The 72089-nt window shown below is 40.6% G+C and overlaps 2 protein-coding genes across 2 annotated transcripts in view; both read right to left on the minus strand.

The window, feature by feature from the left end:
* Positions 1 to 8443: 8443 nt before the first annotated feature.
* On the minus strand, positions 8444 to 33861 carry LOC148364875 (short-chain dehydrogenase/reductase 3-like). The gene is made up of 6 exons (XM_088337291.1): positions 33484 to 33861; positions 14062 to 14205; positions 13706 to 13825; positions 11960 to 12198; positions 10513 to 10638; positions 8444 to 8837 (listed from the first exon to the last, which is right to left on the minus strand). The coding sequence occupies exons 1-6, from the start codon at positions 33676 to 33678 to the stop codon at positions 8753 to 8755; spliced, it is 909 nt and encodes a 302-aa protein (XP_088193417.1). The 5' UTR covers positions 33679 to 33861; the 3' UTR covers positions 8444 to 8752.
* Positions 33862 to 72053: 38192 nt separating this feature from the next.
* klhdc7a (kelch domain containing 7A) overlaps positions 72054 to 72089 on the minus strand; it is a 2001-nt gene continuing 1965 nt past the window's right edge. Inside the window, exon 1 of the mRNA XM_088337292.1 lies at positions 72054 to 72089. This exon is cut by the window's right edge and continues 1965 nt beyond it. Coding sequence (XP_088193418.1) covers positions 72054 to 72089 — 36 coding nt within the window.

A 72089-nucleotide genomic window follows, 5' to 3' on the forward strand; every position in this document is an offset into this window, starting at 1 on the left:
TTTTCTTTATCCTTTTTTTATTTTTACACGTTCATGTTAGCGTAATCTTTCGTACGGAAGATTACGGTAACGCGAACGTACGATTAGCCTGGGTTAGCTTCATGCTACGGTAAACATTCAAGGGAAAGATTCAGGATGTTGGAACGGATTAAAACGATTTACATTATTTTTAATGGGAAAAACGATTTCGGTGATCGAACACATCGGTTTTCGAACAGGGTTCTGGAACGGATTATGGTCGAGAACCGAGGTTCCACTGTATATCAGATTCGAGACCATATTGGTAAATACGAAATATAAAATCAATAATTCTGCCTAGTTTGGAAGACATTGCCAGCTCGCGATTCCTTAGCATAGTCATCAACATTACAAAAGACTCTGCCTGGCCACCACCTTTTATTCCTTTATAACAAGGAAAAACAGGCTCAAAAACAGAGGGCCATCACCACCCTAGACAAGCGCATTACACTGTAAAAACATATATATTATCCAAGATTTTTTCGTTCCTACTAATTTTATTCCACTAATTTTCATTGCACTAATGTTACGCTACAATTTTTCCCACTTTTTTAATATTATAACTTTTTGCCCATTTATTCCTACACTCTAATGTCTATATAAACAATGAATAAATAAACACTGGACGGTGTGTACAGCAATATCAAACATCTAGTTGGATCGGGCCATCTCTGTCTGTCCCTCACCCCCTCATACACCCCCCTCCGGAGGAAAACAAAAGCCTCCAACAAGGACAGTACAAACATCACCTTTGTTCCTTTATCTTCTCTGTTTTCTTTATCCTCACTGTAAAATGTGGTACTGGAGTGCCACGTCCAATTTCGTTGTCACAATATATTCAACCCATGTTGTAACTCTATGTTCCGGTCCGAAACCTTTGTTCTGAAAGCGCCGATCTACTGGTGATCCCAGAGCCAAGAAGTGTTCCGCAGGTTCGAGAGTGTCCTCCATCCGGGCTGAAAGGGGGATACCACATGTGCGGTCCCCTCTCAAGGTTTCTTCATTTTCCTCATGTTGAGGTTTTGAGTTTTTCCTTGCCCTCATGTTGGTTCCAGATCAGGGTATGGTGTCATAATAGTCTGAAATAATAGTCTGTGTAATAACCTGTGCAGCCCTTGGAGACTATTTGTGATTAAGGGCTATATAAATAAAAATGACTTGACTTGACGAACAATAGAAGAATAGAATAGAATAGAATATACCTTTATTGTCATTGTTACAACATGGGATATATTGTGACAACGAAATTGGAGGTGGCACTCCAGGTCCATATTTTACAGTGAGGATATAAGGAAAACAAAGAGATAAAGAAACAAAGAAGATGTTTGTACTGTCCTTGTTGTATAGGCTTTGTCTTCCTCCGGAGGGGGGGGGTGTATGAGGGGGTGAGGGACAGACAGAGATGGGCGGATCCAACTAGATGTTTGATCTTACTGTACACACGGTCCAGTGTTTTTTCCGCAATTGCTTAGTCCACGTATTGAATGGATTTGGGAAGTACAGTCCTTTAAACATGCCTGATTAAAGTCGTCAGCGACGATAAAAGCTGACAATAAAGGTATATTCTATTCTATTCTAATCTTCTCATCTCATTACCTGCACCGCTTATCCTCAGTAGGGTCGCGGGGGTGCTGGAGCCCATCCCAGCAATCATCGGGCAGAGGGCAGGGGACACCCTGAATTGGTTGCCAGCTAGTTGCAGGGCACACAGGGACAGACAATTCGCACCTACGGACAATTTGGACCGCCGAATCAACCTGACATGCATGTTTTTGAGGAGGAAACTGGAGTGCCCGGAGGAAACCCACGCAAGCATGGGGAGAACATACAAACTCCGCAGAAGAAGTCCGGTAGCTGGATTTGAACCCACACAGGAGGTTCCCAAGACCTTAGAACTGTGCCGCACACGCGCTAACCACTGCGTCGCCGTGCTGCCCTATTCTAATCTTATTGGTATACAATGTTTTACCACGTTGATGTAAATGACAATAAAGGCAGTTCTCCTATTATAAAATATTCATATGCGGTTCCTCATGTCCTGGTCCGTTCAATATGAGTGACAAAAAAGAGGAAAAAATGTGCCGTGACTTAATGTGACATGGAGGCAGTCTGAATAAAAGTGAAATGCCAAACCTTGTGGCATGTTCTCACAGCTGAGACAGCAATGGATTGACCCACTCCTCCCAATCCCCCCCCCACAACACAAAATCCCCTGCTTCCACCTGCACCGGGTCAGTCACCCTGGCGCTGAAGGCCTTGAGCGGGGAAAAGGGCCTTCCGAGCCTTCTTTGATTTATTCAGTATTTGGCTAACCTTCCACTGAACCTGCCCCGGGGAGATTTCAAAACCATTTTAGTTCTCCTCTCCCAGTAAACGCCAGCGACGTGCCTCCGTGACCTATTTCCATCCTAAGAAGCGGCTCCGTCCAACTCCAACAGCTTGTCTCCACAATGAGAAACAGGCCCCGGACAGGACTCCGCCTTCTTCAACTACCGATCGCAATGTGGAACTCTAGGGCAGGGGTGTCAAACTCATTTTAACTCGGGGGCCACACGATAGAACAAAAATTCTGTCAGGGGCCGGACTAGTAGATTAAAGAGAAAGAAAAAGAGATAAAGAAATAAGAGAAAGAGGGAGGGAAAAGGAGAGAGGGCGGGACAAAGAAAGAAAAAGAGAGATAGGGAGAGAAAAACAAAAAAATGTCTTGAGAGAGGGGAAAGAAAAGGGAGAGGAAGAAAGAAATCCAAAGAGAAATAGAAAGACAGAAGGAGAGAGAAGAAAAAGGAAAGCACACAGGGTATGAACAGAGAAAGAGAAAAGGAAAAAAGGAAGTTAGAGCAAAAGAGGTTAAGACAAAGAGAGAGAAAGAGACAAAGCAACAAAGGAAGAGAAAAAGAGAGACACAGAGAGTGAAAGAGACAGAGACAGAGTGGGAGAAAAGGGGTGGAAAAGAAAGAGAAAGAGAGAGAGAGAGAGAGAGAGAGAGAGGGAGAGAGAGAGAGAGAGAGAGAGAGAGAGAGAGAGAGAGAGAGAGAGAGAGAAATAAAAAGTACAGTGTCTTTGAGAGATGAAGAAATAAGAGAAAGAGGGAAGGAAAAGGAGAGAGGGCGTGACAAAGAAAGAAAAAGAGAGAGGGAGAGAGCGTAAGAAACAAAAGATAAAAAGTCGTGAGAGAGGGGGGTAAACAAAGGGAGAGGAAGACAGAAATCCAAAGAGAAAGAGAAAGATGGAAGGAGAGAAAAGAGAAAAGAAAGCGCGAAGGGTAGGAAGAGAGAAAGAAACAAGGAAAAAAGGAAGTTAGAGCAAAAGAGGTTAAAATACATGGAGAGAGAAAGAGACAAAGAGCAACAACAGAAGAGAAAAAGAGAGACACAGAGAGTGAAAGAGAAAGAGTGGAAGAAAATGGGTGGAAAAGAGAGAGAGAGAGAGAGAGAGAGAGAGAGAAAGAGAGAGAGAGAAAGAGAGAGAGAGATAATTACAAGTACAGTGTCTTTGTTCGAGGCACCTGGCTTTGGCAACATTAAGTTGACATATTTTAACCTGCAGCTTGTTTTTCTCTTGCGCTTCTCTGACAGTTGTCTCGCGGGCCGGATTCAATCCCTTAGCGGGCCTGATCTGGCCCGCGGGCCGCCTGTTTGACGCCTGTGCTCTAGGGAAAGGACTATGCCGGGATTGTCGATTGCTCTCGTTTAAGAAGAGTATAACAAAATTGCACACGCAGATAACAAACTATGGCCTGAAGGCAAAATGCGGGCTGCTTTGTTTTATGAAATGGCCCGAGGAATTTCTCGTAATTTAGATAATCTCCCTACCTTATATGCCCACATCTATGCCGATGCCGGCTTTACATTTATAAAAATGCTAAAATCAGACAGTCAGCTAATATATATATAAATATATATATACCTCATCTCATCTCATTAGCTGCACAGCTTATACCCAGTAGGGTCGCGGGGGTTGCTGGAGCCCATCCCAGCAATCATCAGGCAGTAGGCAGGTGACACCCTGAACCGGTTGCCCGCCAATCGCAGGGCACACAGGGACAGACAACTTGCTCGCTCATTCACACCTAGGGACAATTTGGACCGGCCAATCCACCTGAACTGCATGTTTTTGGAACGTGGGAGGAAACCGGAGTGCCCGGAGGAAACCCACGCAAGCACGGGGAGAACATACAAACTCCGCACAGGAAGTCTGGAGCTGGATTTGAACCCACGCAGGAGGTTCCCAAGACATGAACTGCCGCACATGCGCTAACCACTGCGCCGCGGTGCTGCCCATATATATATATAATAATAATAATAATAATAATTTCCTTGTATTGTCATTCTGTGTAACAATGTACACAGAACGAAATGTCGATTGCACCTGACCCGTTGTAGCGAGCCGATGCAGCCGCAGCCAACAGAGGGCGCCGCCGACCATATATATATATATATATATATATATATATATATATATATATATATATATATATATATATATATATATATATAGATATATATATATATATATATATATATATATATATATATATATATATATATATATATATATAGATATATATATATATATATATATATATATATATATAAATATATATATCAGACGGTAAAAGTGTGCTGAAATGTAGGCTTTTTTATTTGTAAAATCAATTTTGCAATACACACAGCCTTGAGAAAGAAGTATAACTCATTAGACAATACCCAGAATTGGAAAAGAATATCTTCGAGTGGTTTGAAGGCCAAAAACAAAATTGATATTGAGTGTCTCAGCTAAGTAATCGTGTGCGAGTTTTTAAAATTGTACAAACAAAGAAATATGAAGAAATCACTGCTTCAACATGTTGTGGTTCACTATTTTTATTCGATTACTTTTATCTTTGGGGCGGCAGTAGCTCAGGAGGTAGAGCGCTCGTCTTGGGATCAAGGGATCCCAGTTCGAATCCCGGCTCGTCCGTGTTACATGTCGAAGTGTCCTTAGGTAAGACACTGAACCCCTAATACCCCCAATAAGCAGGTTAGCGCCTTGAATGGCTGCAAGGCCGCTATTGGGAAATGTGAAGCACATTGTAAAGCGCTTTGGGAAGTCAGTGACTTGAAAAGCGCTATAGAAATGCAGATCAGTTCATTTCATTTCATACATTTTATTATGTGGCTATTTTAAAACATGGGGTCGGCCTCTGTGTGACAGTATAAAGTAATTTATCACTAATCTGGGGGTGTTAACGGAGTTACTTTTTAAATGAAGACACTAAGAACTCTAACAAACTATTCCGGTAACCCCGCCCAACACTGGTCACCACCAATGTTCCCTATAATTTTCCTTACGGGTCTGAGCGTTCACACAAAGTCGGTGAGCAACGCTTGAAACAACAGGAGGCAACAGAAATCCCAAGTGTGGCAAGATAATTAATCATCAAACATGTCCAAAACTTGACATCAAGTTACATTTTGCTGAGTTTCCGGCAATGCAAAATGATTTTTCAATTTTGAATGAATTGACTAATGTATTATTGCAAAGGTTGCGCGGCCTACAAACGTCATTTGTTTTTACAACAATTCTTTCACAAGATTTCCATTTCTTTTTTTTCCTGGTATAATACTAACATTTTGGGGGGGCTTATTTAGCCAGTCGCACGATACACAACTGTATGTAATCAAATTTTGGAGTGGAAGTACTATGTTGGCAACAAGATTGATAATTGGAAATTATTTGAATGCAACACAAACTTTTTCTTCTTTTTCCCTTTTTTTTCTATTTTTTTTATTCCTTTCAAGTCAAGTCAAGTCAATTTTATTTATATAGCCCTTAATCACAAAAATGTCTCAAAGGACTGCACAGGATTACAATGACACAATGACCTGATCTTAAACCAACATGCGGGTAAGGAACAACTCAAAACCTCAAATTCTAATTCTTTCATTGTGTTTATTTTTTCCTGGCTGTTCCTTTTTTCTTTTTGTTCTATATTTTTATTCTTTTTTTCCTTTGCTTCTTTCTTTTCTTTTTTTTCTGAATTGTTCCTTCTTTTTTCTCTTCCTTTAGTTTATTTTTTTCTCTTTTTTTCACAACTTTTTCATTTTGGTATTTTTTTCTTTCTTTTTTGTTCTATTCCCCCTTCCTTTAAGTCATTTTGTGCATAATTTTACACAATATTTGGTCATATAGTGATAAAAGAAGCAAACACAACCTGAAGAGCCGTTTGGGACCCGAAAAAGCCGGTTCCTTTAAGTGAGCCAAGCCAAAGAAGCCGGTTCTCGAAAAACTCTACTGACTTTACTCAACTTCGTTCTACTTCGACCTTGACTTCAAAATACCGCATTTCGAACACAGCGTCAAGGGAACCCGTGTATTTTTACCTTCATGCACTGTAACTTTGACTTCATTCGCTTCTTGATTAGCAATTCCGAGCCCTGATTTTTGTGAGCTGGCTAGATTTTGTTGTGCGCTGAGAATGTACGGGCAGTGCGCGATTGCGCACACGCGCAGCTTAGAGGGAACAATGGTCACCACCCATCAATGCATTCCTTAGGACGGAATCCCTGACAAATTGGACATGTTACGGTAATAACCCCTTGCTAATATGCAGTAACTAGACTGTACACGGACATTATATGAATGCCAGAGTAAGACCATTAAACAAGGGAACACCTCTCGCTTATGCAGGTATGGAGCTGTCGATTTAATGTTTGACATTGACTTTTTGTCCCCCTGTAAAAGAGCATTAATGGGCGTTTTATGTGGTGGACGAGAGGGAGTTTATACCTTGTGACCAGAAACCACATTGTGTCCAACAGCGTGAGTCATGGATCATCCGACCCAAGGAATGACAAGGTCCTGATCGTCATGTTCATCGTATTCCAGCAGAATTCCATCCCAGTTCAACAGTATATAACCAGGGTTGGGTAGGGTTACTTTAACTGGATTACTTTCAATGACTTTTGGATTACTCCAATACCAAATATGCTAATCAAAGACGAAAGAAACTAAATATCAATAAAATGACTCAATTTTGTGCAGGCTTGGGGACTAACGGCAAAAATGATGTTGGCAAGCTGTTTGGATTTATTTTCATTTTGCTTCTGTCGCATTTTATGTTAGTTTTGCCGGAGATCAAAGCCAGGAGAGAAAGCTTACCACGTGTTGTGAGTCATCATTTTATTCATATTTAGTTTCTTTTGTCTTTTATTAGCATATTTGGTATTGGAGTAATCCCAAAGTAATTGAAAGTACCGTAAATTCCGGACTATAGAGCGCACCTGATTATAAACCGCACCCACCACATTTCGGGAGGAAAACCGATTTTGTACAAACACAAGCCGCACCTGTATATTAGCACACCACATTGAAAAAAAACACAGTCCAAAAATCACAGCCGGCAAATGAACAGAAAATGATGCCGGTTTGATGCAGACCTGCAGAGTCCAGGTGCCCGTTGAAAATAATCCAGGGAAAAAAGTGTATATTTCCAAAGGTAAGGGTGGGAGAAAATATATATCCACTATTGTCGGCCGCGTCCACAAACACGTCTCACCTTTACTCCACTTTCCGTCAGCCCGCGTTTGCCCCGCCCCTTCTTTCACATTTGCTTGTCCAAAACATATCAGAATAAGTTTCTAAAATGAATACATTACAAAAATATACAGTTGCAAATACATATTATACATGGTTACACATATTTACAAAGAAAGAGGGTACACCGAGAGTTTTCAAAGCTTTAATAATAATATTATAACTTTCATCCCAAACCGTGCCTGTGAAGGGTAGCAAAACGCTACTAGCAACACGCTCTCAACACAGTAAACAGCTCTGTTAAAAAAACATACCGTACTTGTATTAAGCACGTTAAACCTTCCTTCTCTTCCTCCTTATAACTGAAGTCGTCTTCCTTCAATTTGGGAAAGAGACTTTGTCAAATAGACGTCGTCCCACGCTCCCTTATTCAAAAACACGCTAGCAACACGCTCGCAAAGTAAAGTTTACGTGCAGTAGCTCTGTTTCCTTCTCTATCGGACTGCTCGATTGCGTTTACCTTGAAAGTTGCGTCATGTGCCTTTCTTTTTGCAACTTGCATGATGAGGATATGTCTACGTTAATTTAATTCGTGCACAAGCTAAGAAGTTGCAGTCTTCCTCGGCGCATATATTCCACCGGTCTAAATCTTACCTTTTGTCCTTGAGCGGCGCTGGCGGCCGTTAGAAAAATGATATTAATTGGCCGCATCACTGAATAAGCCGCAGGGTTGAAAGTTTGGGGAATAAGTAGCGGCTTATAGTTTGGAATTTACGGTAATCAAGTTAAAGTAACCCTACCCAACCCTGTATGTAACACCCACCAACCTGTCACAGTCCCTGACATGCTAACACACAGCAACAAGTATCAAAATCCCCAGCGGAAATTCTTGAACTCCATACAAAAAAAGTCCTCACTGAAATTCTATTTTATTATCTGGATTTTATGCAAACAAAAAAAAGGTACAGAATAAAACAAGGATCACAGAAATAGACAACTACATGGCTTCAAAAACAATATCTCTGTACATTATTTATAAACACGCGTGCAGAAATCTTCTTTCCCTGCCGTTTCAAATGGGCAAACCCGCAGTCCTTTGTTACGTATTTCAATCTGCAGATGCTAGTTTCCCTAAGGTTATTGCGTCTTATCCACCTCCAACTGAGATAAGGTCCATGATTTCCCATTCAGACTCAGAGTTAGCGAGGTGGCCTGGAACTCATGTCCGTCCTTTGAATGTGTTCATGCAGGTATAACTCCCCGTAAACTTGTGGATTTCCTCAAGTGCAACTTGTGGCATGAAGCTGAAAAGGAACAGAAATGGGGAGAAGATTAACTGGGAAAAAAAAACTGGAGAAAGTACCGTATTTTCCGCACTATAGGGCGCACCGGGTTATAGGGCGCACCCCCAAAAAATGGTTTTTGGTCCTATATCTTCCATATATAAGGCGCACCGGATTATAAGGCGCTACAATGGGAACGTCGACAAAACAGTCAGATGATTCCGTCCAACTGATTACCCCCTTAACATTCCCAAAGCTTGCAAAGAAGCAAATACGTGTCGTAGACACGTGCGGATGCGGTGTCCGTACGATGTCACTCAAATGCATCATTTCAAATATCATTCGGAAGGTTAAAATCTTGGAATTAAAGAAATGCCAACCATTCCTTAGTTTCTATTTTCTTTTTCCCTCGCAACTTTACTGTGCATATGACAATAAACACTTGGAATTGAGTTTAATTCACTCAACTCATCACAGCAACATCAAGATCGTTCTAAAACAAGATACCGGGAAAATATAAAGCTCACCTAAGTGCTCACGTTCAATAATGATACGCAATCATGGTCTTCTTACAACCGTGAGTGTAGTAAATCCAGGAGAGTCAAATATTTACAAATACAGACTAATGAAACATGTTTCTTTATGGCGTACTTTAGCAAGCTTGCTATTCAGTCATCTTTTTCGGCCAATTGCAGGGTTTGTTTTGGCCCTCTAGTCTATCCGAGGCTCCGAATAACTTCAGCCAATAGCGATCGATGTAACGGATGATTGACACATCTTTTTCGGCCAATTGCAGGGTTTGTTTTGGCCCTCTAGCGCACAGGTGTTAAACAGGCGGCCCGCGGGCCAGATATTTATTTCTCTCTCTTTCTCTCTCTCTCTTTTCCACCCCTTTTCTCCCACTCTCTGTCTCTTTCACTCTCTGTGTCTCTTTTTTTCTCTTCCTTTGTTGCTCTTTGTCTCTTTCTCTCTCTTCTTTTGCTCTAACTTCCTTTTTTTCCTTTCTCTTTCTCTCTTCCTACCCTTCGCACTTTCTTTTCTCTTTTCTCTCCTTCTGTCTTTCTATTTCTCTTTGGATTTCTTTCTTCCTCTCCCTTTTTTTTCTCCCCTCTTTCACAACTTTTTATCTCTTTTGTTTCTCACACTCTCTCCCTTTCTTTCTTTGTCCCGCCCCTCCCCCACCCTCTTTCTCTTATTTCTTTATCTCTCTTTTTCTTTCTCTTTTAATCTACTCGTCCGGCCCCCGACAGAATGTTTGTTCTATCGTGTGGCCCCTGAGTTCAAATGAGTTTGACACCCCTGCTCTAGCATATCCGAGGCTGCGAATAACTTCAGCCAATAGCGATCGATGTAACGGATGATTGACACATCTTTTTCGCCCAATTGCAGGGTTTGTTTCGGCCCTCTAGCCTATCCGAAGCTCTGAATAACTTTAGCCAATAGCGATCGATTCAAATGATGATTGACACATTGGTTAGCCAATGAAACGCCGGTATATAAATCCCAGCATACACCGCGGACTACTCCACGTTCGGGGGAAAATCGAGTGGGCGGCTGTTGCGTAAGTTGCGAGACCTTGCAAATTTAATATTGAGCCATATATAAGGCGCACTGTATTATAAGGCGCGTGGTTTTGAAAAAAAATAAGACTTTTAGGTGCGCCTTATAGTGCGGAAAATACGGTACTCTGGCTAACCTTTTAAGAACAACGAGAGCATGCATGGTCCAAGGCAAGTAGAGAAAAGGCACATCTGCTCGAACCGCATCCACTGTCTTCTGGGCGACCACTTCTGGTCTAAGAGGTGGAAACAACTGAGGGAATCTGGGAAAGAAATGCCAACATGGTGAGGATAAATTCTGGACTACAGACAGGAAACATTACCTTGTGTCCAATTGTTATACCGTAAATTCCGGACTATAAGCTGCTATTTTTTTCCCGAACTTTCAACCCTGCGGCTTATTCAGTGATGCGGCCAATTTATGTCATTTTTCTAACGGTCGCCAGCGGCGCTCGAGTACAAAAGGTAGGATTTAAACCACTGGAATATATGTGCAGAGGAAGACTGCAACTTCTTGGCCTGACTAGCGGCGAGAAATCTTTCACTAAAACTGGCCGCACGCAAAAGGCAACTTTTTTGCAAGTCTGCCAGTGGATCCTGACAGCGTGGGGCAGCATCAAAAACTCCACCATCACCAACGGGTTCCGAAAAGCCGGTCTGTTGCGTGACGGAGAGGAGGGCACAGAATCAGGAGTGGATGGGAGCGTGGGACGACGTCTATATGACACTGTTTCTTTCCGACACTGAGGAAGACGACTTTGATGGCTTCAGTTGTAAGGAGGAAGATGAGGGCGGTTTACCATGATTTTTACAAGTACGGTATATTTTTTTAAAAGACCCGTTTACTGTGTTGCGAGCGTGTTGCTACCATTAACTGCCCGGATGAAAGTTATACTATTATTATTAAAGCTTTGAAAACTCTCTCGGTGTACCGTCTTTCTTTGTAAATATGTGTAACCATGTATAATATGTATTTGCAACTGTATATTTTTGTAATGTATTTATTTGTATTTATTTTGGACACTTATTCTGATATGTTTTGGACGGGCGAATTAAAAAGAAGGGGCTTAACAAACGCGGGCTGACGGGAAGTGGGGACCGGTAAAGGTGAGTGTTTGTGGACACGGCGGACAATAGTAGATATATATTTTTCCCACCCTTAGCTTTGGAAATATACACTTTTTTCCTTGGATTACTTTCAACGGGACCCGGACTCTGCAGGTCTGCATCAAACCTTAAGTACCGGTATCATTTTCTGTTTATATTGCCGACTGTGATTTTTGGACTGTGTACTTTAATGAAGTACATTCAGTTACAATCGCGGTACTTAAATTCGGGTCTGGGTTAATTTTGTGTTTGTGTTCATTTTTTTAATGTGGGCGCATGCGGCTTATATACAGGTGCGGCTTGTGTAAGTACAAAATCGGTTATCCTCTTGAAATGTGGTGGGTGCGGCTTATAATCAGGTGCGCTCTATAGTCCGGAATTTACGGTAATTGTAAATTAGACAGAAGAGCCTTAGCAAATCCCCAGGACTAAAAAAAGTCAAACTAAACAAGCTGATTAGAAAGGAGTGTTTCCCACCTGACTCTCATGCCCTGGAACATTTCAGTGTTGGTGTGGAAGGGAAGAACTGTAGTACAGCCCACGCCGGGACAATCCAGCAGGCCCAGCGTCAAGCTTTCCATGAAGGCCAGAGACGAGGCCTTGGAGGTGCAGTAGTCGATGGCACCCGGGATCGGCGACTGAGACAGGATAGAGTTGATGCATACGACGTGACCGTGCCGAAGCTCCAGCATCCGAGGCAGGAAGGCCTTTGCGGTCTGACAGAAGAAGAAAGGAAACCCAAGAGTTGTTTTGAAACAGAGGAGCCAATGAAATATAGTACTGCCCAAGAGTCATTCATTCTTCTGTTTCCATTTAAGGGATCATGGAATTTCCGTCCGCATATTTCTGTTTTCTGATCTACATTTAGAATAATAATGGCCTGACTTCGACAGGCCGCCCCCGAATAGCTCAGGAAATGATGCTTTCGTTGAACGTGCACTTCTGAACTTGTCAAGCTTGACCAGTTTGAAGGCTTTTTAAGGGGATTTGTGAGCGCACCATGGCGAGCTTTGTATTTCCTTCCAGTTTAGATATGTTTTTGAGAGGTTATATTTGCAGGGAAAATAACTTGAACGTAAACATTTTACCTTCACCTATTTTACCTTTAAGCACATAAATCCTGCAGTAATTATTGCAGCAGATTTGGGGAAGTTCTGTTTCTGTGAAAACTAGTTCCAAACAATGTTCCCTGTTATTTTCCAGGGGTCTGAGCGTTCACACAAAGTCGGTGAGCAATGCTTGAAACAACAGTGAGCAACCATAATCCCAAGTGTGGCAAGATAATTCATGATCAAACATGTCCAAAACTTGACATCAAGTTACATTTTGCTGAGTTTCCGGCAATGCAAAATGATGTTTCTCTTTTGAATGAATTGACTCATGTACTATTGCAAAGGTTGTGTGGCCTACGAACGTCGTTTGTTCTTACAATTCTTTCACAAGATATCCATTTCTTTTTATTTCCTGATATATTTTGTCACATAATATTAACATTTTTGGGGGCTTATTCAGTCGGTTGTAAGATACAGAACTGTACTTAATACATTTTTTTAGTGGAAGTACAATGTCGACAACAAGATTCACTTGATATCATTGGAAATTATTCGAATACAACACAAACTTTTTCTTATTTTTTTCTGGTTTTTTTCTACCTTTTTTTTTTAATTCCTTTAAAAAAATCTTACTGTGTTTATTTTTTCCGAGCTGTTACTTTTTTCTTTTTGTTTTCTATTTACTTTTTTCCTACATTTATTTCTTTTCTATTTTTCTGGATTTTTTCGAATTTACATAATATTTGGTCATATAGGGATGAAAGAAGCAAAAACAACCCGAAGAGCCGTTTAGGACCCGAAAGAGCCGGTTCCTTTTAGTGAGCCGAGCCGAAGAAGCCTGGATAGATTTTCTTGTGCGCTGAAAAATGTGCGGGCAGTGCGCGATTGCTCAGAGGCAACATTGCTCGCGAGCCATACGTTTCCAACCCCTGCAATAATGTATTAAGATAATCTCAGGGTCCGTAGGAAATCTTCTCACGAGCCACATCCGGCCCGCGGGCTTTGAGTTGTAAGGAGGAAGATGAAGGCGGTTTACCATGATTTTTACAAGTACGGTATGGGTTAGAAGGATAAGGCTAGGTTTCTTTTACTTTTCTTTGGCACACATGCTGGGAATCACTAGTCAAGAAGACAAAAGACAGAAAAAGGCCTTCCTGATAAATCCGCTTACCCAAAACTGTCCCATGGTGTTGATGTGCTGCGATTTCAGCAAGGCGTCATCGTCGCTGTCCATCAGACTTTTACCGTGGACGACAGCTGCATTGTTCACTAATATCGTAACATCTCCCACCTGAGAAGAAATCGCAGAGAGAAACATTGGCAAAGGCAATGCGAGTCTGCTTTCATGAGATAATGCATTTCGCTGCAGCAGAGCTGTCATCAACATTCTCCGCTCTCTTCTCGAGATTTCAGTCGAAGTATAAATCGAGATGCCAGATGGGAGAAAGCCGAGCGGCCGGGCGCCAACGCGACAGCTCTGAGCTTGGGAGGAAGGAGGAATCGGAGGGGAACGCTTTGCCCAATTACCTTTTCTCGAACAACCTTGGCTTGCTTGTAAACTTCCTCTCGATTGGCCACGTCACAAACAAAGTAGTGGCACTCTGTTCCCGCCAGAAATATTTCTGCCGCCGTCTCTTTGAGGCACTTCTCTGTGCGGCCCCACAGGATGACCTGTGCAAAAATGGGGGATGGCATTCAATTTTCCCATCAACTCTTGAAAAAAATCTGTCAATGATGGAAAAGTGTTGGTTAATGTAACCCCGGCAGACACAAAAATGTAATATACCGTAAATTTCGGACTATAAGCCGCTACTTTTTTCCCAAACTTTCAACTGTGTGGCTTATTCAGTGATGCGGCCAATTTATGTCATTTTTCTAACAGCAGCCAGCGGCGCTCGAGTACAAAAGGTAAGATTTAGACCGGTGGAATATATGTGCCGAAGAAGACTGCAACTTCTTGGCTTGTGCACATATTAAATTAGGGTTAACATACCCTCATCATGCAAAATGCAAAAAGAAAGGCACGTCAAAAAATCCACAATCACCAACGGGTCCCGAAAAGCCGTTCTGCTGCGTGACGGAGAGGAGGGCACAAAATCAGGAGTGGATGAGAGTTCAAGCGACAGTGACAGCTCGAGTGAGGCTGCGGGAGCGTGGGACGACGTCTATATGACAAAGTTTCTTTCCGACACTAAGGAAGACGACTTTAATGGCTTCAGTTCTAAGGAGGAAGATGAGGACGGTTTACCGTGATTTTTACAAGTACGGTATGTTTTTTTAGCAGACCCGTTTACTGTGTAGCGAGCATGTTGTTAGTGTGTTGCTACCATTAACTGCCTAGTCACAGGCACCGTTTGGGATGAAAGTTGTATTATTATTATTAAAGCTTTGAAAACTCTCTCGGTGTACCGTCTTTCTTTGTAAATATGTGTAACCATGTATAATATGTATTTGCAACTGTATAATTTTTTAATGTATTTATTTGAGACACTTATTCTGATATGTTTTGCACGGGCGAATGAGAAAGAAGGGGCGGAACAAACGCGCGGTGATGGGAAGTGGGGTAAAGGTGAGACCTGTTTGTTGACGCGGCGGACAGTAGTGGATATATATTTTTCCCACCCTTACCTTTGGAAATACACACTTTTTTCCTTGGATAACTTTCAACGGGACCCGGACTCTGCAGGTCTGCATCAAACCTTAAGTACCGGTATCATTTTCCGTTCATTTTGCCGGCTGTGATTTTTGGACTGTGTACTTTAATGAAAGACATTTAATTTCAATCGCGGGACTTAAAGTCGGGTTTGGGTTAATTTTCTGTTTGTGTTACACTTTTTTAATGTGGGCGCATGCGGCTTATATACAGGTGCGGCTTGAGTAAGTACAAAATCGGTTTTCCTCTTAAAATGTGGTGGGTGCGGCTTATAATCAGGTGCGCTCTATAGTCCGGAATTTACGGTATGTCATTTTTTCATAGTTTTGATTGAATAATATTTTATCACAAAAGACTGGCTTTAATTTGTCGGGTTGGGTCGGGGTCTGATACTTGCGGACCTAGGTCGAGTCGGGCTGGATTTTTTAGGCCTGATTTTTACTTCTAATTCACAGCCTCCCCCAAAACATGCGATCTTTTCTGTAATCCGAGTGAAATAGATCTACCTTGGTCATATCCCTCAAGAGGCGTGACCGACAGCAAGACAAACACATACAGTAACAAAGAAAATAAAAGGGAAACAAAAAATAGCAAAAAACACACACAACAATTTTTGGACCATGACCAACCAAATTGCCCAAACACCCAAACAAGTTAGGCAACTCGGCACCTAGATTGTTTATGCTTTCAACAGCAGGGCCCGACAGCTTTCACTGGTTTACCCCTGCAGCATCATACAGGTGCCCAGCCCATCCTTAAGAACGCGTCCAGAATCCCACTATCCTTTCACAACACCTCTCCACTCCTTCCCATTGTTGTTATACATTGTTGTATAACAACAATGGTATAGTAAGAGTTAAATGGGTATGAAAACCAATACCCATATAATAGTATTGATGGCCGTAAGACAGGACAAAATGTGGCAGCAAATACCAAACTGGAAATGGTCTCGTTGGTTGCATATGCTGTAACATTAACAATGAATCGGATTTTAAACTCCAACCGGGCGGTCCAACAGGCCAGCATGGCTTGAGTCACTGTTACTCACCTCTCATACACCCACTCTCATATATTAGCCTGAGTTGGGGGGAAGCAGCCAAATGACACACTTCATGCTCATTTTCAGACTTCCTGAGCAGAAATGACAGGTCTCATCTGCTCAAAAGGCCATGTCATCTCTGAGAATTTGTGTAAAGAGAGATGAGGAAAGCTCACCCCCTGATTTCATTACCTTTCCCTGACCCCGGAGACTGACAGATCTAATTGCCCAATCACTTGTACACCTCCCACCCCAACTTAACACCCTGGTGGCCTCACCCGCCCCAGATCTACCAAACCCTTTGCTCTCTGCTCTGCTGACTGTCCTTTCATTCGGTCTCGGGGCAGATGAAGAGATATTTATTTCACAGTGCAACGTACCCTTTTACCCCCACCGCACGCGTACACGCACTAGCTTAAAATTATTTGTGGGAATGAAAATGGCTCCTCTCTTCTCTCAATGAAAATAACTTTGCCAATCTGCACAGCTTGTTGCGCTCTTGCCAACCAAAGACAATCACAAGGCGCACACAGTATTTCTCCAGCCAGGGCAATGCTCAATTATGAGTTTGTTGTTTTTTGGGAGTATGTTAGGCGTGACAAGATTAAATAGATTGAGAAATGAAATTGTGAGAGACAGAACTGGAGTAGTCGTGGAACTGAGCAAGCGTGTTGATAAGAGAGTACTCGTTTGGTTTGGACACATGGAGGGAATGGATGAGAAGCGAATGTTGAAGAGGATCTACAGAGCAGAAGTCAATGGAAGGAGACGTGTGCGATTGACGTGGATGGATGGTGTTATGAGTGCACTGCAGGAAAGAGGTCGAAATATAATAGAAGCTATAGCTCTTGCTGGTGATATAAAGGAGTGGAGAGGTGTTGTGAAAGGATAGCGGGATTGTGGACGCGTTCTTAAGGATGGGCTGGGCACCCATATGATGCGGCAGGGGTAAACCAGTGAAAGCTGTCGGGCCCTTCTGTTGAAAAAAAGAGTGTATCGTGTCACCCTGACCCGAGAGGTGTCCCATTTCATCTGGAGGGACGAAAGCATGACCAACTTAGATGCCGAGGTGCCTAACTTGTTTGGGGTTCGGGCAATTGGGTTGGCCATGGTCCAAAAAATGTTGTGTGTGTTTTTTGCTATTTTTCCCTTTTATTTTCTTTGTTATTGTATGTGTTTGTCTTGCTGTTGGTCATCCCTCTTGAGGGATATGACCAAGGTAGATAGATGGATAGATAGATATCATTGTTGTTAGTGGGCCGTAGTTAAACATACATTAAACTTTCAAATTTGATTCTATTGCGCATCACGATGCTAATGTTCTAATTTATATACAAATTCTTAATAATTGTGATTCTACATGTATTACGATTCGATTTAATGTTCTTCCCTAAGATACAAGACACTTAAACCATACACTTTTGATGTGGGGTCATGTTCGTCGTGTTACCAGTGTGGGATACGGGTCTACAACAAAGTTTCAGACAGTTTTGGTCATGTTCTAGCTCCGCCTTCCAGGGAATTGCATAGAAAACAAAACGTGTCCATACTTTGGATTTAAAATTTATGGGCGACGTCCTTAGTTCTCGTTGCTCTCCATCTCCCTCCAATTTTTACTTTCATTTACTTTCCTGCATTTTTAGGTTCCCGATATGACGTCACAAAAAAATCGATTCCGTGAAGAAACGTTGATTTTAAAAATTAAATCACGATATACACATGCTTTGTGGCTTTTTAAAAAAATAAAACATTTTTAGTGCCTAAAATCTGTGTGCTGTGTTTATTGTAGACATAAACCAACTCAAGGGGTTCCATAGTTGAATGATCATGACATTTCCAAGCAAAAAATATCAGTATTGGATCGACCTGAATCGATACTGCTGGGTATTAACTTGGATTGGATGGATACCAAAATACCTTGTATCGCCGACCCATAAGATTTCTCACAAAAGTTACTTTTTTCAGTAAAGTGCCTAACACTGGTAATGATTGCTATTTGAAATTGATTTTTTTTAAATGTTGAAGCCCAGAAAGAAACAACGTTATTGTAAATGGGATATTCATAATTATTTCAAGCCTTATATAACTGTCGTTCATTAATTCGCATTTTTTTCCCCAGAGCCATTACCACCCTAAACAGACACCGCACAAAAAACTGAAAACTGTTAAAAATGTAAAATGGTCTATGTTTCTTGCACAATGTTGACTGCACTATATTTGCTGCTCACCTTGCACAATGTTGACTATTTTTTTGCACTATGTTGACTATTTCTGCACCAAATGCATATTGCACAAACCCTTACGATACCAACTGAATGTAACATCCTACATGCCGTCATTTCTTTGTGTAAATATTGTGTAAATTATAACTATAACCTTATCCTCCTTGTTTTATAACCTTATCTTCTCTGTTCCTTATCTTCTTGGTTTCTTTACCTCACTGTGAATGTGTGAAACTGGAGTGTCATGCCCAATTTCGTTGTCACAATGTGTTAACCTATTTTGTAACAATGATAATAAAGGTATATTCTATTCTATTTTTGCAGTATCTTAGCATTTCCTGCAATTATTTTAAGAATACTTTGATAAATAATGGTCTGCAGGGGCATTTTTATTGGCATTTATCGTCAGGGTTGGGTAGGGTTACTTTAACCGGATTAGTTTCAATGACTTTTGGATGACTCCAATACCAAATATGCTCATTAAAGACAAAAGAAACTAAATATGAATAAAATGATGACTCACAACACGTGGTACGCTTTCTCTCCTGGCTTTGATCTCTTTGATCTCCGGCAAAACGAACATCAAATGCGACAGAAACAAAATGAAAATAAATCCAAACAGCTTGCCAACATCATTTTTGCCGTTCCATGTGTTCCGTTACTCCCCAAGCGTTCACAAAATTTAGTCATTTTATTCATATTTAGTTTCTTTTGTCTTTTATGAGCATATTTGGTATTGGAGTCATCCAAAAGTCATTGAAAGTAATCCAGTTAATGTAACCCTACCCAACCCTGTTTATCGTTATTGTGGTAAAATTGCTTTATTTATTGGGATATTGATTTTAGTTTATATTTCCCAGGCCCACAGTGCATTTTGAATAGGTGACCATCAGTTTGTGATTGGCAGCAAGCTTTGGTACGAGACTAAGAAAACATGGAAATTTGACACCATCGGCCGTTAGCTTATTAGAGTTGATTGGGTTTTTTGTTTGCAATGAGAGATAAGCGCAATGTAGACAGGTCCTGATGAATAACCGAGAGCTTTTAATGGGATTGGATTCTTGCAAACAAAGAAAAAGAAAGCCCACCCCTCTTTCCCCCCAAAATCTCATTACATGTCAGCCCCCTAACCGTTCTCACCTGTTTAAAAAGCAGATTTGATTCATTAAGGTTTATCAGCCGTCACAACACAAAATAAGCTCAAAGCAAACAAGGATTAGCAAAAGTAAAAGGAAACAGTTTGAAAGCAGCTTTAATTAACCCTTGTAACACCTACCGCTCCCTAAGGAGAGATAAATTGACTCATTGAGTTAGTTTATGTTAAAGTTAAAACTTATATAAACTCTATGTTGGCAGAATTACTCAAATAAAAACAAGCATTAAGGTAAATACATTTCCCAAGCGGGAGAGCACTGTCCGGTGGCCCATCCGGGCCACGACTTTGGCAGCACCGGCCCCTCCCGTGTGTGTAGTAAACTTTATTCACACAGGAAACAGAAAAATACACCGGAAATGCGACTTCAAAATAAAAGAGTAAAAGACTGATAAACGTACAAGAGATGCAATTAGACTGATTATTGAAACGTCACTTCATGTGTGTTTGTGTGTGTGTGTGTTAAAGATGGTTTTTATATTTAGGAATATAAAAACAAGTTATATTCACACAGTAAATTCTGAGAAATATTACAACCAAAACGACCAACCTATCGTTTATTCTCATAGTTTTTAAGAAAATGAAGTCTGATTAAAGTGCATGTATATGATTAAAGGACATTGTGATCCATGCAACACAATCCAAATCATTGTTTGCAGTTTTTTACGGGACCTGTTTTTTTTTTATTTCTTATTTTGGTATCGATCAAAGTCAATAAAGGGTTGTATCTATTAATGCCGACCTGATACCGATATCTTTCGCTGGGAATGTCATGATCATTGAATGATTAAATCCTTTGCAATAATTTATAATTACGAAAAACAAAGCATGAACATTTTTGGTTCTTTTGTAGGGATGCATGATCATTTTTTTCTTACCCATGCCTATTTAAAATAATAATATTAATAATTCCTGACGCACCGGTCAGACGAGGTGGGGAGTTCCTGGCCTGCCAGAGGGAGGAGTCATCTATCTATCTATCTATCTATCTATCTATCTATCTATCTATCTATCTATCTATCTATCTATCTATCTATCTATCTATCTATCTATCTATCTATCTATCTATCTATCTATCTATCTGTCCGTCTGTCTGTCTGTCTGTCTGTCTGTCTGTCTGTCTGTCTGTCTATCTATCTATCTTGGTCATATCCCTCAGGAGGGGTGACCGACAGCAAGACAAACACATACCATAACAAAGAAAATAAAAGGGAAAAAAAAAGCAAAAAAAAACACACACAACATTTTTTGGACCATGGCCAACCCAATTGCCCAAACACCCAAAAAGAATAGGCACCTCGGCACCTAAGTTGTTCATGCTTCCGTCCCTCCAGATGAAACGGGACACCAGAAAGCGGCCGTGTCACTCAGGTCAGGGTGACACAACACACTCTTTTGTTCAACAGCAGGGCCCGACAGCTTTCACCGGTTTACCCCTGCCGCATCATATGGGTGCCCAGCCCACCCTTAAGAACGCGTCCACAATCCCACTATCCTTTCACAACAAAGAGTCAGATAACTAATCCAAACAATTTGGTAAACGTTAAATTTGTATACCGTAAATTCCGGACTATAAGCCGATACTTTTTTCCCTAACTTTCAACCCTGCCAATTTTTGTAATTTTTCTAACGGCCGCTAGCAGCGCTCGAGTGTTGCTACCATTAACTGCCCTGTCAAAGCTATATTATTATTATTAAAGCTTTGAAAACTCTCTCGGTGAATGTATTAATTGTATTTATTTTAGACACTTATTCTGATATGTTTTGCACGGATGAACGACAAATGAGGGGCGGAACAAACGAGTGCCGAGTTTAAGTGGGGACCGCTCAAGGTGAGGGACGGACAAGGAAAGGAGTAGGGGTAAAAAGTTGGTTAAAGAAAAAGGATTTGCTTGAGTAAATGTGTTCATCTGATATATTTTTCCCACCCTTACCTTTGGAAATATACACTTTTTTCCTTGGATTACTTTCAACGGGCCCCGACTCTGCAGGTCTGCATCAAACCTTAAGTACCGGTATCATTTTCCGATCATTTTGTCGGCTGTGATTTTTGGATTGTGGACTTTCATGAAGGACATTTAGTTTCAATCGCGGGACTTGAAGTCGGGTTTGGGTTAATTTTGTGTTTGTGTTACATGTTTAAATGTGGGGGCATGCGGCTTATATCCAGATGCGGCTTGTGTATGTACAGAATGGGTTTTCCTCTTAAAATGTGGTGGGTGCGGCTTATAATCAGGTGCGCTCTATAGTCCGGAATTTACGGTATATAGTTTTTTCCCTTAACATTAGCAATCTTTTTGTACATTGTTCTGGTTTGTCGCGCCACATTTCTCGACACAATACGGAGGGGTTCAATTCAGTTCTTCGAAAAAGCGATTGTTCAGGTAAGAAAAAGAATCACAGAGCCGAGTTGCACAGCTTGAAAGAGAACCTCGAGGGAGCAGCCTCCGCTTCTGCTCACCCGACTACTGTCACATTGCACACCGATGCCCGCCTCCCCTCCTTCCGATTTCACACCCGCCACACTAAAGGGGTACGGGCAGGGAGGGGTGCTCGCATAAAGGGGGCAGCGGGAGTTCAGGAGGCAGTCGCCTGCCGCTGTCTAATTACTGCAGAGACAGCAAGGTCAGTTGCAGGGCAATACCCAGCTGGGAGTGGTGTGCTTCCCGCCTCCGGGACAAAATACACAAGCACAAAAACACACAAACCTGTTGTCAGCACTGTGGCTTTCAACCATGTTGAACTGCACTTTTTTGGGCAATGTTTGAAGCAGTGTTCTGGTTTGCCCGCATCATTTTTGCTGGGGACGCATTGGGTCAAATCAACGTGCGTCCCCGGGACCAAATTGTCATTATTACCCGATTTCCTTTTTTTTTTAACAAAGATTTACCACACTCCAAACTTTTTGTCAGGCAGATCCGCCATTGTTGTTTTGGTCTCGCGCTGATCTAAGCAAACGAGATCTCGTTACTTCGGGATGACGTCATTGTTGTGGCGGTTGTCGAGTGAAAGAGAAGTATGACTCCGAAAAAACAGTTGGTATTGGGTGCAAATCAACAAAAAAATTGGTAATTTCTTCAGTGTCAGTAATAAGTCGAAACATATAACAGAAAGTGGTAACAACGGCGATAATTCCGGCACGAAAAAACGGCAGAGAAATTCTTCAGAAGACCGGGAAGGCAAGGAAAACACGTGTTTTGGAGCGAACGATTCGACGAAAGAAAATAAACAAAAGAATACTCCGAGCAAGAAAGGACTTTTTTGCCAAAATCGACTCAATTTTATTCCTGGTTACGCTATGAGGGCGATGATAATGGATTGGACCTTGAGAAGGCATTACAACTATGGCGGGACAGCAAACCACGAAGAATTTATGAACTGAAAAATCTGAAGTGAACTGCTTTGTATTACCAATTAACTGTGATGATTAAAACTGAATGAAAAAATATAGATTAATATCATTATTTGTTATTTTTCAGTGCCTGTCTCTCGGCTACTGTTGTCAGGCTGTCCAGCTCTGTGCCCACAACAGAGCTCGCTTCTGCATTTATATAGCGCTTTTCAAGTCAAGACTTCCCAAAGCGCTTTACAGCGTGCTTCACATTTCCCAACAGCGGCTGTGCAGCCATGTAAGGCGCTAACCTGCTTATTGGAGGCATTAGGGGTTCAGTGTCTTACCCAAGGACACTTCGACATCTAACACGGAGGAGCCGGGACTCGATATACGGTCTCTTGATCCCAAGACGAGCACTCTACCTCCTGAGCGACTGCCGTCCCCGTTTTACTTTTTTTTTTCAAATTCAAGCCAAAGTGTTTCTACAGGTGCACAACATGAACTGTACCGAACAAAACATGGCAAAACTGCAAATCAGTGTGACTTCTTGTGTGGCCTTTGAGAGACCAGATCAGTTTTGCAAGGGTTCACCTCGGCAAATGCTACTTTTCTACAATTTTCACGGTAAGGTCTGTTCGTTTTCATGTCCAGCATCCTCGAAAATGATTTTTCGCAAAGATATGCAGTAACTAATGGTATAGGAAACTGCTTTGCGTTCATGTACGCAATTTCATCCATCACTGTGAGGATCGGTTTGTTAATGGGTACGAATCCAATAGCAGGTAGAGTGGCCTTATCATATAATCTGGACAAGAATTATGTTTACATAAAAACGAGAACGAGGACAAGGGGTAACGCGGGAAAAGGAGACATGGTTTCTGATAAGCTTTCTTGTTGTGAGCCCTCTAGACGTGGCGGCGTCTTCCGGCGAGGAGGAGGTGACGTCGGCACATGGCCAGCCCCAGGGGAGGAAAAAGCATGCCCCATGGGAGGGGCCGATGCCCCGACGTGTCAAAAGGACGGAACACGGAAGAGATAAGACGGACAGACAGGAGCAGAGACGAAAAGATGGGGGGCTCGACAAGACTAATTAGAATAATAATTCGGCAAAATTCGATGGAATTCACTTTAGAAATAATTTAAGAAAATAAATCTGCCCCCGTGTGAAAATGCTTGTGTCTTGTCAATATGTCCTACAACAAGGATTCACTCATTAACACAGTTCACCTTTCATACTGCGTGGAGGTCCACGCACAGGAAAAAGGAAATTCTGGCCTGATAACCACAAAGGAGGGACATTTGGGGTGGGGGGTTTAGCACCGCTTCACATCAAAGGTTAGCCTCATTCAAAATGACCCCACTGTTTCCTCTTAGCATCTACAAGGGCCGAAAGTAGTTTGTGGCGCACATTAGTGCAGGTGTTGTTTTCACACCTTTGTGGCAGTCCAACAATGAGGCGCTGAAAGCATGGCGGCATCTTTTGTTGTGCAGCTGCAATCCGAAAAGACTTTTTTTTAGAAAAAAAGGAAAACCTGCAGCTCTCCTTGTTTATTACCATTTTTTTCAGCAAGGAATGCTTTTAAACTGTTTCCTCCCTCTGAGTTCTCATCTCATCTCATCTCATTAGCTACACCGCTTATCCTCTTTAGGGTCGCGGGGGTGCTGGAGCCCATCCCAGCAATCATCGGGCAGTGGGCAGGGGACACCCTGAACCGGTTGCCAGCCAATCGCAGGGCACACAGGGACAGACAACTCACTCGCTCATTCACACCTAGGGACAATTTGGACCGGCCAATCCACCTGAAATGCATGTCTTTGGAATGTGGGAGGAAACCGGAGTGCCCGGAGGAAACCCACGCAAGCACGGGGAGAACATACAAACTCCGCACAGGAAGTCTGGAGCTGGATTTGAACCCACGCAGGAGGTTCCCAAGATATAAACTGCGCCGCCGTGCTGCCCCCCTCTGAGTTCTGCGTATAGAAAATCAAAGAGGCAGGGGGGAACTTCAAAAATGTTTTGTTTTAATAACAAACACTTGAAAACCTATCAATTATACAATTTATATATATCTATATCTATATATGTCTATATATATATATATATATATATATCTATATCTATATATGTCTATATATATATATATATATATATATATGTCTATATATATATATATATATATATATATATATATATATATATATATATCTATCTCTCTCTCTCTATATATATATATATATATGTCTATATATATATATATATATATATATATATATATATATGTCTATATATATATATATATATATATATATATATATATATGTCTATATATATATATATATATATATATATATATATATATATATATATGTCTATATATATATATATATATATATATATATATATATATATATATGTCTATATATATATATATATATATATATATATATATATATATATATATATATATATATATATATATATGTCTATATATATATATACATATATATATATATATATATATATATATATATATATATATATATATGTCTATATATATATATACATATATATATATATATATATATATATATATATATATGTCTATATATATATATACATATATATATATATATATATATATATATATATATATATATATATATATATATATATATATATATATATATATATATATATATATATATATATATATATATATATATACATACACATACATACAGGGTTGGGTTACTTGAACTGGATTACTTTCAATGACTTTTGGATTACTCCAATACCAAATATGCTAATATACTTGTTTTATAACCTTATCTTCTCTGTTCCTTATCTACTTGGTTTCTTTACCTCACTGTGAATGTGTGAAACTGGAGTGTCATGCCCAATTTAATTGTCACAATATGTTTACCTATGTTGTACCAATGACAATAAATGTATATTCTATTCTATTCTATTTTTGCAGTAACTTAGCATTTCCTGCAATTATTTTAAGAATACTTTGATAAATAATGGTCTGCAGGGGCATTTTTATTGGCATTTATCGTCAGGGTTGGGTAGGGTTACTTTAACTGGATTAGTTTCAATGACTTTTGGATTACTCCAATACCTAATATGCTAATAAAAGACAAAAGAAACTAAATATGAATAAAATGATGACTCACAACACGTGGTAAGTTTTCTCCCCTGGCTTTGATCTCTTTGATCTCCGGCAAAACGAACATCAAATGCGACAGAAACTAAATAAAAAACAGCTTGCCAACATCATTTTTGCCGTTCCATGTATTCCTTTACTCCCCAAGGCTGCACAAAATTCAGTCATTTTATTCTTATTTAGGTTCGTTTGTCTTTTATTAGCATATTTGGTATTGGAGTAATCCAAAAGTCATTGAAAGTAATCCAGTTAAAGTAACCCTACCCAACCGTGTCTACAACCTAACTAGTATCACTAATCACACTCCAATGAAGACCCAGGGTTTGAATCTTGAAGTAAAGTACTGTAATGCTGTGCAGCTCCTGCAACATGAAGTCTCATCTCATCTCATATCATTAGCTGCACCGCTTATCCTCAGTAGGGTCGCGGGGGTGCTGGTGCCCATCCCAGCAATCATCGGGCAGTGGGCAGGGGACACCCTGAACTGATTGCCAGCCAATCGCAGGGCGCAACATGAAGTCGTTCTGTGATATTTTTTCCACAACTCATGTCCTCTAAAGTTACATTTACTTTGTTATACCAAGTAACAAGTTCAGCCCACGGCACATAGCACAACAAAACGGACGGCAGGCAGCAGTATGGGTCCCGCCGCCCTAAAATGATGCGCCTCATGCAGTGTTCATTTAACCTCTGAAAAGTAATGGGTCCCGGGGACTCGCATGCCCAAAAACCTATGGGTCCCAACGAAATCTATGGCTCCCCAAAATTTAGTGTTATCCAGGTTGAAATTGTAAATCGGCGACAAATATATAATATAAATCTATTTTCCTTCAATTTCAATCATCACACCTAATTTGTTATACAAAGCAGTTATCACTTCCGATTTTTCAGTTCTCCAAAATATTGTACATAATACAAAATAATATTGCTGAAATATTAGTCTATAGATTCATGCAGTTTTAATCACTTCAGATTTTTCAGTTCGTATATTCTTGGTGGTTTGCTGTCCCACCACAGTTGTAATGCTTTCTCAAGGTCCAATTGTTTGGTAAAATGCACCTTAATAAGCTGGTGTTGTTGTGTTGCTAAGTGCACGCATCACAGAATCATCATCCTCCTCATAGCGTCACCAGGAATATAATTGAGTCCATTTTGGCAGAAAAGTCCTTTTCTTGCTAGGAGTATTCTTTTGTTTATTTTCTTTCGTCGAATCGTTCGCTTCAGCACACGTGTTTTCCTTGCCTCCGCGATCTTCCGAAGAATTTCTCCGCCGTTTTTTCGTGCCGGAATTATTGCCGTTGTTACCACTCTCTGTATTATGATTCGACTTATTACCAACACTGGAGAAATGACCATTTTTTTATTGATTTGCACCTAATACCAACTGTTTTTCCGGAGGCATACGTCTCTTTCACTCGACAACCACCAAAACAATGACGTCATCTCGAAACAACGAGATCTCGTTGGCCAAGATCGGCGCGAGACCAAAACAACAATGGCGGATGGCGGATCTGCCAGACGAAAAGTTTGGAGTGCGGTAAATCTTTGATAATAAAAAAAGTACCGTATTTTCCGCACTATAAGGCGCACCTAAAACCCTCTATTTTTTCAAAAGCTGACCATGCGCCTTATAATACAGTGCGCCTTATTTATGGATCAATATTACTTCACAAAGTCTTGCAACTAACTTTCAGTCGCCGACTAGATTTTCCCCCGAACGCTAAGTAGTCCGCGGTGTATTCTGGGATTTATCTACCGGCGTTTCATTGGCTAACCAATGTGTCAATCATCATTTGAATGGATCACTATTGGCTAAAGTTATTCGGAGGTCAAGGGGAGGATCCTTTTTATCATTTACAGGCTGGCATTGGCTTGAACGGCAAAACAAAGCCTGCAATTGGCCCAAAAAGACGTGTCAATCATCAGTTGAATCGATCACTATTGGCTAAAGTTATTCGGAGGTCAAGGGGCGGATCCTTTTTATTATTTACAGGCTAGCATTGGCTTAAACGGCGAAACAAAGCCTGCAATTGGCCGAAAAAGATGAATGCGTATAGCACTCGGCTGACGGCATACAGAAAGCATTTTTTACTATTTTGTATTTGTAAATATTTTATTCTCCTGGATTTACTACACTCACGGATATAAGAGGACCACGGGTGCACATTGTTATGAACACGACTTCGGTGAGCTACTCTGGCTATATACATTATCCCTGTATCTTGTTTCAGACTGAACTTGATGTTTCTGTGATAAGCGGTGCAGATAATGGATGGAATGGAGTGTCTATTTTTAAATTAAACTCAATTCCAAGTGTTTATTGTCATATATACAGTAAAGTTGCGAGCGAAAAAGAAAATAGAAACTAAGGAATGGTTGGCATTTCTTGAATCCCAAGTCTTTAACCTTCCGAATGATGCAACGATGCATTTGAGTGACATCGTACGGAAACCGCATCCGCACGTGTCTACGACAAGTATTTGCTTCTTTGCAAGCTTTGGGAACGTTAAGGGGGTAATAAGTTGGACTGAACTATCTGACTGTTTTGTCGACGTTCCCATTGTAGCGCCCTATAATCCGGTGCGCCTTATGTATGGAAAATATAGGACCGAAAACTATTTTTTCGGGGTGCGCCCTATAACCCGGTGCGCCTTATAGTGCGGAAAATACGGTAATCGGAAAATAATGACAATTTGGTGTCGAAAAAGTTGCGTCTCGGGGACGCACGTTGATTTGACGCTACGCGTCCCCGGCAAAAAATGAAGCGTCTAGGACAAACCAGAACACTGCTCATGTGTCGCACACGTAATTACAACCGGCAGCCTTATAAACTGGTGGCCCTGCCGGGAGTAATTGGCTGAATTTGCCCACTGATGATGAATCCCATTTGATACAAAATAATAGGAACTCATTAGCTCTAAAAGAGACTCGGGTGGCTCATCAGATGTCTGGTTGTGTAACGCTCATATAAATTGAGGATGAGGACTCCCAAAGGCCTCTCGGGCTTTTAGAGATGGTGGGCGGGATAGTGCAAGCACCTTGAAAAGCTTGGGGTACTTTGTGCGATGATATAAACGTGATATGAAATGAAATGAGGATATCTTAAGTAGGATGCCCCTAACCAGGGGTGTCAAACTCATTTGAACTCGGGGGGCCACACCCTAGACAAACATTCTGTCGGGGGCCGGACGAGTAGATTAAAGAGAAAGAAAAGGAGAGATAAAGAAATAAGAGAAAGAAGGAGGGAAAAGGAGAGAGGGCGGGACAAAGAAATAAAAAGAGAGAGAGGGAGAGAGCGGGAGAAACAAAAGATAAAAAGTTGTGAGAGAGGGGGAAAAGGAAGGGAGAGGAAGAAAGAAATTCAAAGAGAAATAGAAAGACAGAAGGAGAGAAAAGAGAAAAGAAAGCGCAAAGGGTATGAAGAGAGAAAGAAAAAAGAGAGAACAGGAAAAAAGGAAGTGAGACAACACTCAGAGAAGTGCAAGAGAAAAACAAGCTCCAGGTTGAAATATGTCAACTTGATGTTGCCAAAGCCAGGTGCCTCTCACAAAGACACTGTATTTGTATTTATTTCTCTCTCTCTCTCTCTCTCTCTCTTTTCCACCCATTTTCTTCCACTCTGTCTCTTTCACTCTCTGTGTCTCTCTTTTTCTCTTCTTTTATTGCTCTTTGTCTCTTTCTCTCTCCGTGTATTTTAACCTCTTTTGCTCTAATTTCCTTTTTCCATTTCTCTCTTTCCTCTTTCTCTCTTCCTACCCTTCGCACTTTCCTTTCTCTTTTCTCTCCTTCTGTCTTTCAATTTCTCTTTGGATTTCTTTCTTCCTCTGCCTTTCTCTTTTCTCTCCTTCTGTCTTTCAATTTCTCTTTGGATTTCTTTCTTCCTCTCCCTTTCTTTTCCCCCTTTCTCATGACTTTTTTATCTCCTTTGTTTCTCTCTCTCTCTCTCTCTCTCTCTCCCTCCCTCTCTCTTTCTCTCTCTCTCTCTCTCTCTCTCTCTTTTCCACCCATTTTCTTCCACTCTGTCTCTTTCACTCTCTGTGTCTCTCTTTTTCTCTTCTTTTGTTGCTCTTTGTCTCTTTCTCTCTCCGTGTATTTTAACCTCTTTTGCTCTAACTTCCTTTTTTCCTTGTTTCTTTCTCTCTTCCTACCCTTCGCGCTTTCTTTTCTCTTTTTTCTCCTTCCATCTTTCTCTTTCTCTTTGGATTTCTTTCTTCTTCTCCCTTTGTTTTCCCCCCTCTCTCACGACTTTTTATCTTTTGTTTCTTACGCTCTCTTTCTCTCTCTCTTTTTCTTTCTTTGTCACACCCTCTCTCCTTTTCCTTCCCTCTTTCTCTTATTTCTTCATCTCTCTTTTTCTCTCTCTTTAATCTACTAGTCCGGCCCCCGACAGAATGTTTGTTCTATCGTGTGGCCCCCGAGTTAAAATGAGTTTGACACCCCTGTGCTAGAACAAACATTCTGTCGGGGGCCGGACGAGTAGATTAAAGAGAAAGAAAAATAGATAAAGGAATAAGAGAAAGAAGGAGGGAAAAGGAGAGAGGGCGGGACAAAGAAAGAGAGAGAGGGAGAGAAACAAAAGATAAAAAGTCGTGAGAAAGGGGGAAAAGAAAGGGAGCGGAAGAAAGAAATCCAAAGAGAAATAGAAAGACAGAAGGAGGGAAAAGAGAAAAGAAAGCACGAAGGGTATGAACAGAGAAAGAGAAAAGGAAAAATGAAGTTAGAGCAAAAGAAGTTAAAAAGACACTGAGTCTTTCTATTGTCTTTCTATTTCTCTTTGGATTCCTTTCTTCCGCTCCCTTTCTTTCCCCCTCTCGCACTACTTTTTATCTTTTGTTTCTCACGCGCTCTCGCTCTCCCTCTCCCTCTCTCTCTTTCTTTGTCCCGCCCTCTCTCCTTTTCCCTCCTTCTTTCTCTTATTTCTGTATCTTTTTTCTTTCTCTTTAATCTACTAGTCCGGCCCCCGACAGAATGATTGTTCTAACGTGTGCCCCCCCGGGTTAAAATGAGTTTGACACCCCTGAGTTTGACTAATTCGACAATAATTCGGCAAAATTTGATGGAATTCACTTGAGAAATAATTTGAGGAAATAAATCCGCCCCCGTGTGCAAAAGCCTGTCTCTTGTCAATATGTTTCCCTGAATTAGGAAAGGGAGCACGCATTGTTAGGAGGATAAAGTTTGTGTTTGGTTAATGGAGTCAGATGACTCATCCGAACAATTTGGTAAACGCTACATTAGTATTTATAGTTTTTTCCCCTGACATTGGCAATCTTTTTTGAAACATTTTGAAATATTGTTTCGTACATTGTTTTGGTTTGTCGCTCCACATGTCTTGACACAATACGGAGGGGTTCAATTCAGTTCTTCGAAAAGCGATTGTTCAGGTAAGAAAACGAATCACAGAGCCGAGTTGCACAGTTTTTTTCCCTAACAGGCGTTATTTATCAGTGTTGGGTAGGGTTACTTTAACTTGATTACAATCAATTACTTTTGGATTACTCCAATACCAAATATGCTCATAAGAGACAAAAGAAACTAAATAGGAATAAGAGGGCAAAAATGATGTTGGCAAGCTGTTTGGATCCAAACAGCTTGCCAACATCATTTTTGCCGTTCCATGTATTCCGTTACTCCCCAAGCCTGCACAAAATTTAGTCATTTTATTCATATTTAGGTTTTTTTTGTCCTTTATTAGCACATTTGGTATTGGAGTCATCCAAAAGTAATTGAAAGTAATCCAGTTAAAGTAACCCTACCCAACCCTGGCGATTATCTAAATACAGTCATCCCGAAAATAGCCGGTTTTCCTTGAGTCGTAGCTCCAGGTCATCTGTTTTAAGGATGGATCTAGCCTTCTCTCCCGACGCTGCCTCAGTCGCTCTCCGGACATGATAAAAATCCACGGAGTGCCCGCTGGTGACGACCATTTACTCTTCTGACTTTCCTCTGATCCGATTTAATTGAATCATCTATTTTTAATGTAGTGAACCACTGAGATACTAGCTCAGCTGTAGCCCTGCCAGGCAGTTTGTTTGACAGCATACACCAGCCTTTCACACTTGTACACACAGTCACGCCCTCCCAACACGCACAGCCCTACCTAACGTGCACCCGTCATAGCATTTGCTGTCTACTGTCTGCTGAGCACAATGCACAATACTTAGCTTGCCAACATCATCTTTGCCGTTCAATGTATTCCGTTACTCCCTAAGCCTGCACATAATTTAGTCATTTTATTCATATTTAGTTTCTTTTGTATTTTATTAGCATATTTGCTATTGGAGTCATCCAAAAGTAATTGAAAGTAATCCAGTTAAAGTAACCCTACCCAACCAATACAGTGGAACCTCGGTTTTCGAACGCCTCTCAGTTCGAACAAATCGGTGTCCGACCAAAAATTTCGAGAAATTCTTGCTTCGCTGTTCGGTAAAAAAAATCTGAGTTAGAACGCCGGTACTGCGTGAGTGCGTACACTAGGGTGCGATGCTGAGCGGCGTACGGGTGTTTTAGCACCTTATTATGCTTCCGAAGAAAGTCAGTGCAAGCAGCAAAGTTGCTACAGGTGAAAAAAGAAAAGTAGTGCGTACAACTATTGCATTTAAGAAAGAAATAATAGCCAAATATGAAGGAGGTGTGCGAGCGCCTTCTGCTGACCACCACAAAGGTAAGAAATCCTATTCATAAGATTACGATAACGCGAACGTACGATTAGCCTGGGTTAGCTTTAAGTTTACGTTAAACATTCTGGGTGTTGGAACAGAGCCCAACATTGAGGGTGTTGGAATGGAGCCCCCTCTCCAATGAACTGCTCACCACTTGTTGTGGAGACCCGGGTGCTAAAAGACTTGTAAACGACCTGATTTTTTTATTTTTACACGTTCATGTTAGCGTCATCTTTCGTAGGGAAGATTACGATAACGCGAACGTACAATTAGCCTGGGTTAGCTTCGTGTTTACGTTCAACATTCAAGGTAACCATTCAGGGTGTTGGAACGGATTAAAACGATTTACATTATTTTTAATGGGAAAATGATTTTGGTGATCGAACAAATCGGTTTTCGAACAGGGTTCTGGAACGGATTATGGTCGAGAACCGAGGTTCCACTGTAAATCCAAACAGCTTGCCAACATCATTTTTGCCGTTCCATGTATTCCGTTACTCCCAAAGCCTGCACAAAATTTAGTCATTTTATCCATATTTAGTTTCGTTTGTCTTTTTTTAGCATATTTGGTATTGGAGTAATCCTAAAGTCATTGAAAGTAATCCAGTTAAAGTAACCCTACCCAACCGATACTGCAAATTGCACGCACACTAACCCACAGACATAACACCAAGCATGCATATTCAAGAAAACAAGAATATCGTTGTTTTTGTTTTTACCTTCCTGGCGCCTTGCTTGGCGAACTCCTTGGCCAGGTGGCGGCCGATGCCGCGTCCTCCTCCCGTGATCAAGACCACCTCGTCGGTCAGCTCTTTCCGTCCGCTCGGCAGCAGCCACGAAACAGCGGAGCGCAGCAGGCAGAAGAGCATTTGGAAGGGGAAAAGGAGAACCCGACACGCGCTCTTCAGCTCCATGCCGCCCCTTCCCCCAAAAAATCTGGGTCCTCTTCAAAAAAAGGGCTCACCTGCAGCTCATATGCACCTTGAGAGGATTGCTACGTAAACTAGTAGCGTCCAAACTCGCTGACGCAAAAGTTTGCGCATTCATCCCGCCCCGCAGCTCCACGACACGAGTAAACTCTTCTGCGCTGCACGAGCTGCTGTGCGCCTTTTATATGCACGCGGAGCGAAGCCGAGGGCAGGCAGAAAGGAGGAAACAGAAAAGAAGGGGGGGGGTCTAGTTCCAGCTAAGGATAACTTGGGAGGGGTATGGTCGGGTAGAGGGGTGTAATCCTGATTGACATGCTCACTGGCGTGTAGGACCCCGAAAAGTACTAGAGTTTGAACTCTTGGTGGACGGACCACTTTCCCCACTTTGAAAAAAAGAGAACCGTAATTCATACTTGTCATGTTCCAGGGCTCCCTTACAAATGGTCGTATTTTCTCTTAAAAAATACAGAATAATCTTACACCAAACGTGTTTATTGATGTAGTTTAACATGTTATATTGTGCATGTGTTTCGTTATATCATATACCGTAATTTCCGCACTATAAGGCGCACCTAAAAGTCTTATTTTTTTCAAAAGCTGACCATGCGCCTTATAATACAGTGCGCCTTATATATGGCTCAGTATTAAATCGCAAGGTCTTGCAACTTACGCAACAGCCGCCGACTCGATTTTCCCCCGAACGTGGAGTAGTCCGCGGTGTATGCTGGGATTTATATACCGGCGTTTCATTGGCTAACCAATGGAAGGCTAGAGGGCCGAAACAAACCCTGCAATTGGCCGAAAAAGATGTGTCAATCATCCGTTAAATCGATCGCTATTGGCTGAAGTTATTCAGAGCCTCGGATAGGCTAGAGGGCCAAAACAAACCCTGCAATTGGCCGAAAAAGATGTGTCAATCATCAGTTAAATCGATCGCTATTGGCTGAAGTTATTCGGAGCCTCGGATAGGCTAGAGGGCCAAAACAAACCCTGCAATTGGCCGAAAAAGATGACTGAATAGAAAGCTTGCTAAACTACGCCATAAAGAAACATGTTTTATTAGTCTGTATTTGTAAATTTTTTACTCTCCTGGATTTACTACACTCACGGTTGTAAGAAGACCTTGGTTGCGTATCATTATTGAACGTGAGAACTTAGGTGAGCTATGCGGCTTTATATTTTCCCGGTATCTTGTTTTAGAACGATCTTGGTTGCTGTGATGAGTTGAGTGAATTAAACTCAATTCCAAGTGTTTATTGTCATATGCACAGTAAAGTTGCGAGCGAAAAAGAAAATAGAAACTAAGGAATGGTTGGCATTTCTTGAATCCCAAGACTTTAACCTTCCGAATTATATTTGAAATGATGCATTTGAGTGACATCGTACGGACACAGCATCCGCACGTGTCTGAGGCACGTATTTACTTCTTTGCAAGCTTTGGGAATGTTAAGGGGGTAATCGGTTGGACTGAATCATCTGACTGTTTTGTCGACGTTCCCATTGTAGCGCCTTATAATCCGGTGCGCCTTATCTATGGAAGATATAGGACCAAAAATTATATTTTGGGGGTGCGCCCTATAACCCGGTGCACCCTATAGTGCGGAAAATACGTTACATTGTTAATGAACATTTTGTTGTGAGATCCCGAGTTGCTCAACATGAATGAGGTTTATTATAAAAAAAAAGTTCAAAAATGAAGTCGCTTGGACGTTCACTATAGAAGGAAAAAAACATGCAAATATAATTAAGTAAAATAATATATTTTCTTATTTAAATTATGAATTCATTTTCTGCATTCAATTATTGTTGGTAATATACTGATTAAAGTGGTAACCACAAACCTGTCTTTTTTCATTTTCTCGTATTATACTAACTTCTTTATACAACAATAATAAAGTATATGTCATGATTACTAACTCAGATCACCTGGAGCAAGCATGTGGCGCCTGGGTGGGCGCTTCTGATTGGCTGGCACTTCTCTCTTAAGCGCGCTGCGTCCAGAGACCAGTGTCAGAGTGTACATTTGTAACTCTGTGTGTTTCTCCTGATATCCCGTTCATTTAAGAACTCTGCTTACCCGTTTCTGCCTGCCTCCGATCCGACCAGTTTCTGTCCCACGCTTCGATTTCCTCTCCAGCCCCGGTAAACACGACCTGCCTGACTTCCGCACTACGATTCAGTACTCGTTCCGAAGTTATCTCCCCGGCGCCGCTGCTGACGTCTGACGGCCATCACGTCTCCAGCGAGCCCTGAACGCTTCCTTAATAAAAGAGTTAAAAAATGCTCTGGGGTCCACTGGTCTGTTCTGGTTACCTACCTACCTACCTACCTACCTACCTACCTACCTACCTACCTAGCTACCTACCTACCGACCGACCGACCGATCTATCTATCTATCTATCTATCTATCTATCTATCTATCTATCTATCTATCTATCTATCTATCTATCTATCTATCTATCTATCTATCTATCTATCTATCTATCTATCTATCTATCTATCTATCTATCTATCTATCCAATAATGATTCGTAATATAAGGCATTAAAGCAAGTGAGCCGTTTGAGAGCCGGCTCTCTTAAATGAGTTGAGCCAAAAAAGCCGGTTCTCTTAAAAGAGACGGACTTCCTTTTACTACATAAGTCCACATGAAATCCGAGGCGGCAGATGCATGCGCACAGTAGCATCAAACCACTCGCTTTGTTTGCTACGAGAAAAAACAAACATACCGAGATAGAGGCTACCGCGGCGAACTCGTTTGACTTGATTGATTTCCCGTTTGGTGATAGTAGGTGTATACCGGATGGTACACATGATTGACCAATTTGCGTTTTTTCCGTACAGATTTTCTTGTACATCGTACACGTCTTAAAATGCATAATAAACGTACTTTGTACGGCAAAAACGTACAGCTTGACAGGTATGGTAATTTGTGAAATGTATGGCGCACCCTAGAGCCCCAAATTGGCCACAAAATTGAACATGTGCCTTGCAACCCACTGCAACTTACATGTGGATAAAACTGGAAATGAAACAAATATATTTGTGCAATCTTTAATCCATAGCTGACAAGCTGTACGTTTTTGCCGTAAAACGTATGTTTCTTATGCATTTTAAGACGTGTATGACGTACAAGAAAATCTGCACGGAAAAACGCAAATTTGTCAATGATGGGTACCATCCGGTATACACCGACTATCACCAAACGGCAAACCAATCAAGTTAAACGGGTTCGCCGCGGTAGCCTCTATCTCGGTAATCTTTTGTTTGGACTTCTGCAACAACTGATCGAGTGCGCGCATGCCTTCTCTCCCCAATAACTCGTTTTAAGTTTCCTGTTTCGTTTCGTGACAAATGGCTGAAATGTGACTGGTTCAATGTTTTAAAATTAAAATTAAAAAAAAAAAAGCACACATCTGGAAACAGCGCAACCAAGGGAAAATCAATGAAACAAAGCTGACAGTCAGGTTTGAATTATTTAATACATACTGGTGGACAAAATATAATCAAATGACATGTCAAGTCAAGTCAAGTAATGTTTATTTGTGACGCCCTTAATCACAAAGAGTCTCAAAGGGCTGCACAGGTTATTGCACTATTATTTCAGACTATTATTACACCATCCCCTGATCTGAAACCAACATGAGGGCAAGGAAAAACTCAAAAACCTCAACATGAGGAAAATGAAGAAACCTTGTGGCATCCCCCTTTCAGGATGACCAGACAGCAAAGGATGTTGCAATTACAAATAATTAGATATTGTCCACAAAAGGTATAGGTTATTCATATGCTATAGAGTAGAAGTGTGTCTTAAGCCTTGATTTCAACATTTCCACTGAGGTTGCAAGAACCATGTACTTACATAGTCATGTCCAGCATGGTCGCCGTGGCGACCGACTGGCCCCGCCCCCTGGGGACCGGCTGTATCAGATCGTCTAATTTGCGTGTGTGCTTCTTAAGGGCGGGTTGTGGGTATTACCGGTTGCTGGTTCATTGCGTTTTCTGTTCTGCATTAATCTGTTCTGTTTGACTTGTTGAAACCTGTGTTTGCCCGTTCTGAGTAAAAGCCTGTTTTGTGAGTATTTCTAGTCTGAGTTCCTGTTTGCCTTGAAGCCTGTTTTTGTTTTGTTTTGTCCCTGAGTGTCGGACAACTTTTATTTTGCTAAATAAAAGTAACTGGTCATTACGCGAGTTCATCCTTCCTGCCTCCTGCCTCCGATCTGGTCCGGTCTCGTGACATACATGGTTTGATTTTTTTTTAGGCCGGCAGAGAAGGACTTGTCGGCCCTGACGGCCTACCACTGGTGAGCATGTATCCATTGAAAGTGTTTCAATAATGCTGTAAAGATCCATCCACATAATTAAGAAGATGTGTTTGATAATATGTAGGCAACAGAAATGGAAAAGATGAACTGCCGTATGAACCGGGTTGGGTTGGGTTATTTTAACTGGATTACTTTCAATAACTTTTGAATTACTCCGATACCAAATATGCTAATAAAAGACAAAATAAACTAAATATGAATACAATTATGACTCACAACACATGGTTAGCTTTCTCACCAGGCTTTGATCTCTTTGATCTCCGGCAAAACTAACAGAAAACGCAGGGTTGGGTAGGGTTACTTTAACTGGATTACTTTCAATTACTTTTGGATTACTCCAATACCAAATATGCTAATAAAAGACAAAATAAACTACATATGAATAAAATGATGACTCACAACACGTGGTAAGCTTTCTCTCCTGGCTTTGATCTCTTTGATCCTTGGCAAAACTAACAGAAAATGCAGGGTTGGGTAGGGTTACTTTAACTGGATTACTTTCAATGACTTTTGGATTACTCCAATACCAAATATGCTAATAAAAGACAAAATAAACTAAATATGAATACAATTATGACTCACAACACATGGTTAGCTTTCTCTCCTGGCTTTGATCTCTTTGATAACCGGCAAAAATAACAGAAAATGCAGGGTTGGGTATGGTTACTTTAACTGGATTACTTTCAGTGACTTTTGGATTACTCCAATACCAAATATGCTAATAAAAGACAAAAGAAACTAAATATAAATCAAATGACTAAATTTTGTGCAGGCTTGGGGAGTAACAGAATACATGGAACGGCAAACATGATGTCGGCAAGCGGTTTGGATTGATTTTCATTTTGTTTCTGTCGCATTTGATGTTCGTTTTGCCGGAGATCAAAGAGATCAAAGCCAGGAGAGAAAGCTTACCACGTGTTGTGAGTCATCATTTTATCGATATCTAGTTTCTTTTGTCTTTTATTAGCACAATTGGTATCGGAGTAACCCAAAAGTAAATGAAAGTAATCCAGTTAAAGTAACCCTACCCAACCCTGCGTATGAATAGGTGACCATGCCCTTGTATCATCATTCATCCCATTTTCAATAAAAAAAAAAAGAAAAGAAAAAAAAGAAGAATGAACACAACATCTCATGGCGCCACTTGAGAGTTTGAAACACATTTATTATGTTGACAAAACGATCCCAGTGTGTGTTTGGGAAAAATTGCCCCACAAGTCAACAAACATTCCGTCATCATAATGACGCACGCCTCAGAATTTTTCTCTTGTAAATGACAACGCAAGGTTAGCTCAGGCTACTTTCTGCAACTAGAGGCAGAAGTATTTTATTATCCTCGAGTACAAAATGCAGGGTTGGGTAGTTACTTTAACTGGATTACTTTCAATGACTTTTGGATGACTCCAATACCAAATATGCTAATAAAAGACAACAATTTATCATCCATCCATCCATTATCTGTACCGCTTATCCGCAGTAGGGTTGCGGGTGTGCTGGAGCCCATCCCAGGCATCTCCAGGCAGTGGGCAGGGGACACCCTGAACTGGTTGCCAGCCAGTCACAGGACACACAGGGAGACAATTCGCTCGCTCATTCACACTTAGGGACAATTTGGACCGGCCAATCAACCTGACATGTATGTTTTTGAAATGTGGGAGGAAACCGGAATGCCCGAGGAGAACATGCAAACTCCGCACAAGGAAGGTTGGTAGCTGGATTTGAACCCATGACATCAGAACTGTGCTTCACACGCGCTAACCACTGCCCCGCCGTGCTGCCCCAATTGATCAATTTTCAAATAACTTACCCACTGACCCTATGCTGACCATCCATACCAGTAAACAGAGTGTCTTCCAATTTTTACTTTAAGTTGATGCCATATTGGAGCATTTTTTTGAATGAACTGGGAACTTTCGCACGTTTTGTGTACTTCCTGCCATACCATTTTTTGAGTGTGCTTTGCTCGTTTCCCTTATTTTCAGAAGTTTGTGAAATAAATCATAGTGTATTGAAAATGGAAGTAATCTCATGCTCAATAAGATTCCAATTAAATATCGGAGGATTTCCATTCCAATGTTCTGCAACCAGGGTTGGGTAGGGTTACTTTAACTGGATTACTTTCAATTACTTTTGGTTTACTCCAATACCAAGTGTGCTAATAAACAGGGTTGGGTAGGGTTTCTTTAACTGGATTACTTTCAATGACTTTTGGATGACTCCAATACCAAATATGCTAATAAAAGACAAAACTAAATATGAATAAACTGGTGACTCACAACATGTGGTAAGCTTTCTCTCCTGGCTTTGATCTCTTTGATCTACGGCAAAACGAACATCAAATGCGACAGAAACAAAATGAAAATAAATCCAAACAGCTTGCCGACATCATTTTTGCGTTCCGTGTATTCCGTTACTCCCCAAGCCTGCACAAAATTGAGTCATTTGATTCATATTTAGTTTATTTTTTCTTTTATCAGCATATTTGGCATTGGATTAATCCAAAAGTAATTGAAAGTAATCCAGTTAAAGTAACCCTACCCAACCCTGCATTTTCTGTTAGTTTTGCCGGAGATCAAAGAGATCAAAGCCAGGAGAGAAAGCTAACCACGTGTTGTGAGTCATAATTTTATTCATATTTATTTTCTTTTGTCTTTTATTAGCATATTTGGTGTCGGAATCATCCAAAAGTAAGTGAAAGTAATCCAGTTAAAGTAACCCTACCCAACCCTGCATTTTCTGATAGTTTTGCCGGGGATCAAAGAGATCAAAGCCAGGAGAGAAAGCTAACCATGTGTTGTGAGTCATAATTGTATTCATATTTAGTTTATTTTGTCTTTTATGAGCATATTTGGTATTGGAGTCATCCAAAAGTAATTGAAAGTAATCCAGTTAAAGTAACCCTACCCAACCCTGCATTTTCTGTTAGTTTTGCCAGAGATCAAAGCCAGGAGAGAAAGCTAACCACGTGTTGTGAGTCATAATTTTATTCATATTTAGTTTCTTCTGTCTTTTATTAGCATATTTGGTATTGGAGTCATCCAAAAGTAATTGAAAGTAATCCGGTTAAAGTAACCCTACCCAACCCTGCATTTTATGTTAGTTTTGCCGGAGATCAAAGAGATCAAAGCCAGGAGAGAAAGCTAACCGCGTGTTGTGAGTCATCATTTTATTCATATTTAGTTTATTCTGTCTTTTATTTGCATATTTGGTATTAGAGTAATCCAAAAGTAATTGAAAGTAATCCAGTTAAAGTAACTCCACCCAACCCTGCATTTTCTGTTAGCTTTGCCGGAGATCAAAGAGATCAAAGCCAGGAGAGAAAGCTAACCATGTGTTGTGAGTCATGATTGTATTCATATTTAGTTTTTTTTTTTGTCTTTTATTAGCATATTTGGTATTGGAATCATCCAAAAGTAATTGAAAGTAATCCAGTTAAAGTAACCCTACCCAACCCTGAAAATATCACAGGTTGCATTTGCCAAATTTCCAAACCAGAAATATACGCCTAAGAATAGTGCAAATGCACATTCAATGGCAGGTCGTGAGTAAATATAACCAAAATGCCTTTGCGATCACTGCCATCTACAGATCAGATGGGAAATTTCAGATAAGTCTCTCTGCGTCTTTTTTTCACTCACACGCATCCTTTAATTACTAAAGCGCTCCAGGGCTCCATGCCCTTACAAACTGTCCTATTTTCCCTTACAAAATACACAAAAAACTTCTTTTTTCAAACATGTTTATTTATGTAGTTTAACATGTTATATTGTACATATGTTTTGTTATATCATATATATTGTTAATGAACATTTTGTTGTGAGATACTGAGTTGCTCGACATAATTGAGCTTTATTATAAAAAAAAGTTCCAAAATGAAGTCGCTTGGACGTTCACTGTAGAAGGAAAAAATACATGCAAATAGAATTAAGTAGAATAATACATTTTCTTATTCAAATTATCAATTCATTTTCTGTATTGAATTATTGTTGGTGATATACGGATTAAAGCAGGGGTGTCAAACTCATTTGAACTCGGGGGCCACACGATAGAACAAACATTCTCTCGGGGGCCGCTCTAGTAGATTAAAGAAAAAGAGACATAAAGAAATAAGAAAAAGAGGGAGGGAAAAGGAAAGAGGGCGGGACAAAGAAAGAAAAAGAGAGAGAGAGGGAGAGAGCGTGAGAAACAAGAGATACAAAGTCGTGAGAGAGGGGGAAAAGAGAGGGAGAGGAAGAAAGAAATCCAAAGAGAAACAGAAAGACAGAAGGAGAGAAAAGAGAAAAGAAACCGCAAAGGGTAGGAAGAGAGAATGAGAAAAGAGAGAAAAGGAAAAAAGGAAGTTAGAGCAGAAGAAGTTAAAAAGACACAGAGAGAGAAAGAGACAAAGAGCAACAAAGGAAGAGGAAAAAGAGAGACACAGAAAGTGAATGAGACAGAGACAGAGTGGGAAAAAAAGGGGTGGAAAAGAAAGGGAGAGAGAGAGAAAGAGAAAGAGACAAAGAGCAACAAAGGAAGAGGAAAAAGAGAGACACAGAAAGTGAATGAGACAGAGACAGAGTGGGAAAAAAGGGGTGGAAAAGAAAGGGAGAGAGAGAGAGAGAGAAAGAGAGAATGAGAGAGAGAGAGAGAGAGAGAGAGAGAATGAGAGAGAAAGAAAGAAAGAGAGAATGAGAGAGAAAGAAAGAAAGAGAGAATGAGAGAGAGAAAGAAAGGAAGAGAGAAATAGAGAAAGAGAGAGAGAGAGTGAGAGAAATAAATAAATACAAGTACATTGTCTTTGTGAGAGGCACCTGGCTTTGGCAACATCAAGTTGACACATTTCAACCTGCAGCTTGTTTTTCTCTTGCGCTTCTCTGGTTGTTGTTTCACAGGCCAGATTCAATCCCTTAGCGGGCCTGATCTGGCCCGCGGGCCGCCTGTTTGACACCTGTGGACTATGGCAACAGAGGCAACGAGAGACAATTGACACATTTTTGCACAACTTAATTTTCAAAATATTGGGCTATGGTTCACATTTTTATACAATATTTGAATCTTCTTTACTTTGCTGCTTCTTTGGGCTGCCTCTCTTGGCTTTAGTTCTGAAAGAGTTTTAATGTTTGTATTTGTTTTTATTTATTATACTGTCAAAGATTGCCACTTGGTTATTAAAATCTCTGTGCTGTGTTTTTCGTCATCATAAAATAACTCAGAGGTTTAATTATTTAAAGACAATGACATGTTCAAGCTATAAAGTAACAGATCTGGTTGAAATGATACTACCTTGTAATTTTATTTTTTGCTAACTCACCACCAGGGTTGGGTAGGGTTCCTTTAACTGGATTACTTTCAATGACTTTTGGATTACTGATAGGTTGGCCGTTTTGGTTGTAAAATTTCTCAGAATTCACTGTGTCAATATAACTTGTTTTTATATTCCAAAATATAAAAACAATCTTTCACACACGCACACACACATGGAGTAACGTTTCAATAATCAGTCTAATTGCATCTCTTGTACGTTTATCAATCTTATATTCTTTTATTGTGAAATGCTATTTGTGCTATTTCTCCCTGTAGTATAATAAATCACGCCCACGTTGTGGGCGGGGTCTCTTTCCCTCCTTCTTCAACATCATGGAGGACGTGAGTGAAATCTGCTCTTGGTATGATTAGATTTTAACAATATATATGTATTTTATTTGGGTAAATATGGCAACGAAATAGTCTTAATAATGATTGACTTTAACAATTACTCCAATACCATATATGCTAATAAAAGACAAAAGAAACTAAATGTGAATAAAATGATGACTCACAACACGTGGTAAGCTTTCTCTCCTGATCTCTTTGATCTCCGGCAAAACGAACATCAAATGCGACAGAAACAAAATGAAAATAAATCCAAACAGCTAGCCAACATCATTTTTGCCGTTCCATGTATTCCGTTTCTCCCCAAGCCTGCACAAAATTGAGTCATTTTATTCGTATTGAGTTTATTTTGTCTTCTATTAGCATATTTGGTATTGGAGTCATCCAAAAGTCATTGAAAGTAATCCAATTAAAGTAACCCTACCCAACCCTGACCACTAAAGATGCCATACATGCAAGATATGTCGCTCCTTGGTGTGAAATGCAGACTCAACAGTGTTAGCACGAGGGGAAAAAAATCGAGTGGTGATGCTGTTAAACAAAATCACATGAAAATCATTTTCAAACTATTTGGAATGCACGTGTCATTCATTTTATCATCATGAAACGCGTGGATATTTTTGGTCTCCAAAATATGAAAATAGGAACTATAACACAAGACTTCATGAATGAAGATTATATTCCCCATCCTCTAAAACAAGGGTAGGGAACCTATGGCTCGGGAGCCATATATGGCTCTTTTCATGAGTACGTATGGCTCCGAAATAAAATGTAACTATTGCTATCTCTCTGTGGCGTTCCCAAGTCAAGTGATTTCATCCCGATTTTGGTCCATAGAAAGCCGAACAAACTTCATGCAGAAGTTCAATAAAAAAAACATTTAAATTGATAAATAAAAACGCCGGCAAACAACTCTGATTGGGTGAGCAGTACAAGTGGGCGGATCCTTCCTTCTCTCTCTCTGGCTCGGTGCAGTCTACACCCAAAGTGAATATGACGATATGCTTATGGTTTGCAGTCATTTGTGACATTTTTAAAAAAGAACTTTGCATGCACATTGTTCTGAAACCGTTATTAAGGACACATTTCAGGGAAAAAAATGGCCTCAACACTCTTAACTGAAGGTGGAAGCTCAGTTTACTTAGGGGCAGTATTTTAATATCCTCGAGTATTAAATATTCTATTCTATTCTGCGGATTGCAGCACCTAGAGACACGCCATCGGAACTGGCGTGCGGAAAGCACAGGAAAAGAGGGACCAGCACTGGCAGTACTAAAGGCAACTACAAAGAGAGAGAGCAACCTATGCACCCGCACCGCAAGCACTGCGACAAAGATTGTCATTCCAGAATCACACTCGACGCTGCCCCCTATCAAACTGACGTGGTAACTCTTCTGGCGCAGTCCATTGTCTCTCGGGACACAAAGGAGACTGATTGATTGATTGACCAAGTGTACCAAACCCAAGTAACAGTAGTAACATTAATACATGAAAAATACATTCATACACTAAATATATGAATAATTAATGAATTTGTCACAGACCAGAACGGACACAGGACTCAATTGCATGCGTTTCTCAGATTTTTGAAAGAGAGTGAGAGTAAGGCTTGCTTGAATGCTTTATCCGAAGACTGGCAAAGAGCGGGATCGAGCAAGGCGGGGGTGACACTTCCGTGTCGGAAGAAGACAGGCGGGAACGGCAAGTCGTTTGACCAGGGCTGGAGATCAGACGCGATGTCGAGTTCGTAATAGTGATCGTAGGCAGGCGGCGGGCAAAACAGGCGTAGTCAGGTTCAGAAATGGGTCGAAAACAGGGATCAGGCAGAAAACAGGTTAAACAGGGACGGAGTCGGACGGAAACGCTCACTGAGTGAAAACACGACAGCTCGCAACGATCTGACAAAGTTTGAACTGGAGACGGGGCTTAAGAAGGGTGTGGCCACCAATCAGCTTGTCCGAGCTTGTCAAGCTGCCACAAGTGTTCCAAATAGGGCAATTATGACAGAATTAAATAATTAATTAATCCATTAATACATTAATGGATGAATTAATGAATGATTTAATTTTTAACAGGTTCATTTTTTTTTGCTTAATACAGTGTAGGATGTATGAATGTATGAATGTATGAAGTTTTAAATATCATTTCATGCTTCTGGAGGTATTCACAAGTGAAGATGTTTTCCCACTTATTAAACTAGGGGGGGCAGCACGGCGGTGTAGTGGTTAGCGCGTGTGCGACACAGTTCTGAGGTCATGAGATCGAACCCCCTGTGTGGAGTTTGCATGTTCTCCCCGTGCTTGCGTGGGTTTCCTCCGGCGCTTCGGTTTCCTCCCACATTCCTAAAACATGCATTTCAGGTGAATTGGCCGGTCCAAATTGTCCCTAGGTGTGAATGAGCGAATGAGTTGTCTGTCCCTGTGTGCCCTGCGATTGGCTGGCAACCAGTTGAGGGTGTCCCCTGCCCACTGCCCGAAGACACCTGGGATGGGCTCCAGCACCCCCGTGACCCTGCCCGACCCAGGGCTGCGGGTGTTAAAGCTGACCCAGCCTGAGCCCAACCAATTAACTTTATTTGCAGGACCGAGCCGAAAGCTGTCACAAACCAGGAACGGACACAGGACCCAATAGCGCTCGTTTTCTCAGTTTTTATTGATAAAAGAGGGAGAGAAAGGCTTGCTTGCTTGATCCGAGGGCTGACGGACAACAGGAGCGAGCGGGGCGGGAGTGACACTTCCGTGTCGGACGAGGAGGGACGGAGACAGGCGGGAATGGCAAGTCGTTGGCCAGGGCTGGAGATCAAAGGCGGTGTCGAGTTCGTAAGCGAGGTCGGTAACAGGAGGCAGGCAGGTAACAGGGGAAAACAGGTCAGGTAACAGGAGGCAGGCAGAACGGGCGTAATCAGGTCTGGAAACAGGTTGGTAACAAAGATCAGGCAGGAAAAAACGGAGTCGAATGAGAAGGCTTACTGAGCTGGTGGCAACAGTTCGCATAACGATCTGACGGCTTCCTCTTGGAAGCCGGGGGTTTAAAAAGGGAGTGTCCACCAATTAGTTGTCCGGCGCCAATTAGTTGTCGGCGCCAATCAAGCCGCCGCAGGTGCTCCAAATCGGCAATCATGACAATAGCTATCCCAAATTTTATATTGAATTTTTGAGGACTCGGGAGGAGATGTGATTTATGAAAACAAATTAAAGTCTGTCTGTAACAAAATCGAAGCTAAACAAGGCTGTATAAACATTTACATCTTTTATAATTTTGTGACGTGAGGTTATATTTTAAAACTGTCCGGCATTTTGATGCGTAAAAAATTGGGCCATAAACCACAGAACCAATACGAGTATAGTGCGGCATATCTTTTAGAGAGAGAGGCAGAGAGACCAAAAAGAACAATGGGGTGGATAATAGACAGAGACAGGACATTGCAACAATTTAATACCGTTCATGTTTTGATAAGGCAACTTCTGTTATTTTGCTGACCGCTGCCAAAACTACTCATGCCCTCTAAAATGCCTCAGCACAATGTTATATGAGCGTAGCAACATCACAGTACGTTGTGATACTGATTTAATCACTGTGTTTCTTCTTGCATGTCATAGGCCACGCTATTAGCTCTGATACATGCACCGCATTACTTACCGGTCCAGGAATGTACGAAGACATTTTAATTTTTACATAGTCAAGTCAAGTCAAGTCATTTTTATTTGTATAGCCCTAAATCACGAAAAGTCTCAAAGGGCTTCACAGATTATTACACTATATTACACAGACTATTTTTCAGAATATTATTATACATTCCCCTGCTCTGGAGCCGACAGAAGAGTAGGTTATTCGTATGCTATAGAGTAGAAGTGAGTTTTAAGCTTAGATTGAAACATTTCCACTGAGGTTGCAGATCGGATCTCAGGAGTAAGAGCATTCCACAGCACCGGTGCCCGGATGGAGAACGCTCTCGGACCAGCAGAACACTTCTTTGCTCTTGGGATCACCAGAAGACCGGCACTCTCAGAACGTAGGCTTCGGACCGGGACATAGGGGGAAATCAGATCTGAAAGATAAGAGGGAACAAGTCCATGTATGATTTTGTACAATACTAAGAGAACCTTGAAGTCACATCTTTGGCTAACTGGGAGCCAGTGCAAGTTAGCCAAAATCGGTGTTATGTGATCGGACTTTTTTGTCCTTGTTAAAAGCCTCGCTGCTGCATTTTGTACCAGCTGAAGAGACTTGATTCTAGACTTCGGGAGACCAGAGAGTAGTGCATTACAGTAATCGAGACAGGAGGTAACAATAATAATTTCCGCATCCGACTGAGACAGTATAGAACGAATTTTAGCAATGTTACAGAGATGGAAGAAAGCGGTTCTAGTAGTTTTCTTTACATGCGTTTCAAAGGATAGATCAGGGTCAAATATGACACCTAAATTTTTAACTGAGTCACTCTGTGTGATGTGACATTTGACAATGTTCACAGCAGTTTTTGAGAATAAGTCACGGCATTTAGATGGACCAAAGACTAAAATTAGTAAATGAGAAACCCGGCCGAAATGGAGGGATTGACATATCCTGAAGATCCTTTAAAACAGGGACTAGCAGGCTCAGAGACTGTTTCTTCCCCAGGGCTATCACTACCCTAAACAACAGTGAAATAATATATATATCGCCCATGTATCGACTTGACCCTACCCGGATTTCAGCCCAGAACCAGGCTTGAGATCTTACCTGTCCTGGACATTTTAGGGACCAATAACAGGGCACAAAGAGACGACACAAAAATTCAGCCATTTACTCATTCCTAGGGACAATGGTTAATCTCAGTTTGACCTCCTTTCAATGTTCCCTCTAAGCTGCGCGTGTGCGCAATTGCGCACTACCCAGAGCTTTTCCGCGCACAAGAAAATCTAGCCAGCTCACAAAAATCAGGGCTCTAAATTGATAATTAAGAAGCAAATTAAGTCAAAGTTACAATGCATGAAGGTGAAAACACACGGGTTCCCCTGACGTTGTGTCCTAAATGCGGTATTTGGAAGTCAAGGTCGAAGTAGAACGAAGTTGAGTAAAGTCAGTGGAGTATTTCGAGAACGGGCTTCTTCGGCTCGGCTCACTAAAAGGACCCGGCTCTTTCGGGTCTTAAACGGCACTTCAGCTTGTTTTTGCTTCTTTAATTCCTACACGACCAAATATTATGTAAAAGAGTGCACAAAATGACTTAAAGGAAGAGGGGAAAATAAAACAAAAAAGAAAAAAATACCCAAATGAAAAAGTAGTGAAAAGCTGAGAAAAAAAGAAACAAAAGGAAGATAAAAAAGAAGGAAAGATTCTGAAAAAAAGCCTGAAAAAAAGATAATATAGAAACAAAGGAAAAAAAAATAAATAGAGAACAAAAAGAAAAAGTAACAGCTAGGAAAAAATAAACACAATGAGATTTTTTTTAAAGGAATTAAAAAAAATAGAAAAAAACAGGGAATGTCTGAAACTCAGCAAAATGTAACTTGATGTCAAGTTTTGGACATGTTTGATAATGACTCAGTTGCCACACTTGGGATTGCCGTTGCTCACTGTTGATTCAAGCGTCGCTCAACGACTTTGTGTGAACGCTCAGACCCCTGGAAAATTACAGGGAACATTGCTTCCTATGCATGTTTTTGGTATGTGGAAGAAAACTGGAAGTCCCAGAGAAAACCCACACAAACACAGAAAGAAAAAGCTAACTCCACACAGTCCGGCTGGTTGCTCGAATTCAATCCGGAACCTCCAAGTGATCTGCATTTCTATAGCGCTTTTCAAGTCAATGACTTCCCAAAGCGCTTTACAATGTGCTCCACATTTCTCAATAGCAGCCTTGTAAGGCGCTAACCTGCTTATTGGGGGTAATTGGAGGTTCAGTGTCTTACCCAACGACACTTCGACATGTAACACGGAGGAGCCGGGATTCGAACTGCGATCTCTTGATCCCAAGACGAGCGCTCTACCTCCTGAGCTACTGCCGCCCACAAACAAACATTGGCAACCCTTCATATTCTCTGACCTGAAAACTATTTCTTCTTCTCTCATTTAATCTTCTTCCCCTACCTTTCCATTTTCTCTGAGCTGACAATTGACAAAAGAAACTGTGATAAGTCATTCAGTCTATGAAATGTGCCGCGAACGGCAAGGTTATTCAAGGTTTCTGTGAAAGAATAGCTTTCACTTTGACTTTTATAATCACACATTCCCTTTTTGCTTTTTTGTCAATGATAAATGTTTTTACAGACTGCATTTGTTTTCCAATCAATTTGTCAAATGAATCCTGTCAGAATCTCAAATTGGCTATCCGTGTAGTGTAGTGAGGGTATTTGGGAATTTAATTTATCAGGGCTGGGTAGGGTTACTTTAACTTGATGACTTTCAATTACTTTTGGATTACTCCAGAACCAAATATGCTAATAAAAGACAAAAAAACTACCGTAAAATCCCGACTATAGAGCACACCTGATTATAAGCCGCACCCACCACTTTTTAAGTGATTTTCCACTTTTGTACTTACACAAGGTGCACCTGTGTATAAGCCGTGGGCGCCTGCATTAAAACTTGTGACACGATCACAAGTTTAACCCAGACCAGGCTGTAAGTTCCACGTTTCGTGATTTTGTAGAGATTTATTGTTCTATATTCTTTATCAATTATCCTTCAAATCATAATACACTAAAAAGCCAATAGGCCGAGACACTTACTCCCGGCCAAGAGGCTGAGTCAAGGTCCCAGCCTCTTAGCCTCCTAGCCTCCTACCGACACAATCAAAAAGTCAATAGTACACAATTCTAGAACCACAGTCGGCATCATGAATGGAAAATGATACCCTTAATTAACGTATGGTGCAGACTTGTAATGTCCGGTTGAAAGTAATCCAAGGAAACAAAATGTATATTTCCACAGTTAAGGGTGGGGAAAATATATATCCACTATTGTCCGCTGCGACAACAGACAGATATACCGGTAACTCAGCTTACCCCACTTCCCATTAGCCCGCGTTTGCTCCGCCCCTTCTTTTTGATTCGACTTGTAGTCCGGAATTTACGGTAAATATGAATAAAATGATGACTCACAACACGTGGTAAGCTTTCTCTCCTGGCTTTGATCTCTTTGATCTCCGGCAAAACGAACATAAAATGTGACAGAAACAAAATGAAAATAAATCCACACAGCTTGCCAACATCATTTTTGCCGTTCCATGTGTTCCGTTACTCCCCAAGCCTGCACAAAATTTTGTCAATTTAGTCATTTTATTCATAATTAGTTTATTTTGTCTTTTATTAGCATATTTGTAATTGGAGTAATCCAAAAGTAATTGAAATTAATCCAGTTAAAGTAACCCTACCCAACCCTGGCTATATGTGTGTGTGTGTGTGTGTGAATGATTACTTGTGTATTGGAAAGAAAAACAGGTTAAACCAGTTAATTTCATCAGGTTAAACAAGTTAATTTCATAGCAAGTTAATTTGTAACTAAGAGTCCGAGAAATACACAATAACTAAGAGTAGCTTACTTTACAATAACTTATATTATATTTACTACATTGTGTTTCCTATCAAGTCATTTTTTTGTATTGCCCTTAATCACAAAGAGTCTCAAAGGGCTGCACAGGTTATTGCACAGACTATTATTTCAGACTATTATTACACCATCCCCTGATCTGGAACCAACATGAGGGCAAGGAAAAACTCAAAAACCTCAACATGAGGAAAATGAAGACACCTTGAGAAGGGATCGCACCTGTGGCATCCCCCTTTCAGGATTACCAGACAGAAAAGGATCCAATTTCTATATTTTATTTAAATGTTGAGTTACCCTTTTACTTATTTTGAACTTGCTTTTTTAACAGAGGCTACATCTGAGCCATCTTTCTTTGCCTTTAAGAGTCCGTGTTTTTCTGGTGTTTGCCTTTCAATGAAATTGAACAGCAGTGGATTGCTGATTTTGTCTGCTTGATAGCAACACATGCATCAATATGTCTGGCGCTTTTCCCTCCCTGGTGCTAATTGGCCCTTGTGCACTGGGCTTGAGCTGACATGGAAACCACAGTGTTGTGATTCCTTGTCTGTGGCCTGTGAGTGTAACATAAGGTTGACATTCGCTTAGTATTATGATAAATAAAATAACACTGATTAGGAGACTTTGATTTTTATCAGATGACCATTAGGGGTGGGAAGATCATTCTAAAATGGATAGTAACCAATGTTCCCTGTCATTTTCCTTAGGGGTCTGAGCGTTCACACAAAGTCGGTGAGCAACGCTTGAAACAACAGTGAGCAACAGCAATCCCAAGTGTGGCAACTAAGTCATTATCAAACATGTCCAACACTTGACATCAAGTTACATTTTGCTGAGTTTCGGTCAATGCAAAATTATTTTTCTCTTTTGAATGAATTGACTCATATACGATTGCAAAGGTTGTACGGCCTACACACGTCGTTTATTCTTAGAATTATTTCACAAGATATCCATTTCTTTTTATTTCCTGATATATTTTGTCGCTTAATATTAACATTTTTGGGGGCTTATTGAGTCGGTTGCAAGATACAGAACTGTACTTAATCACAATTTTTAGTGGAAGTACAATCTTGGCAACAAGATTCAGTTGATATCAATGGAAAGTTGAATGCAACACAAACTTTTTCTTCTTTTTTCTGTGTTTTTTTCTACTTTTTTAAAATTCCTTTAAAAAAAGTCTCATTGCGATTATTTTTTCCGAGCTGTTACTTTTTTTTTTATGTTCTCTTCTTTACTTTTTTCCTATGTTTATTTCTTTTCTTTTTTTCTGGCTTTTTTTCTAAATTTTTCCTTCATTTTTTCTCTTCCTTTTGTTTCTTTTTTTCTCAGCTTTTCACTACTTTTTAATTTGGGTATTTTTTTATTTTTTGTTCTATTCCCCCCTTCTTTTAAGTCATTTTGTGCAAAGTTTTACATAATATTTGGTCATGTTGGGATGAAAAAAGCAAAAACAACCTAAAGAGCCGTTTAGGACCCGAAAGAGGTTCCTTTTAGTGAGCCGAGCCGAAGAAGCCGGTTCTCGACAAACTCTACTAACTTTACTCAACTTTGTTCTACTTCGACTCGACTTCAAAATACCGCATTTAGGACACAACGTCAGAGGTACCCGTGTATTTTTACCTTCATGCACTGTAACTTTGCCTTAAGTCGCTTCTTAATTAGTCATTTTGAGCCCTGATTTTTGTGCGCTGGCTAGATTTTCTTGTGCGCTGAGAATGTGCGAGACGCGCGCAGCTTAGAGGGAACACTGATAGTAACGATACTCAGTAAGTACTTGGATCCCATCAATCCTATTGTCCTGGAATTAATACTTTGCTCCACCATATTTTCATTTTTATATGTAGAGTGTGCAGCACATTGCCTCACTCAGCGCCCTTGATCACTCTACTTTTCTAAACAAAAATGTGTAAATCTGCTGTACCATGGCAACTGAGCCAATGAAGGATGATAGACATTTTTTTTTTGCATTACAGCTTTTATTTGCAAAATATTGTGCAAAGAAAAGTATTTTAGGTTTCGTAGTTGACATTTTTTAACAGTGTTTGTATTTTCAAACCATTGCTGCTTTTGGTTTAACTCTTGAGTGTCAATTTTTTTGAGCATGACATAGCAACAGACCAAAGATCAATGGACCTCTGTCCAACTGTAATCTGACATTACCCTCTTGAAATGAAATGATCTGCATTTCTATAGCGCTTTTCAAGTCAATGACTTCCCAAAGCACTTTACAATGTGCTCCACATTTCCCAATACCGGCCTTCCAGCCATGTAAGGCGCTAACCTGCTTATTGGGAGTATTAGGGGTTCAGTGTCTTACCCAAGGACACTTTGACATGTAACACGGACGAGCCGGGATTCGAACTGTGATCTCTTGATCCCAAGACGAGCGCTCTACCTCCTGAGCTACTGCCGCACAACATTAACAAAGCAAGTTCAAACATTTTCTTCCTATAATCAACTCAGACAGGACTTCATTTGGTCCTTAGTCCTCCAGGAAAATCTGCAGATACCGAAGAGATGATTCTGTGAAAACGTTCGACTTTTTAATCTCCTCCCGGCCAAAGCTAATCAAGGCGAACCTCAGTGACAATCTTTCCCGTCAGCTGCACCGCTTATCCTCAGTAGGGTCGCGGGGATGCTGGAGCCCATCCCAGCAATCATCGGGCAGTGGGCAGGGGACACCCTGAACTGGTTGCCAGCCAATCGCAGGGCACACAGGGACAGACAACTCACTCGCTCAGTCACACCTAGGGACAATTTGGACCGGCCAATTCACCTGAAATGCATGTTTTGGAATGTGGGAGGAAACCGGAGTGCCCGGAGGAAACCCACGCAAGCAAGGGGAGAACATACAAACTCCGCACAGTAAGGCCGGGAGCTGGATTTGAACCCACTCAGGAGGTTCCCACGACCTCAGAACTGTGCCGCACACGCGCTAACCACTGCGCCGCCTGACAATCTTTCATCTTTTCTTATCTTCTGGATCTTGAGCGCCAAAAATTATCAGGAAATCTTTCCTTAATACATTCATAAATCTCCTCTTTGGTCTTCCTTGATGCTTCGAACCACTTGAATCTATTTGTAGGATGCTTGGGCTGATAGGGATTGTCTTGTGCACGTTATAATGTCAGTGTTTATTTGAGCTGTGAAAAGTGATGGGTCCCGGGGACTCGCATGCTCCAAAATCTATGGGTCCCAACAGAGATCTATGGGTCCCCCAAATTTAGTGTTATCGGGGTTGAAATTGTAAATCGGAGAGAAATATATAATATATATCTATATATTCATTCAATTTCAATCATCACAGTTTATTGGTAATACAAATCGGTTATCACTTCAAGATTTTTCAGTTCACAACAATATTGTACATTATTCAAAATAATATTGCTGAAATGATTATATTAATCAATATTTTCATTCAGTTATAATCATCACAGTTAATTGGTAATACAAAGCAGTTATCACTTCAGATTTTTCAGTTCACAATATTGTAAATGATACAAAATAATATTGCTGAAATATGAGTCTATATATTCATGCAGTTTTAATTATCAGAGTTCATTGGTAATACAAAGCAGTTATCACTTCAGATTTTTCAGTTCATATGTTCTTCGTTCCTGGTTACGCTATGAGGAGGATGATAATGGATTGGACCTTGAGAAGGCATTACAACTGTGGCGGGAGAGCAAACCACGAAGAATATACGAACTGAAAAATCAGAAGTGATAATTGCTTTGTATTTCCAATTAACTGTAATGAATAAAACTGAATGAAAATATAGATTAATATTTCAGCAATATTATTACGTATTATTATCTGTATGCTTTTCAATAATATCAAAGTACAATTGAATACACTTTTGTATCCCTTTCAAGATGCAGTATTTTAAAAAGTAGACTAAACAATAGATATATTAAATAAACCCCCCTATTCACAAATGGATACTTTACCTGGAAAAGGTTATTGCACCTACATATGTACTTTTACTTGAGTAAAAATGGTGAGTACCTCTTTCACCACCGATGGTCATAAATCACACTGACAGACACAAACTTTTGCCGATCAGATCCCTGAAGTGAGTCAACGTTGGATTTGCTTGAGATAAATATAAATTGCCAGTAAAGTGCATTTATACAACGCAAAGTATATCGGCAGTGCTGATCGTTTACCCTTGCAACATTTAGTTTCCAGAGAATGGAGAATAGCCCGAGGACACAATGTGCGGGCTAATTGTTTTATCAATTCTCTGAGGAAAGAGCTGTGTATATCTCATTCTGCATTCACATATGGACAGTCCTCTGTTTTCTTTAACCGGCAGGGTTGGGTTGGGTAGGGTTTCTTTAACTGGATTACTTTCAATTACTTTTGGATTACTCCGATACCAAATATGCTAATAAAAGACAAAAAAAACTAAATTTGAATAAAATGATGACTCACAACACGTGGTAAGTTTTCTCCCCTGGCTTTGATCTCTTTGATCTCCGGCAAAACGAACATAAAATGCGACAGAAACAAAATGAAAATAAATCCAAACAGCTTGCCAACATCATTTTTGCCGCTCCGTGTGTTCCGTTACTCCCCAAGCCTGCACAAAATTCAGTCATTTTATTCATATTTAGTTTATTTTGTCTTTTATTAGCATATTTGGTATAGGAGTAATCCAAAAGTAATTAAAAGAAATCCAGTTAAAGTAACCCTACCCAACCCTGTCAAACAATGTTCTCCTTCCTTTCATAAAATCAGAGGCTAAACTAAACCTTACTCCGTACCAGCAGGTGGCACTGTTGGACTCGTCATTGCAGGACACTTATACACAAACTATATAAACATATTTCAGCGGCAATTTCAACAAAACTAAAGTTATTATTACACCCCGTACGAAAGTATCGGTATTAAATCGAATCTATTGATACTTCCCTGTATTTACTTGATCTGGACCAAAATTCCCAGTATCGCCACCCCTAGTTTACCCAGCTGTATCAAATCTTACCTTAGATCTGCATTATCTGTCTTCAGGGTTGGGTAGGGTTACTTTAACTTGATTACTTTCAATTACTTTTGGATGACTCCAATACTAAATATGCTAATAAAAGACAAAAGAAACTAAATATGAATAAAATGATGACTCACAACACGCGGTAAGCTTTCTCTCCTGGCTTTGATCTCTTTGATCTCCGGCAAAAGGAACATAAAATGCGACAGAAAGAAAATGAAAATAAATCCAAACAGCTTGCCGACATCATTTTTGCCGTTCCATGTACTCCGTTACTCCCCGAGCTTGCACAAAATTTAGTACCGTATTTTCCGCACTATAAGGCTCACCTAAAAGCCTTTATTTTTTTCAAAAGCTGACCATGCGCCTTATAATACAGTGCACCTTATATATAGATCAATATTAAGTCGCAAAGTCTCGCAACTAAGGCAAGCAGCCGCCGACTAGATTTTCCCCCGAAGGCGAAGTCGTTCGCGGTGTATGCTGGGATTTATATACCGGCGTGTCATTTCCTAACCAATGTGTCAATCATCATTTGAATCAGTCACTATTGGCTAAAGTTATTCGGAGGTAAAGGGGCCGGATCCTTTTTATCATTTACAGGCTCGCATTGGCTAAAGGGGCGAAACAAAGCCTGCAATTGGCCGAAAAAGATGAATGTGAATCACACGTCGGGTTGCACTACGGCATTGAGAAAACATTTTTTACTATTCTGTATTTGTAAATATTTCACTCTCCTGGATTGACTACACTCACGGTTGTAAGAAGACCATGGTTACGTTTCATTATTGAACGTGATGGCTGCAAGAGAACTTAGGTGAGCTATGCAGCTTTCTATTTTTCCGGTATCTTGTTTTAGAACGATCTTGATGTTTCTGTGATGAGTCTATTTTTAAACTCAATTCAATTCAAAGTGTTTATTGTCATATGCACAGTAAAGAACCCCGTTTCCCTGCACAATACAATTCTTACTTTGCCGTCCACACGGTTGCCAGCAAAAAATAAAATGGAACCAAAGAAATGTTTGGCATCTCTTGAATCCCAAGACATTAACCTTCTGAATGATATGTGGAACGATGCATTTGAGTAATTGGTGACATCGTACAGACACTGTTTCCGTACATGTCTGAGACACGTATTTGATTATTTGCAAGCTTTCAGAATGTTAAGGGGGTAATAAGTTGGACTGAACTATCTGATCGTTTTGTCGGCGTTCCCATTGTAGCGCCTTATAATCCGGTGCGCCTTATGTATGGAAAATATAGGACCAAAAACTATTTTTTAGGGGTGCGCCCTATAACCCGGTGCGCCTTATAGTGCGGAAAATACGGTAATTTGATTCATATTTAGTTTCTTTTGTCTTTTATTAGCATATTTGGTATTGGAGTAATCCAAAAGTAATTGAAAGAAATCCAATTAAAGTATCCCCACTGAACCCTGCGAATGAGGCCACGGCCGGTGTACTCTTTTGCAGCTTGTTTGATCGGCTAACCACGTAGCAGGGCATCGAATAGAAAAATGGGTTGGGAAAACAGACCAGAATTGAGAACCTCCAGTCAGTGAGCAAACAAGGACCTGCAAAGTGACTTCTGGTTGGTTTTCCATCTTGTTGTTTTAGCTCCCGTCCGCCGTTGCGGAACGTTTGCCGAAGGCAGCGCTTTCACGGCATCGCGGTTTAAGTACACAAAAGAACAGGTGAGACCCGGCACGCGGCGATTAATGCTAAAGGCACAACAGCAAAAGATTGGCTGTAGCATCATGACAGGTTTTTTCATTCCTTCAAATTATTTTTTCGAAAAATGTACTAAAAGGTACCACATTTAAACATACCATCACAGTGTTCATTTGACCTCTGAAAAGTGATGGGTCCCGGGGACTCGCATGCTCAAAAATCTATGGGTCCCAACAGAGAGACCAGGGTGCTAAATGACTTGTAAACGACTTGATTTTTTTATTTTTACACGTTCACGTTAGCGTAATCTTTCGTACGGAAGATTAGGATAACGCGAACGTACGATTAGCCTGGGTTAGCTTGATGTTTACGTTAAACATTCAAGGTAAACATTCAGGGTGTTGGAACGGATTAAAACGATTTACATTCTTTTTAATGGGAAAAATGATTTCGGTGATCGAAACACATCGGTTTTCGAACAGGGTTCTGGAACGGATTATGGTCGAGAACCCAGGTTCCACTGTATAAGACGAAAATTACTGAAGAACTGTTGGAAAGTTAAGAGGAATAGAGAAATTGGGTGCTAGACACATCTCACCACAGCCACTCGGCACCCCCCTGCAACCTTTCCATTGTGACGTTTGAGTTTTTAGCTGTTTGACATCGTTCACTTGAAATGCTAATGATAGCCAAAAGCGCTAGCAAGACGAGTCAGAGAGAAGAGTGGAGGCCTCTGGACTTGAGCCGTTCCTTAAAAGATTTCAGTGTGGCTCGGGTGACTGTCAGAACACGGCAAGTAACGCTTTTTTTAATCTCCCCGTTGTGCTGCAGGCCGAGATAGAAGTCATTAGTAGAGCAAATTTCTGAAATATGTCAAATCTAGCGAGCAATTAAGAAGCAGCCAGCCTTTTGAAGAGTATTAGAAAAGAAGAGGTCATGCACTTAAAGGATTAAATGGGAACTCTATTAGGACGACGAGTGACTTCCAGGCAATTTTAGGACAAGAACGCGTTCCTGGAACGCACACATTTTTCTTGGTAACAGGTACTGTAACGCGTAACGCATATTCATTAAATCCAAAACCTCACTCTCCCTCCATTGACTGCTTTCTGTGTTTTTGCCCGCCATGGTCAGTGTTCTGGTTTGCCCCTGCGTCCTAGACGCTTCATTTTTGCTGGGGTCGCATAGTCTCAAATCAACGTGCGTCCCCGGGAAGCAACTTTTTTTACACAAAATTGTTGTTATTACCCGATTACTTTTTTTTTTAACAAGATTTACCGCACTCCAAAATTTTCGGCAGGCAGATCCCCCATTGTTGTTTTGGTCTCGCAGTTCGAGTTTTCGGCCGCACGCCGACCTCGGCCAACAAGATCTCTGTGCTTCGAGATGACGTCATTGTTTTGGTGGTTGTCGAGTGAAAGAGAAGTATGCCTCCGTAAAAACAGTTGGTATTAGGTGCAAATCAACAAAAAAATGGTAATATCTTCAGTGTCGGTAATAAGTCGAAACATAATACAGAAAGTGATAACAACGGCAATAATTCTGGCACGAAAAAAGGGCGGAGAAATTCTTCAGAAGACCCCGAAAGCAAGGAAAACACGTGTTTAGAAGCGAACGATTCGACGAAAGATGATAAACAAAAGAATACTCCTACAAGAAAATGATTTTTCTGCCAAAATTGACTCAATTACTGTATATTCCTGGTTACGCTATGAGGAGGATGATAATGGAGGCTACATGTTCTGTAATGCGTGCACCCAGCGTGACAAAAAAACTGGATTGCATAAATCATTTCGCAATACGAACTTTCAGAAAAGCACATTGGATCGGCACAACGACAATGAAAACCACAAGTTAGTCAAGTCAAGTCAAGTCAAGTCAAGTCAAATTTATTTATATAGCCCTTAATCACAAAAATGTCTCAAAGGACTGCACAGGATTACAGTTACAAAATTACACAATTACCTCATCTTAAACCAGCAAACCAGCATGCGGGCAAGGAAAAACTCAAAAACCTCAGTGTGGGGAGAAAAGAGAAACCTTGAGAAAGGACCTCACATGTGGTAATCCCCCTTCCAGGATTGAACAGGGTGAATTACAATTAGCATTACTGTATTCAGAATAGTAAACACTAGGTAAAATGTTGAAAATGTCCGGAAAGAGCATGACATCAACGACGACGCCAGCTGGTAAATGCAGGGGTTGACATGCTGCAGGTCAGACCCCGGTCCGTTGACCCATCCCAGATCATCCTTCTCCTTCGTATCAGCCAGGCAGGCCTCAGAAAAAGACAGGACAAAACAGAATACAAGGTGGGCATCAATCATATGCTTTGGAATAGAAGTGTGTCTTAAGCCTCAATTTAAAAACTTCCGTTGAGGTTGCAGATCTTATCTCCAGAGGCAGGGCGTTCCACAACACCGGGGCCCGGATGGAGAACGCTCTCGAGCCCGCAGACTTCTTGGCTCTCGGAGTCACAAGTAGACCGGCATTTTCCGAGCGCAGACTCCGTGCAGGAACATAGGGGGAAATCAAATCGGAGAGATAAGAGGGAGCTATGGAAATTCCGTTGCTGCAATTGGACCTAGAGAAGGCATTACAACTGAATATATGAACTGAAAAATCTGAAGTGATTAAAACTGCATGAATAGATAGACTAATATTTCAGCAATATTATTTTGTATAATGTATAATATTTTTGTGAACTGAAAAATCTGAAGTGATAACTGCTTTGTATTACCAATTAAGAATGAATATATAGATTTATATATTTGTTGCTGATTTACAATTTCAACCTTGATAACACAAAATTTTGGGGAGCCATAGATCTCTGTTGGGACCCATAGATTTTTGAGCATGCGATTCCCCGGGACCCATCACTTTTCACAGGTAAAATGAACACTGCATGGTGTGTTGATTTCTACACTGCACGGAAGAACATGGAAACTAGGCAGCTGCGAGTTAATTGAAGACTAATAAATCAAAAGGTCTCAAGTGGAGGAAGCTGAAAAACAAACCCTGGCAAGTTTTTATCCGTGTATTTTACTTTATAATCAATACTTAGATCAAACACAACCAAACTCAGTCACGCTACCGCTCTATTTTTAAATATGCACACTTGTATGCTTGTCGGTGTTGTAAGGCAGTGTTAAAATATCCCACCTTTCAACAAATCAGAGGCCACAAAAGAGAGCACCCGCGCCCTGTCTTGCGGTGCGCCCTGTGTAGTGTGAAATCCAGAAATAGAACCAGCTACGGAAACTGCTCCTTTTAACTCGGTGCGGCCTATGGTCGTGAAAATACAGTAAATGACAAAATGGATAACAAAATAACCAAATAAATAAATTGCATGTATGTCATGTGTTTAGGTATTACATTATTTATTTACGTGTTCCTTTATCTGTATGGATTATATTTGTTGATGAACATTTATTTTTAGTAGATAGATAGATGTCTAGATAGATCGAGAGATGTCTAGATAGATGTCTAGATAGATGTCTAGATAGATACACTGTAGATAGATAGATAGATGTCTAGATGTCTAGATGTTTAGATAGATAGATAGATAGATGTCTAGATAGATAGATGTCTAGATAGATAGATGTCTAGATAGATAGATGTCTAGATAGATAGATGTCTAGATAGATGTCTAGATAGATGTCTAGATAGATGTCTAGATAGATGTCTAGATAGATAGATAGATAGATAGATAGATAGATAGATAGATAGATAGATAGATAGATAGATAGATAGATAGATAGACAGACAGACAGACAGACAGACAGACAGACAGACAGACAGACAGACAGACAGATAGATAGATAGATAGATAGATAGATAGATAGATAGATAGATAGATAGATAGATAGATAGATAGATAGATAGATAGATAGATAGATAGACAGACAGACAGACAGACAGGCAGGCAGGCAGGCAGGCAGGCAGACAGACAGATAGATAGATAGATAGATAGATAGATAGATAGATAGATAGATAGATAGATAGATAGATATTCATTTTCAAAAAAGTGATGTCAAAATTTAGTTTAAGTCAAAATAGTAAGAGGTAAAGAATAAGAAATAGAAATAAGAAAAATAAACGGTCATGCTTAGAATATTGTACCAATCAGACAGAAGGAATGTTTTTGGTGAAAGGTTAAAAGAGGACGCCCCATTCCCAGTTGAAAACAGTCGTCGTTAGCCCAAAAGTCAATGCCCCTCTCGGGAGATTTTACTCGTACGAGTCAGCACAAAAGCGGCTCAACAGAACTGAAGTTTAAAGAGCCGGGCAAGAGCAAACCAAACATTATTCTAGATGAAGAATTAAATATTAAACCATGTGTACTCTGGTGATGTGGAAAACACACCTTGGGGTTGTATATTCTGCATCCGCCCGGCCGTTGTGCTAGTGAACAATGAAAAGTGGGTCCGCCCAGATGCGCGCTTTATGGTTGCGGAGAAGTTAATGTCTGCAGCGACTTCCTTTATGGCCCTTCCAACCAAATTCTCTTTGCCCGGGTCTTCAATAGTAGCAGTCACGTCCAAAGATGCAAAAAAAAAAACATGGGAATAAATGCAAACTGTTTCATCGTTTGAAACTTCTCAAAAAGGATACTTCAATACCACATACTTTAGATTTACAGATACCCTTTCATTATAAATGATCTCTCAGATAGGACGCACTGCAGTGCTTGGCCCCCTTCTTTTCAACATTTACATGCTTCCATTAGGTGATATTATTCACAAGTACGATATCAGCTTCCACTGCTACGCAGACGACACTGAACTATATCTTCCGTTGGAGGAATCTCCCACACTAAACTGTGGAAATTTGGAGGCCTGCCTCATTGAGATAAAAGAGTGGATGTCACTCAATTTCTTGCGTCTTAACTCTGAAAAGACCGAAATGTTAGTCATTGGTCCATCTAAATGCTGTGACTTATTCTCAAAAACTGCTGTGAACATTGACAAATGTCACATCACACAGAGTGACTCAGTTAAAAATGTAGGTGTCATATTTGACCCCGATCTGTCCTTTCCAACACATGTGAGGAAAATCATTAGAACCGCTTTCTTCCATCTTGGCAACATTGCTAAAATTCGTCCTATGCTGTCTCAGTCGGATGCGGAAATTATAATTCATGCGTTTGTTACCTCCCGTCTCGATGACTGTAATGCACTACTCTCTGGTCTCCCGAAGTCTAGAATCAAGTCTCTTCAGCTGGTACAAAATGCAGCAGCGAGGCTTTTAACTAGGACAAAAAAGTACGATCACATAACACCGATTTTGGCTAACCTGCATTGGCTCCCAGTTAGCCTTAGATGTGATTTCAAGGTTCTCTTAGTGTTATACAAAATCATACATGGACTTTCTCCCTCTTATCTTTCAGATCTGATTTGCGCCCATGTCCCGGTCCGAAGCCTACGATCTGAGACTGCCGGTCTTCTGGTGATCCCAAGAGCAAAGAAGTGTTCTGCTGGTTCGAGAGCGTTCTCCGTCCGGGCACCGGTGCTGTGGAATGCTCTTCCCCCTGAGATCCGATCTGCAACCTCAGTGGAAATGTTTAAATCTAAACTTAAAACTCACTTCTACTCCATAGCATATGAATAACCTACTCTTCTCGTCGGCTGAAAAATAGTCTGTGTAATATAGTGTAATAATCTGTGAAGCCCTTTGAGACTCTTCGTGATTTAGGGCTATACAAATAAAAATGACTTGACTTGACTTGACTTGACTTGATCTTTCCATTCATCGACAAAAGATGCACTTTCCATACCCTCATATCTCACGTCCCAAAATGTACCCCTAAATTTGCAGACTCACATAAGAATTTCCCCAATTTCCTCATATCCTGTTTTTTGTGGAAAATGTCTCTTAAATGTTTATATATTTATTTATGATTTTATGCATTCGTCCATCCATTCTTAATTTTTATATATTTATCTTATTTTACAATCTTATATTATACTAAACTGTACCGTGCTATACTCTGCTATGCTATGCTATGCTATGCTATGCTATACTATACTATACTATACTATACTATACTATACTATACTATACTATACTATACTATACTATACTATACTATGCTATACTATGCTATGCTATGCTATACTATAATAACATGGTTGGGTAGGGTTACTTTAACTGGATTACTTTCAATTACTTTTTGATTACTCCAATGCCAAATATGCTAGAAAAATAAAGTAAATATGAATAAAATGACTACATTTTGTGCAGGCTTGGGGAGTAACGGAACACATGGAACGGCAAAAATGATGTTGGCAAGCTGTTTGGATTTATTTTCATTTTGTTTCTGTCGCAATTTATGTTAGTTTTGCCAGAGATCAAAGAGAGAAAGCTTACCACGTGTTGGGAGTCATAATTTTATCGCTGGGTTCATTACCTGTGATCTTGTCCATGTTTTGTTTGGTAAAGTCACTTCACATTGAACTCTTTAATAACAGCCACTGTCTCTTTACAAATGAGGCGGACAAAATTGTTACGTATTTCAGTGAAGAAACAGTCCAATTTCCACCCATTCTTGAACCGTCGGCCCTCGCAGTCAACTTTCCTCCTTTTATTAATGGCCGCCATTTTAGAAAATTGGGAGGCCTCACATACTAATTTGCTGTTCATATTTGAGCCTCTAGATGGCAGCACGCAGGTAACTCAAAGTATTAGCAATACATAATTCTACACGCGGGCCAGGTGTTATTGATTATATGACGGAGGCAGCGGACCGGATAAAAATTGACCACGGGCTGCATTTGGCCCCCGGGCCAGACTTTGGACATGACTGCCTTAAGCCAAAACAGGGGCTTTTCTTGTGTATCCATTTCTTTTTATTTCCTGATATATTTTGTCGCATAATAATAACATTTTTGGGGGCTTATTGAGTCGGTTGTAAGATACAGAACTGTACTTAATCACATTTTTGAGTGGAAGTACAATGTTGGCAAGATTCACTTGATATCATTGGAAATTATTTGAATGCAACACAAACTTTTTCTTCTTTTTTCCACAGTTTTTTCTACTTTTTTTTAGAATTCCTTTAAAAAAATCTCATTGTGTTTATTTTTTCCGAGCTGTTCCTGTTTTGTTTTTGTTCTCTGTTTACTTTTTTCCTACATTTCTTTCTTTGCTTTTTTCTGGCTTTTTTCAAAATTCCTCCTCCTTTTTTCTCTTCCTCTTTTTTTCTCAGCTTTTCACTACTTTTTCATTTTGGTATTTTTTTCTTTTTTGTTCTATTCCCCCTTTCTTTTAAGTCATTTTGTGCATAGTTTTACATAATGTTTGGTCATGTTGGGATTGAAGAAGCAAAATCAACCTGAAGAGCCGTTTAGGACCTGAAAGAGCCGGTTCCTTTTAGCAGTTGATCTGGACTTCATGGCAATTGTTCTCATCCAGGTGGCAGGCATGGGGCGATACCGCCAACCCTCGTGGTTCTCAGGTGGCCTTGCCTGAAGCCTTTTAAGGGTTGTTGTTCTGTCTTCGTTATTCATTATCCATTATCCGTTATCGGTCAGTTCATAATACGCTACAAAGCCTAGGAGCCGGGATACTTACTCTCAGCCAAAAGGCCAAGCTAAGGTCCTAGCCCTAAACCATTGCTGCGATCATTGCGAATGCACCGTTCCCGGAGGTACTGCAATACCGGGCCGATACTTGGGGGGGACATATCGGTCAATTCAAATTCAGAACCACGATTGGAGGCCATGGGACCCCAGTCAGCCATCTTAAACAAGGCCCGTGTATTTTCTTCATTTCAGCCGCAATTCATCTTTTTTTATGCTGGAGTTCTGTCCAATTACATCGGAGGTTTGGAGGTCCTATATCACAAGCATGTTAGATTGAGTGTGGAACAAGAGAGCAGGGGCATAAATTATGTTTTTGCTTCCAGAAGATAATTGAATGCAAATTCCTCCTCTATCTCAAAGACGACGTCTAGTGATCGTATTCCCCAAGATCTTACACAGAAATAATTTAAAATGAAATATAAAAAAAAAAAGAATCTTGACGATGGAGCTGACCTGAATTATGAGATTCATGGCAACGTCTGCTAGTGTTCTCAAACGAAACGGCTCTCTGAGTGAACGATTGGAGGTTTTATTTTCTCTTGTGATTGGTCGATATGCATTTATTCCCATGGTTTTTGTATTGTGGACTGTAATTTAGTTTTACTTGATTTGTTTTGTTTCTTTTATGATGTTTTTTAGTTCTGTGCCACAACACGGCAGTGATTCCATATCAATCCTAGTGAGTTGAATGGAGAAATATATTATCCCCAAAATGTCCCAGACTTGGTTATTTTTTTCCAATTTCCATTACATGTCCTTGACCAAATAATTCAGGCAGAGGCAGGAATTGAAGTTTAAATAGGTTACAGCAGTAGGTCAAGAGTAGCTAGCTTGACCGAATCCCTCTCAACTACTTTCGGTTTCAGTAGCTGCATTTACTGAAAAGTCATGCATGCGCAGTACATACAATGGAGTCACGCATGGACATTGCATTACATACAATAGAAAAAGAAAAACGTGGATCTTTGAATGTGACTATGTGTGTCTGTGTGAATGATTACCGTATTTTCCGCACTATAAGGTACACCGGGTTATAGGGCGCACCCGCAAAAAATAGTTTTTGGTCCTATATTTTCCATACATAAGGCGCACCGGATTATAAGGCGCTACAATGGGAACGTCGACAAAACGGTCAGATAGTTCAGTCCAACTGATTACCCCCTTAACATTCCCAAATCTTGCAAAGAAGCAAATATGTGTCTCAGACATGTACGGAAACAGTGTCTGTACGATGTCACCGATCACTCAAATGCATCGTTCCAAATATCATTCGGAAGGTTAAAGTCTTGGGATTCAAGAAATGCCAACCATTCCTTAGTTTTCATTTTATTTTTTGCTGGCAACTGTGTGGACAGCAAAGTAAGAATTTGATTGTGCAGGGAAACAGGGTTCTTTACTGTGCATATGACAATAAACACTTTGAATTGAATTTAGTTTAAAAATAGACTCATCACAATAACATCAAGATCGTTCTAAAACAAGATACAGGGAAAATATAACGCTGCATAGCTCACCTAAGTTCTCTTGCAGCCATCACGTTCAATAATGATATGTAACCGTGGTCTTCTTACAACCGTGAGTGTAGTAAATCCAGGAGAGTCAAATATTTACAAATACAGAATAGTAAAAAATGTTTACTCTATGCCGTAGTGCAACCCAACGTGTGATTCACATTCATCTTTTTCGGCCGATTGCAGGCTTTGTTTCGCCCCTTTAGCCTATGCGAGCCTGTAAATGATACCTCCTTTACCTCCGAATAACCTGCCAATCGTAAGCCAATCGTGACTGATTCAAATGATGATTGACACATTGGTTAGGAAATGAAACGCCGGTATATAAATCCCAGCATACACCGCGGACGACTTCGCCTTCGGGGGAAAATCTAGTCGGCGTCTGCTTGCCTTAATTGCAAGACTTTGCGACTTAATATTGATCCATATATAAGGCGCAATGTACTATAAGGCGCATGGTCAGCTTTTGAAAAAATAAAGGCTTTTAGGTGCGCCTTATAGTGCGGAAAATACGGTACTTGTGTATAAAAATAGAAAAACAGGTTAATTTCATAGCAAGTTAATTTTTAACATAGGAGTCTGAGAAATACACAATAACTAAAAGTAGCTTACTTTACAATAGACTCAATCCACCTGTCACAAAACGGGCCGGGAAGCAGGAAGTCGGAACTCATTTGCGTAGCCGATCTGTGACTTCAATTGAGAAATAAAAGTTGTCCAACACACAAACGGACCAAAAACAAAACAAAACAGGTTCAAAAGGCAATCAAAATTACAAACTAGGCATTACTCAGATCAAACGAGCATGAACAGGGTTTCAACGAGGGTTAAACAATGGTCTGGCAACGGGCAGTCCCAAAGCAAGTACTCCAAAAGCAATCAGTCCAATGCGTCTCAGCCGGTGTCAAGGAACGGGGCCGGCAGGGCGCCATGACAACCGTGCAGGACATGACACAACCACCCAAAAAATAATTTTACTAAAAAATCTCAACAACCCCCAATAACAGCCATTTCCAGAACCAGTCCGTGCACTACTCAGTTGTCCTTAGGTGGCTACTTAATGCCCACGGGCACCATTTTGGAGATCCCTGATTGAGGACGACACAAAGACTTGATCAAACATCTGCAAGCAACCGGTGGCAGTTCAGCCACTTTCATTTGGTCCTTTGCAAAGTGCCAGTCGGACTTCAAGCGCTGTTCCGTTTGGGTCCCTTGCCACACGATGGTGCTGCAGCAGCACATCTCTCCAGAGATGCCGCCTGTCGGAAATTCAACGAGCCCCGGTGATGAATATTTACATCAGTCGCAGTGCATCTAATTTCTTTTCACATTACACATAATGACCCACACCGGAATATGGAGCACACAGACAGAATGACAAGTTTGCATGCTCCTTATGATGCTCGGAGGACAACAAAACCTCGCACGGAGAAGCTCACCTATTTATATAGGACGACATCTTCATTTACATCTTGCTCTATTTACACACGGCCGCAGATAATTGCGTCCTCTCCAGGTCACTGTTCCATTTATATTTGCGCCCCGTGTACCCCAGGCTCGCTGATGGATGCTGGCCGTGTCGCCTCATTGGTATAATGTATACAACTTCCCGCAACACATTTTCACCAGCGGTTTTCAGCGCTTGAAACCGAAGATCGGAAATGATGTAAAATTCACTTAATGCTGAGACTGAGCAGCAAATCTAAAGGCGCAAAGTGTTTGCGAGGCAGCACATCCTGCGTTGATTTAGGCAAACAGTAGTCGGGCGGCCATTAGCATGCTAATGTTTTACGTTTATGCTCGGAGATTGCTAATAATGGAGCAGTAACTCCAGGAAATGTGCAACGAAGCAACAAAATGGCCAGCTTTAGTCAAACATCCACAAAAGGCATGCATTTATCAAGCATATAATATTGACACGTTGGGGCGGCAGTGGCTCAGGAGGTAGAGCGCTCGTCTTGGGATCAAGAGATCGCAGTTCGAATCCCGGCTCCTCCGTGTTACATGTCGAAGTGTCCTTGGGTAAGACACTGAACCCCCTAATACCCCCAATAAGCAGATTAGCGCCTTACATGGCTGCAAGGCCGCTATTGGGAAATGTGAAGCACACTGTAAAGCGCTTTAGGAAGTCTTGACTTGAAAAGCGCTGTAGAAATGCAGATCATTTCATTGGGCGGCAGTGGCTCAAGAGGTAGAGCGCTCGTCTTGGGATCAAGAGATCGCAGTTCGAATCCCGGCTCCTCTGTGTTACATGTCGAAGTGTCCTTGGGTAAGACACTGAACCCCTAACACCCCCAATAAGCAGGTTAGCGCCTTACATGGCTGCATGGCCGCTATTGGGAAATGTGATGCACAATGTAAAGCGCTTAGGAAGTCTTGACTTGAAAAGCGCTATAGAAATGCAGATCGTTTCATATTTCATTTCATTTCATTTCAAGTAAAATTTGACATTAAAACAGAAGACGTTTGAAATTTACCATTGATATTTGATTCCACTTTTTTGTCTAATGTCAGTAAGATTATTCACTTTTACCAACACTAAAAATTGTACCATTGCAACTATTGCTTAAAATGTGTAAAATCTTCCATAACAATGACTCATATTTGTTAAGACCTTTCCCCATTATTTTTTTCTGACTGCTTATACTACCGAGGGGTACTGCAGTGTTCTCGTTGTCGTGATTGCTAACTCGAGTCACCTGGAGCAATCACGTGGACGCCCTCTGATTGGCTAATTCGCCCTTCTTAAGCACGCTAGGCCCAGACCTCTTCGTCTGAGGATTACGTTTGTACCCTGTACGACTCTCCTGATTACCTGTTCCGTCTTGATCTGTTTACCCGTTTCTGCCTGCCTCCGATCCGACCTGCTTCCGTCCCACGCTACGATCTTCTCTCCAGCCCCGGTAAAACTTGATTTGCTAGACTTCCGCACTCCGATTGGCTACGTGTTCCGAAGCTATCTTCCGGCTTCGCTGCTGATGTCCGACAGCCATCGCGTCTCCCGCTAGCCCTGTACGCTTCCCTAAATAAAGAACTGTAACGAACGCTCTGGGGTGTTCTGTTCTGATCCATCTGACACTCGTTTGCCCGCGTCCCTGCGTCCTAGACGCATTGTTTTTGCTGGGGACGCATCGTGTCAAATCAACGTGCGTCCCCAGGACGCAACTTTTTGACACCAAATTGTCATTATCCTTTTTTAACAAAGATTTACCGCACTCCAAACTTTTCGTGAGGCAGATCTGCCATTGTTGTTTTGGTCTCGCGGTTCGAGTTTTCGTCTGCAAGCCGATCGATCTCGAGTTGTGTGATGAAAAGTCCGTCTCTTTTTAGGGAACCGGCTTTTTCGGCTCAACTCATTCAAGAGAGCCGGCTCTCCAACGGCTCACTTGCTTTGATGATTGTTATTACGAATTATGTTGTATAAAGAAGTTAAGAAAAAAGGAAGTATAAAAGGAGAAAATTAAAAAAGACAGGTTAGTGGTGATACCTTTTAATCAGTATATTACCAACAATAATTTAACGCAGAAAATGAATTCATCATTTGAATAAGAAAATGTATTTTTCTACTTAATTCTATTTGCATGTATTTTTTTTCCTTCTACAGTGGACGTCCAAGCGACTTCATTTTTGAACTTTTTTTATAATAAACCTCATTCATGTCGAGCAACTCAGTGTCTCACAACAAAATGTTCATTAACAATATATATGATATAAGGAAACACATGTGCAATATAACATGTTAAACTACATAAATGTTTGAAAAAAAATATATGTATTGTAAGGGAAAATACGACAGTTTGTAAGGGCATGGAGCACACAAAATTTTGGGGCCCCATAGATCTCTGTTGGGACCCATCGATTTTTGAGCATGCGAGTCCCCGGGACCCATCACTTTTCACAGGTCAAAATGAACACTGGTACTGTAAGTCCATGATAGCAGACAGGAGACCACCTACACAGGGTTAGGCTTAGGGTTTATGAAAAATGGACTCACCTCTCAACCTGTAACCATGTTTTTAAAATATGGGATACATTTAAAAAAAATGTATGTGTTAAAAAAATAAAACATTGAGCCACTCAGAAAACATAAAAATTCCATGCATGAAAGCCAATTTGTGGAATCATATACGCTAAGAATGAGCCCACCTTTAACTTAGATAGATAGATAGATAGATAGATAGATAGATAGATAGATAGATAGATAGATAGATAGATAGATAGATAGATAGATAGATAGATAGATAGATACTTTATTCATCCCCGTAGGGAAATTCACACTTCCAGCAGTTTCCTTGTGTTGAATAATAAAATAATAAAATAAAAAATATAGAAAACAAAAACACCCAATATAACGTTTTGCTATAGAGTATTTAAATAGTGCTACAGACAATATACACTGCAATAAAAATAGGGTAATATGCAAATGTGGGGGTGTTGGTTAATATCTGCTTTTACTCCCCTGGGTGGAGTTAAAGAGCCTCATGGCACGAGGAAGAAATGATCTCCTCAGTCTGTCCGTGGAACAAGACTGTGACATATTTGTCTAGGGAGTCATTGTTTTTGTTTTTTTCCCCCAGCACGTGTTTTTATGATGCTACACTCAAAAATGGTCATGAATATTATGTTTTTCCAAAGTGTTACACTGGAGCCAAAAGTCATTTTTCATGGTTCGTGATTTAAATGCTTTATGAATGTAGCAGAAGAGTTTTTTGGCATTAGTAGTTATCTAACTGGGTGAGGATCCATGAAGTACTGTCAACATTATACTGTTGTATCTTTATATTCCTGAAATTGCACGAAAATTTTAGGCAAACAGACCTTCTGAACAATGCCATCTTCATTCATCTCCAGTGTTTTCTCCCTGATTCCAATGAACCTTGGATGCATTTATTAATGTACAATTAATTGTATAGCAACTGATCCAACCATTAACATTCCCTGACAAAAAGCAAACGTCTTCATCCATTTTCACACTTTTACTGTAATATGAATTCCCAAGGTCAAAGTCTGGGGAGCCTAGAAGTTCATATTGGCGACATTAAAAAAAGCAAGCTGTTGGAAAGCTCCGGTAAGCTGGCAGGCAGAATCTTATCTTCATTTCAAAAGTAAATTTGTACTACACGCTGGTCTGCAGAGGCCTGTTATCAGGGAG

Source organism: Urocampus carinirostris, chromosome 6 (genome assembly GCF_059441175.1).
Source record: "Urocampus carinirostris isolate Australia breed hairy pipefish chromosome 6, RoL_Ucar_1.0, whole genome shotgun sequence".
NCBI lineage: Eukaryota > Metazoa > Chordata > Actinopteri > Syngnathiformes > Syngnathidae > Urocampus > Urocampus carinirostris.

Coding starts and splice junctions, on each gene's coding strand:
- LOC148364875 (XM_088337291.1), bottom strand. CDS start 33,678: ATGGAGCTGAAGAGCGCGTGTCGGGTTCTCCTTTTCCCCTTCCAAATG. Junction 14,206..33,483: donor CCAAGCAAGGCGCCAGGAAG/GTAAAAACAAAA, acceptor ATTTTTGCACAG/GTCATCCTGTGGGGCCGCAC. Junction 8,838..10,512: donor GCTCTCGTTGTTCTTAAAAG/GTTAGCCAGAGT, acceptor GTTCCTTTTCAG/CTTCATGCCACAAGTTGCAC.